This window comes from Pseudochaenichthys georgianus, chromosome 3 (genome assembly GCF_902827115.2).
Source record: "Pseudochaenichthys georgianus chromosome 3, fPseGeo1.2, whole genome shotgun sequence".
Lineage (NCBI taxonomy): Eukaryota > Metazoa > Chordata > Actinopteri > Perciformes > Channichthyidae > Pseudochaenichthys > Pseudochaenichthys georgianus.
Window position 1 is genome coordinate 29,244,367 of NC_047505.1, and position 72,089 is coordinate 29,316,455.

Below are 72,089 nucleotides of genomic sequence, written 5' to 3' on the forward strand. Positions count from 1 at the left end.
TATAAAAGGGCACACAGTTTAATTCACTAATGAACGTCAAACACATGTTTGTTTCCACTGTTTTATTGTGTGCCTGTCACGATAAGCAATTAATTGACTTATCGGCTCCCGAGTATTTGTGTTGGGTAATCTATGGTAGGGCTAACCCATACAGTGGTGGGGCTCAAATCAGTATTTGAAATGTAATTACATACACGCTATATCGCCCCTTGACGGTGAAACGCCACGCGTGAGGTTTCGATTATTTCCCTGTCTCAATCCAAATTGAACTGTATGAAATAAAAAGGCACATTTGTGTTGTAGTAAACAAAAAAACGACCTGGAGCCAATCCTGCAATTTCCCCACAGGTAAAAAGTTGACATGCTGAAAACCCAACCCCCGCAGGGGGTCTGGGGGGATTTTTTTGAAATACTAACATAAAATACACATTCTCTCTTGAGATGAAAAATAAATCCATCTATTACTACACGACATATTTAAATGAAGCTGAACCTGCTGCTCCTCACAGAGGGAAGAGGCTGTGTGAATTAATTTACATTGTGGATAAGGGTGGATAGCCCCCATTGTTCTGTGTGTGAAAATGGAAGACAGCCCACACACCTATCAATCATCACACCGTGGGGTCTTATTTCATTATGTGATGATTTCTATCAACACGTAATGTTGTATCGATGTATATAGAGATGTCTTACCGCAAAATTATTCTCCGTCGGGATTTCCTGCAACAACACCACGCCGTTATCTTAATTCTGATAGGCCAGAATCCATTATCAAAGATGTTCTATTCAGAAGACGATCACTACGTGACAATCTGCAGCCGTGAGCTGTTATGTGCCAACATTTCCCGAATGGTGTTCTTCTTTTCTTTTTTTTTAATATTATAATGAATGCTCCCTTCAGGTATTCAGAGCAGAGCTCCCTTTCGGAGCGGCAGAGCGTGAAGTGAACTGAAAAATGTTCTGGCTGACGTTAGCTTTAGTACTCAGATCTTGTTCTTGAGTAAAAGTAGAAATACCAGAGTGTAGGAATACTATGTTACAATAAAAGTACTGCATTCAAAATGTTACTCAAGTAAAAGTATAAAATTATTCTCATCAAAATATAGTGGAAATAGCGACAGTAAAGGTAGTCGTTGTGCGGATTGGTCCATTTCAGAATAATATATATGATGTGTTTTATAATGATTGATCATGAGAGTGTTCTCAAAGCTGGTAAAGGTGCAGCTAGTTCGAATGACTTTGTATACTGCAGGGTAGCTTGTGGATTTACTCCAGGTGGAACTAAAGTCTGATTTAACACTTGATTATATTTCACATAATTCATCCAGATCCCTAAAGTAACTAAAAGGTATGAAATACATGTAGCGGAGTAGAAATACACAATGTACCTCTGAACTGTATAAGTAGAAGTAGAAGAATAAAGTAGCAACACATTTAAATACTCAAATAAGGTACAAGTATCTCAAAACAGTGACCAAGTATAGTACTTGTTGAGTTTATGAACTTAGTTACACCAGTGGCTATACAGATAGAAAGACTAAGCCTTGCACAGAGGCATGACAATACATTTATGAAAATGCTCAACAGTGCTGGCAAAATTATAAACTGACTGCTACACAATTAAAATAAATGCTTTTATATATATTTCTATTAGCGTAACTCTGTAGCGTTTCTGTTATTACTATCACTGTTGCTTTAGTTGTTCTGCCTGCCAAAATCATCTGTTACTCCTCACACAAAGTGGAATAAGGCAAAATACACATCCAAAGTGTGCGTGTGTGTGTGTGGGTGTGTGTGTGCGTGTGTGTGTGTGTGTGTGTGTGTGTGTGTGTGTGTGTGGTTGGGGGTTGCCTGCCCCTGGGAGAGCTCCTTACAATCTCCAGATGTTCCTCTTTGTGCCTAGGCCATAAAACCCCCCAATGGTCGCTCCGTGGTCTGCTCAGAATCTCTTCCCCTCCAGAGGTCACACCTCTGACCCCGGGTGCTGCGGTTTTTATTTAATTTTTTTTTTGCAGCACCTTAGGAGCAGAGAAAGGGGGAGATTTTGTCCAAAAAATGTAAACTTATTCATGGGCAAAATAGCACCATATTTAACTGTCCCTGACTTGTCTTTAAAAGCATTCTTTAAGGCCTGAATTGAGTCTTCTGTTATGTAGCGGAAAATCCCATTTCCAAAAAAATCAAGAGCAAAATAGTTTATTTGAAAAAAAACGTCTCTGTCTGTTCGGATTTGGAAATCTCATGATTTATTGTGTGGGCTCGTGAAAGAGAGGAGGAGAAAACAACATCTATCTTTGAACTGCAATTACTTATCTTAAAAAGATTGCAACATTATACTCCTTTAAAAATTGCTCAATTCATTTAAACACATTTATTATGTACACAATAAAACCTCAACAAGTATATTGATCCTGGCTTAACCAGCGACCTTTACTCTATTTTTCATAAGCTCAGTATTTAACAACTATCAGACTTGTAGTAATGTCTGTAGACCAATTGTACTAGAAATAATTTGAAACAGTTTAATAAAGAATGTTAAACTATATTTAAACTGTAATTGAACTTCAACTTATATCAATTATCTGATTCCAGTGGCCAGTTGGAACAGACAATCAACAAAGTTTTCATTTTTCAGCAACAGCGCAAAAGGTTTCAATCACAATGAGTATCATGTCTGAGTCTGGTTCTGTCTTATCTGCCTTGTTTCAGAATGTGTTCAATACATTACGTTTTTTTATTCATTATTACCATACAATACATATATTTAAGAATAAATGAAACAAATAATACAACATTGACCAGTTTGAGCTTTACATCTTTACATTATTTATTTTTCTCAAGTCATTTACTTTTGGTGAGATAACTAAAGTTTAGTTCATTTTACCCTGGCTATGGACTGATTCATTATTGGTTGTTACAAAGCATACACAAGACGGCGGGTAGACAAACCAATATGGAAACAATTAGACAAACAAACATGAACTCGCAACAAATACCAGCGTGACAGAAAACTTCATTCAGCTCAATTTAGTCTGAATTAGGGAGAGTCTCAGAGGGGGTAGGGAAATATCTGTTTAATATGAGTGCCTTCTTACTCATATATACTTGTACAAGTGCTAAGAACGGAATATGTTGAAGAGCAATAACAAATGTATTCTCAAATCAACAACCACTATGCTAATTTAGTGGTGCTCTGCTCGTCCCGTCCAGAGAGCAGAGTCTTTTTATTTATCCAGTACCCTGTCTTCCAACAACAGCCAAATTCAACAACTAATCAGTTATGAAACACAGCGCTATGCCACATTCCCGCATACCACGCTTCCCATTTATAATCGTTCTGTTTAGTTCCAAATCGATAAATAGTGTGAGGAAAAGAATATGTAGCACTTTGTGCTCCTTCTTCTCTGCAGGGGGGGGGGGAGAATTCACACACTCCCTGCAGCAGCAGCAGGCAGATTTGAGCCGATGCCTGCTGTTAATTTAACCAGTTGACCACTGAGACCTCCAGAATTCGGCGATTTGTTTCAATACAAATCTATCACATTGCTCCTAATGCAGAAGCTTCACTTTACTGATGCTCTCTTTTAAGGTCTCTCCAAATATTTGCTGTGTGTAATTGTCTGGTAATTTAATTCCAGGAAACACGCACAGAGGAAAATCAGTCAAAATCGATATCCTAGGTTATTTATTAGCCCAAATATTCTCATTGTTTTTACATGAGCTGTGTTTGCTCTGTAGGCACGTGCCCAGTAGCAATCACAGGACAAATTGGCCAGGACAACGTCCCCTTTTGACACCAATTTCCAGGTTATGAATTAAACCCCCAAATGTAAACGAGTAGAGAAACCACAAACCACAAACCACAGCCGCTCGGTTTCACAGGTAATTTTATGATACCGTCAATCACAGATTCTGGTAAGGCAATGTCCAAATATAAATTTGAAATTACACTTACCAGTCTCTGAAGATCTTTTGGTATCCTGTCGTGATGCCAATTTGTAAGGGAAACTTCTGTTGCAATGGAAAGTCAGGACTCAGAGAGACACGGTATGAGCAGGAGTTCTGAATGTCAAACACTGGGATTTATTGAGAGACAAAACGGCCGGAGCGTTCACAAGGTATCCACATAACTTTCATCAACTCTGCCCAAGCAAGACAGGAACACATCTACATGTAAGAAAGGAGGGAGCTAAGAGCCCGCGCTTTCTCTAATTAGTACCAGATATTAGGAACAAAGACATTTCTGTTTTGCAACTCTTCATGTGCCTCAAAACCCCTCACCCACAGGAAAGCAGAAGACCTCTTGACCTTTGTCCTCCTTAAGTTACAGACAGGGCACATGCAAGAAAGACTGAGAATCTTAAAACACAAAGAGATATCCTTAAAATATTCTCTGACACCCAGAAGCCTCCGGTAGTGAGACCCCTCTCAAGACCCCAGTCAAGACTGTCATGCAGTCCCCAGAAGCCTCCGGTAGTGAGACCCCTCTCAAGACCCCAGTCAAGACTGTCATGCAGTCCCCAGAAGCCTCCGGTAGTGAGACCCCTGTATGCCAGAAGACCTGTGCGTCTGTCTACAATAAGCTGAAAGCTAATCTGGCTAAGGACTGGCCCTCTCCCCCAAATCACTGGTCCACTGGGAAGGGACGGGGGAATACCATGCGTGAAATCGCGTTGCCTAAAAGTATGGAGACGTACATTCAGACATACAGGGATCATTGTGAGGGTGTCGCACCGACAGTAAAACGGAAAGAAAATTGTCTGTCCAAGGTCAGCCGGATAAAGAACTTCCTCGTATTCATAGCCCATGGTGTTAACCGGCTGTCAGACTGGCTGTTCCTAAAAGACACGAAGAGGGTCCGTGGCTGGAGCGAGTATATTTCAAAGTCGGGCCGGGCAGTCACAACATCGCTGTTGTTCCTGAAGAATGTGAACCATTTCCTGAGGTACTTGTCCGAGTCAAAGCTCCGGGGGTGCAGGCTCACCCAGTCTGATATGACCCACATCATCAGAGAGGTGACAGCCAACATGAACGACTTGAAAAAGTCTGTCACTGTCCACCAGTTTAAGGTGAAGAGGAACAAGCTGGGTCGTCTGGCGAGCCAGGCGGAGCTTCTCGCCGCCATGGCGACCGCTGAGAAGCGTATCCCTGATCTCCTTGACCTGATGGCTAGCAATCCGACCTCAATCACCCAGTACATGCTATATGGCTATCTAACCCTCCATTGGAGCCTCCTGTATGGCCACCATCCGGGTGTGTACGCAAATATGACCAACACTGAGGTCTTTGAGGCGGACAGAAGGGGCACTGCTTAGGGCTACATCATCCACGTGCAGGATCACAAGACTGCCAAGACATTTGGCGAAGCACAGCTGGTGCTTACAGTAAAGGAGTTTAGCTGGGTCATGCGGTGGATGGGGATACAAGAGGGCTTGTTGGGTCTTCAGAATGAATTCTTCGTTTTCACAACGGGGTCGTACGCCTCCAAGAACCTGAACACTCACTTGAAGAGGGCTTGGGCTGATGCTGGGCTAGAAACAGCCGTCACCTTCACAATCCTGCACACTGCCCTGGCTGACGAAATCAAGCATCACCAAGATCCAGAAAGCAGGTCGATTCTCGCCAGGTTTATGTGTCACGATGTAAGCACTGCAGACCGGTTCTACGCGAATACGCCTGGAATAAAGGAGGGATTGAAAATCCGCTCCATGTTCAGGGCGGCAGCAGCTGCAGCAGCATCATCATCAGAAGGAGGTCTACCGCCGTCAGATACCGCCGAAGAGGGCTCAGGGGCTGAGAGTAGCGATACCTCTTCTTCAGGGCCGGTTGATACTCCTAAGGAGGGGGCAGGGGTCGTGGACTCAACCTGTTTCCCCCGGTGCACCGTACAAGTGCACCCGCTAATCATGTTTTTATGATGTATATTATGTAAACTGTGTATTCTGTTTTTGTAAAAATCATGTGATAATTAAATAAATAATAAAACATGAATATAACCTTGAAGGTTCCCAGGGGCAGATACAGTGCCAAGTATCAGACTATTTAAACAATGTTTACCCAGGATTCAGACACCTTCCCTGGCTTGTAAAATGCGGTGATCCGCCCTGGAGGTATCAGACTATTTTAAACAACTTTTCACCGCCTTTCAAACACTTATTCCTGGGTTTTAGCCTGTCATTTTTCACAATATCATTTAATATTGACGCTCTCCTGAAAATGCACATATTCTGTGAATTTCCAGGAGAGGTTCAATGTTAAATGATATCGTGCAAAATGACAGGCTAAAACTCTCTTCCAGACGTTTAAAAACACTTTTCCCGACCATTTAAACATTATTTATGGTTTGTAAAGTGCAGTGATGAGCCCTGGTAGTATCAGACTATTTAAAGGGTTACCAGGAGCATGAGAATATCCTCCACAGAAGGGTGGTGGTACCGTGAATAAGGCTGAATATGGATGCTGATGGGCGGACGGTAAAGCACCGCAAAATCCACCCCCCTTTTAGGGTTACCAGGGGTATGAGGTTCTGTAGGGTGTGATCATCTGGGTTTAGTCCGTGGGGGAGTGCTTAAGTCTGGGGGCCCGGGGACTCACGGTGTGCAAGGTTATGGAGGTGCCCATGTCAGGGACACATGCTGGAGGTCATTAGTCCTTTGGGGGTCTTGGAGGGGCCACAGAGAGGGGATTTACCCGTCGTCTCTCCTGGAAGTGTGAAATAAACAAAGTCCCCATTTCAGGGACACATGCTGGAGGTCTCTAGTCCGTCCTTCGGGGCTCTGTGAGCCGGCAAAGAGAGGGGATTTACCAGTCGTCTCTCCTGGAAGTGTGAAATAAACAACGTCCCCATTTCAGGGACACATGCTGGAGGTCTGTAGTCCTTCCTTTGGGGGTCTTGGAGGAGCCACAGAGAGGTGATTTCCCCGGTCTCTGTCCTGGATGTGTGAAATAACCTGAGTCCCCATTTCAGGGACACATGCTGGAGGTCTCTCTCCCGAGAGTGGACGTCCATTGCCTCTAAATAGGGGTAAAATTAGGTCTGTCACTTTGGCTAACCGCACCACTGTCGGACGTCTCCCGAGAGTGGACGTCCATTGTCTCTAAATAGGGAGAGGGTTTACTCTTGCCTCCTTGAGACTGTTTGGAGAGTGACCAGAAGTTAGAGAAGTGTTGATGAAATGTGATAAACGGTAGAATATTAGCAGTGATAGTCTGAAGGAGGTTTGAGGGGATAGGGTCCAGAGGACAAGTGGTAGGACGGGCACAGGTAATGAGGGTAAGAACCTCACTTGGAGTGAGAGGGGAAAAAGAGGTTAGTGTGTGGGTGAAAGGTGGGTCTGGTGAGAATTATTTTGACTTCTCTAGATCAAGTGAAGCGACAGGGATGCAGCAGACCCTTCTATGGCATTCAGGTTAGTGCATAACATGGGTGCCGTGCCACATGAGTTTAGTTGTACCTCCTGTGTACCAAATCATCATATAGTATAAAAAACATTGGGAAGATTGCTTCCCCATGAGATCCAATTTTAAAGGTTTTGGATCAATAAGATTATCCATTTACCTTGAAAAATAAATACTAGGGAATCCTTGCAAAATATATATGGATACATGTTGTAGTATTAACACCAGGTTTAATAACTTAAATATTGTATTTGAGCAAAAAGGTTTTGTTGGATTTAATTTGGTTTGGAAGTTAGCAATAAATACTACAATACACATAGACTTTGGCCAATGTTGCTATACAAAGGGAGTATAGTCAGTGGTAGGAATCAGAGCAGTTACAACATATAAACATTTTGTTGTTGTTGCGATTAACAAAACCCCACAACATAGTTTAGGTATTTATTCAGATTGACCAAAAGTGAAATTGTTTAATAAAACGATAAAAACGCTGCTGAAGGTTAATCCATAGGTTAATCCAATGTGTCTGTGTCACTTTGAAATGATTACTGATTGTTCTGCCCTCGTAATGTGCGGCTATGCAAAGCTAGACAGGTAGCTAACAACTTGAATCCTCCAATAATCACAAGGCTTTGGCTTTTCTTGATGTTTACTGTACGAGTCTCATTGTGAAACTAGAAATACAATACAGAAATAAAACATACACCACATACAACTGATACATTAATCAAATTAGTCTGCGTCTCATACATACACTCATACATGTACACAGCATCTGTATGTAATGCTACTAATTAAACCCATTTAACCAAACAAATACAATTCACCATTTTACCATCAAAGGCATATGAAAACAACAGCTTACTGTAAATGTAAGTGCAATAAACACGCCAACATTAATAATGCAATACGCCTAAACATAGTGCACTGACAATAATGCTACGACTAGCAAGCTAAATGTAAAGCTAGCTGCTAACTGCTTGCTAAATTAAGCATGTTCTTCATACAGGGAAAATGTTACAGACTCACATTTTCTATAACATAATAATGTTACACAGGTTATACATTATGATCTGGTACTTACAGATCAATAGTACCAAAGCAAAAGCGTAATAAGAAAGGAACTCTGCAGCAACGGGAGTCGGCCGCATGTCGTGACGTCAACTGAAGAAATTCCCTATTACATGCACACATCCTAGGTACCACAAAAAAACACAGGGGGGCAGTATAAACAATGCATATCAACCTTAATGATTTATATTGAACATTTTTACTTTGAAACTAATATTAATCTTCAAAGAAAGGCAACACACTGATAATTAGAGATGTCCCGATCCGATCACGTGATCGGGGATCGGAGCCGATCACATGCTTTTTAAAAGATCGGAATCGGGAGAAGGGGATCGGGAATCCTTAAAAAAATTATTTTATTTAATGTTACAAAACAAAAATGACCGTGTTCACGTCTTAAAGTCATCCTGAGGCCTTAGTTTTTAGTTTAAAATTACACAACATCATGTATGTGTTGCTTCTTTTGGGCTTGTTTTCAGACCTGGTTGCTTATTTCTCTCAAATCTGGCAACAGATGCAGGGCGCAGTGTCTACTAGTAGCAGTAAGCTAACGAGAGGCTACGTTCAGCTGGTGACTCGGGAGTCGAGACAGAGAAAATCTCAGGAGTTTGGAAGTATTATAAAATTGAAAGCGAAGGCAGTGTAACAGCCAGATGCAATGTTTGCAAGAAGGAGGTTCCGCGTGGTGGAAAGAACAGAGCTACGTTCAACACGACCAATCTGATACGATTGTTTGTTTTTCCCCCCGTTTTTTTTCAAATTGAATTTATTGAAATCTCCAATATCAACGTAAGAGCTTGTGCCTCTTCGGGGGGTGCTAACACTTAACCATAAACGTTATTGTTTACTTTCTCCGTCTTTATATGTAGATATTACTTTTCTCCGTTAATCTCTGTCACGTTGTTTCCAAAGCAACAACAACTTCCTGTCAACAGCGCTACCTCTCCTTCAAAATAAAAGCATGTCCACAAATAGGAAGCCAAGACAAATTACACTTAAGACACATACAACTGCAACGAAAGTAACAAACACAATGCGATATCCTTTTCAATTTCAACACAAATTGGGTTACATTAACAAATAAGTTAATAACTATAAAACAACAATACTGTAGAATAATAAAAATAAGTGGTTTGCTGCTGATTACTATTGAATTGTGTTACTCCAGTAAGATGGAAATATAATACTTTGTTTATTCATGTTATGTTAATAAGCTGCTGTTGTTCATTGCATTATTACTAGACTAGTTAGTCTTAAGGATAGAATTCTGCAATAAGCCACATTTTTATTTTATTTTATTATTTGTGACTGAATGTGAACTTGTGAAGCTAGTCAAGCTACCTCTTTCCAGTAGAGTTATTTTTGTTTTGTTACTGCACTATCTGCACTCAATTTGTTTACATGGTTATTTTGTGGTGGACCACTGATAAGCTTTATTTTGTTTTGATCCAATGCTGCACACCTGAACTGATCCAATGCTGCTGTGAAAAAAAGAAGCTATATCCCTGTTAGATAGAATGGATAGTTGGGTACTGTAATTTAAATAAAAAAAATAACCTTAAGGGACAACTTGAATGCTTTTTTCCTTTTTTTTTTTTCTTAATGCATTGCATACAGATCGGATCGGGAAAAATCGGTATCGGCAGATTGTCAAAATCAAATGATCGGAATCGGATCGGGAGCAAAAAAGGTGATCGGGACATCCCTACTGATAATCCATCATTCCATTTTGATGTCAAAAACAGAGATTTAATATTAGCTGCTAATGATAGCCACCAGAGTGTATCGCAGCTTCCGGTTCCGGGGCATTCTGGTTGCGCATCACTCATTCACCAATGGGTAATGTTTAGATGGATTTTTAGGAACTTCCCCTCGATTCTATTGGCTCTAACGGTTAAGAATATATGTCAATCATCAAAATTGACCGAGTGAGGCCAGAGATATGGAAAATGCACCCAAATGTCCCCAGAAGTGGCTTTCTTTTTTCTAAATCTCTCATAAAGATCAAATATCCCTTGTTTTGCATCAATCTTGATACAGGGTTATATGTTATAGTTTGGATTCCTAATGCTTTTAGTCTATTCTCCCATCATTCAAGGGTGGTTTTCACTATAAGTACTTTTTTTTTTTTGGACGGACACCATAATTGAAATTGTTTTACTATGTTCAATCTGAATTTACTTTAAAATAAAAAAAATATCCATATTGATTGTGACTTTTCTTCATCCAACTCACAGGTTTATCATTGCTTTGAGAAAAAATATTATTAATTGACCCCTTTTAGAAGTGAAGTTATGGTCATTTGTTCTGGGAATGTCACTTGAAAAAACAGGCTCAGGGCTTAACAGGTTGCACATTTTATCATTACCTTTTTCAACTGGTAAATCTGGAGCATTTGTCCAAAAATAGCTTGTAACCTTGTAAGCTTGGTAATTTGATCATTCCTGGTAGGCTTGTTGTTTTACATTTTTAGGTGGATACCTCAATGACTTTTTATTAGGGTCAAATATTTAATGCAATTGTTCAGCTTTTGTGCTGATGTATCAACCATGTTATGGAGAGAATTAATGACTATTTTACTTAAAAAAACAGCTAAAATGTACCCTCTTTGCTTTTTATTTGATGAAATGATATTATCCCACAGGTGTATGTGCTATCAATTGTGTGGTTGTTCTTGTGGTGCCTAGCTAAGAAGGTTATACACCATCAACAATTTAGAAGAAAACATTATGGGAAACACCTTTTTTAAGAACTAGGGGACATCTTAGAAAACTCTTTTGTTTTATTTGTGTCTCTAATGTTACTGACTCCTTCCACATTCAAAAAGTTGCATGTGTTTGTCAAAGTGTCCCTCACTAGCAAGGAAAAACTAAGGACAAGGGCCACACTCTCCTGCACAAAGATTGTTGTTATAGGTTGCAAACATTATTATTTTTTTGTATTTGGTAGTTTCAAAACACCGTTAGATAAACACATATTTTGCATGTTTTATTTCCGAATTAATATCACATATACACGCAAGTATTCAAAGGTTTTGCATTTGCTATTCTAAAACTTCACAGCAGGTAGCTGTTAGTGATGCTTTAACATTAGCATATACCCTAGCAGTGGCTTGTCTAGAACAGTGGTTCTCAACTGGTCAGGCCTCGGGACCCACTTGTTACTTGGTCAATACATCGCGACCCAACATTTTGAAGCACTCAAATCTATTCAACAAAAAATCGTACTGTAATATATACGCTTTTCAGCATACAATATTAATACATGTGAAGTACAGTGCATATATCCCTTATATCCCTTCACAGAACTAAAGTATGCTTTTAAAAAAGGTTTAATCAAAGCTGAACTGTATAAAAAGGCATGCATGCTGAAAACCCAACCCCAGCAGGGGGATCTGCATGCACAACGTTAGAAAATCGGGCCTTCAAAATAAAAGTTTGACTTTTTCCCCAAACATTTTTTTTTTTCTTCACTCACACATCCACTCGAAACGGGTCCGCGACCCAGTTGAGAACCACTGGTCTAGAATAAATAAAATAGCTGGATTCAAAGTTTGAAAATTGCCACCACTAACACCAATCACCCAAATAAACGTTAGTGTGCTGAAATGGAAAGTGACTGGTAAGAAAATACATGAAAAAATGTAAGTTTACACTTACACTTTTTCATCAATTTATGCTATTTCCCATGGCCAGAGGACTGTGCAGGGTATGATTATTTTACAGAAATAAACTACAAATGTTTACCCATGGGCTTCCTCAGAGATGTTAGGGGCAGCATCTGGTTAGCTTATCTTAGCACAAAGACTGAAAACAGGGAGACACAGCTACGATTGCTCTGTCTGAAGCAACAACAAATGAAAACTAGCACTTCTAAATTCAATTGTGTGTTTTTGTCGTTCTTTAATTAAAGAAAAACATGTAATAACGGCAATTAACTCTTAGATGAAGGGAATTATGTGCCAGACATTTTTTGTCTGGGAACAGCAGTAGCTTCTCATTTGATTCTACTAGAAAGTATAACAGTATAACTCCCAAAATGCTAAACCATTGCTTTGAGAGAGTAGTTAAACATGTAGGGTAAGACATGAAATTCAAGAGTAAATAGTTCAGAGTTCTGGGGACTACAATAATGCTGGATTATTATTGGATTTTAATTAGGACCCAAGCAATGGAGAAGAGGTATGGTTCGACGTATATGAGGAACCATAAATAAATGCTGTGGAGTCCGAAGATATAAACCAGGGACAAAATACAATAAGCTGTAAAATGAATGTTGTATTTGCTAACAAGTAAAAGAAGGACAGAAAAACCGAAGAGTATTTACTCTGAAGGAGCCTTGCTGCTGCATTTTGGACATGCTGCAGGCGAGGCAAGGCTGTCTGGCTTACTTCCACATAAACAGAATTACCGTACAATAATTAATACAAGTATAATTAAAGCATGTACTATAATCTCCACTTTTCTAAACATCAAAAATGTATGTAATATAGTAAAAATATAAAATCAGAAAACCAAAACTACATTGTTTGCATGAGCATTTCCATTTGAGTACAGGGATCTTTGAACATTGGTTAGAGTATGACAGAGTCAAAGATGAGGACAATTTATGCTTGTTTGGTTTCAGAAAGCTTTTAGCCAACAGGATTTAACATCCTCAAGAGAACAGACATAAGGGAACATAGATCATCCAGTTTCAGTGAAGAGTACAGCGTGTGTGGTCAGAGGGAGATGGATATATGGATTTTCTTTTTTGTTGTTGTTTTAATAGTGCCCACTGGGAGCTTATATAAACAGGATAAACTTGGTTCTAAAATATCAAAAAGCAGCCTAAATATAGGTCAGAAGAAGCAATACAGATGTGTGCCTAATAGTGCTGCACGATTAATCGAAAAAAGATCGTGAACTCGATTCAGACACCTATGCGATCTCATTTCTAAATTACGGCGATCCTATGACGTCATGTTGATTATTTTATTTTTTTTAAACATTTTTATTATTTTGCTTCTGAATAATACCAACTTGCAATGTCAATCATACTTAAACGATGTAAAGCAAATATACTCTATACATTTAACATTAAAGTACCATGATCGCATGCAAATGGTAGTGTTCTGTCTGTCTCTCCTCCTCTCATGCAGTGTTAACGCTGCAGCCACTAGTGTTGCCAGTTTTTGCGGAAGGAATAAGCAACCAGGTCTATGAAAACAAGCGCAAAAGAACATGAGCACTTTAAACCTATATATGTCGGGTCGGCTATTTTAAAATAACCTATCTACAAGCTCACAACCGCAACAACCATTATTACTTACTACCAAGCAACTTTACAGAAAGATAAGCCCAATGTGGCTTATAATAAGTATACCTGGCAACACTCACTGACTGCAGCACGTGAGGGCAGGAGCCGGCAGTATGTTTACAGAAGCATTAGCATTAGCACTGATTAGCAAAGAGTGACGAGAGCGACTAGTAGTACAAGAAAAACAGAAATGAGTGACACAGAAATGAGTGACGAGGAGGTCGAGGACAATGACAACAACACCGATGAAAATCCCGGTGGCGACTCTGGCGAGAGTGAGAGGGAAGTTGTGCTTGTGCCGAAAAAAGTAGATGGACTGTGCTAGTAGCTAGGCAGCTAGGCTTTATTTACATTTATTCTGAAGCTGTAACTTTATGTTCTGTTCCGTTTTTATATTCAGTACTGACTGCAGTATTTAAGTTAATCCTTTTGATTCAGTGACATTACTGCTCAGTGGAGTCTAGCAATTTGTTTAAGTTTATGTTTTTTTCAGTACAAGAACCTGCTAGCCGGCTAGGCTTTTTTTTATATTATTATTCTAAAGCTGTGACTGTTTTGTTTTTATATTCAGCACTGTGGTGAGGTATTTTGAGTAACTTAAGTGCATTCCTCCCTGTAACAAACAGGTTGGTGTTGTTGTACAGTAGTTGGGTGTCCTGTCACTGTGGACAGGTGCTACTGCAAAGTTTACATGTTGTTATTATAAAGCTGCACACATTATATTTGTTATGTTCAGCACTCAGGCAGCAGCAATATCTTTATTTTAGTTACTGTATGTTTTGTTACCAGAGAGACTTGAGTTTAAGTCAAGCACTTTGTTTAAAGCCACAGTAGTTAGCTGTCAAATTAATTTTAGTTACTCTATGTTTTTGCTACAAGAAACTGAGACTTGGATTTAAGTCCAGCACTTTGATGTTGATGGTGTCTGTTTTAAAGCCACAATAGTTGGCTCCAGGTGCCACATTTTGTAATGTTTGTTCAGTATTCAGCAACTACAGACTAAAGACAAAGTTATGTTTTTGTTACAAGAGAGACAAATGTTGTCTGTTTAAATTCATTGTACTCACGTGACGTCTAAGAGTAAGAGTGCAATAAATATTTTCATTGAAACGATGAGAATCGTGTGAGAATCGTGATCTCAATTCTTATGGAGGACAATCGTGATTCACATTTGAGCAAGAATCGTGCAGCACTAGTGCCTACTGTGGCAAGAGCTACTGCATTTACTACTGTGTTTGAACAAATATTAAAATACTATTTGACCTGCAAGAATGACATATTTGATAAACTTTGTGAAAGAAACCAAAGTGAAATTGCCTTTCATTTATTACACAATGGTTCAGTTTGTTACAGATGCACAGAATCCCTTTCAAAGTGACACTCAGTCTGGAGCACCATGGCCCAACATGGGATGAATCACTCAAAGCATCTAGAGGGGATAAGGAACAAAACAAGTCTTTCTCGTTTGAAACCTTGACAGTCCAACATGTTTTTTCATGTAAACACCAAATAATTGGTTTCATTTATCTAATTTCCATTTCCTGTGAAATATTCACAGTATGTGCTGTGGAAGGGTTTGAAAGCGTTGTTCCCTATTGGGAGCTAATATCCGAGTCAGTAGTTCCAAAAATGTAATCCCTCCTTGACTGTCTCCCATGGTGAGTCAATGACATAAGTGACAAAGCTATTACTTCAGACAAATGTCTCTGGCAAATTCACACCATGAGATCCAAGTAGAAATAATAATAATAATACAATCTGACTTTGAACTTTCTAGACTTCCTTTTACGTTCTTCCCCCATCTTTTTCTTAATATATTTATTATATTTGATTGTTTTGGTGCCTACTGAGTGAAAGATATGTTGTATATCAGAGCATGCTTGGTTATCTATGAAAGACATAGAAATGGTACCCTTCACACAAAATACTACTACTACTAATACTACTACTACTATTTTCTAATCACAAACAGAGAGACTGGTCAAATTCACATTTATTATGGATCTCATTTGATTGTTATATTGGATTCAATTTCAAACCAGCTGAATGCTAAGATGTGTTGGCTTCGTGACAATCTAGCAAACAACTGCAACTACTCCTTATTATATGATTTTATTTTTTAAAGTATGACTGAGGAATTCATGGAAATCAGTATGTCTTACTTAAACAGGCAATGTGGCGAGGCATTAGGGCTACTAACTCAAGCTCTGGCCTGGTTTGTTTATGTGTGTAGACCAGCTTAATATTTGAGGGTGTGACCAATTCTGCACTCCTGAGACATGCCAGAAGTAACTGACTGTGTGTTGGCAGCCTTGCTCTCTATGTAGCATTAGTCTACTACGCGGTGGAGGCCATGGACACCTCTCCCCTCTCCACAAAAAATGATTGATTCTCTATTCCTGCCCACTGCAGATGGCCTTGGTCCACATTTGGACACTGGCCTTGTCATTTGAAAAGCATCACTCCGGGCTTGCAATGTGAAAAGAGTAAAGGACCATTGAAGCCACAAAGGATCTGTGCATTCAATAAAATATATGGATAGTATTACCTTGAGACAGCTCGGTAACAAGTAAAGCCCTTAGTTATCTTCTTATTATCACCAACAAAAACAACATGCATACACACACACACACACACACACACACACACACACACACACACACACACACACACACACACACACACACACACACACACACCACACACACACACACACACACACACACACACACACACACACACACACACACACACACACACAAGGTTACTTAGTACCGAGCTGTCTATCTGGTGTGATATATAATACAGTAGAAGGCCTGCAGAAGCACTGGACCCTGCACTCTGAGGAGGAGCAATGCAAAAACAGAATTTTCATCAAGGGTTTAATTTCTTATGAGTTTTCTTGTATCTAGTGAGAATTGGTTGGCATCTGAAATTCCTGTATATAATTCATGTATCTGATTATATGTTCATCACCAGAGGTAAGTGGCAGCATTTCATGATTGTTCTTCATTATTTAGCTTTAATCTTTGACCAATTACTTTTGTATAGAGACAATAAAGTGGTAGCCCTCCTCTTCCTTTAAAAGTTACAAAGAACATTTATTTCACACAGGTGACAACATCTGTTCAAACCTGGCAAGAGTGATTATAATAAATGATTTCCTTGCATCAAGTTTGGCTGCACATTGTTTTTTAAGTAGCTGGCCAAAATAACCTTCCTTCTTTTCCTGACTGAATGATTTCCCATGGTGTAAATGTATATGTGATGTGAGCCACAAAGTGAGCTGAGAGCTGAGTTCGGACGTAGTCCATTAATGTCATGTTGTTTTTTCTCAGGAAATAAGTAGGCTTACTCTAAAATTATAAAAATGAAATGTTGAAAATAGCAACAACAGCAATGAAAGGTTTTCAGTAGACTGTGTCAGTGGACAACCCTGTCTCCTAAAAATTACGTTCCCACAGAACTAAACTGCATTCTCAATTACGTTTAGCAAGAAACGTATTTTCTCCTACGTTACGTTCGTTATGAACGTATCTCAAATACGTTTATTTTCTACATATCTTCTCGAAGCATATTTTCTCCCACGTTACGTTTCTTATGAACGTATCTTAAATACATTTATTTTCTACATATCTTTGCCATTTATTGTCTTGCTTATAATAATGATAATAGTCATTTATAAATATCATTTTAGAGCACACATTTGAAATCAGTAGGCGAGGCTGTAATTTCGCCAGCTGTTACTCTCATGAGTGAGGCAGAAAATAATAGTTTTTAACATGCCAAAAAGCTGCTGTGTTGTTTATTGCACCTCAAACATTAAAACAAATCCAGAGTTACGTGTTTCTGTACTTCCTCTAAGAAGAAAGGACAGTAACAGAAGATCTCTGTCGCTTCAGGCTTGATCGCCGTTCAAATGACAGCGTTGATTTCCCCAAAAGTGGGCGGGGCTGTAAAGTGACGATTTTACTCTCATCTATTATTCAAAACCATTCTTTTTATTCTAACATAAATTACATGCCAGTGTTTTTATTTTAAATCGTATAATGTCGGACTTTTTTTCCCGTCTGTGAGGAAAATAAATGGGGCTTAGAGCCTCAACAAATACTGACATCTGTATTTTTGAAAATCTTTTTTTCCTTATTTACTCAACAATAACACACAATTATCCTTGTTTTTATTTATTCGTTTAATTCTATAATCTTGGGCTTTTTAGCCGTAAATAAAGTCACCGGAAACAGACGTAGGCCTATAAGGGACATTTTGAGGATACACACAAACCCACTGAACAGATTACCCAAGATCGTCAGCTTGAAGCTCGTTGATTGGATGTTTAGCCGCAATGCATGTTGGGATATGATGTTAATGCGATATGATATCCAAAAAAAATAAAAAAATAATAATAATAATAATACTTTATTCCGAGTGTTCTTGCTTTTCTCTTTGGAAGTCATCACATAACGGCATTGTAATACACAGTTCGGCTGCATTAAATATTACACATCTGCTGTAGTTCTTTATTTATAGAGCCCTGATGAGAAGACTTCTGGAAAAACAGGAGAACTGCCGCCAAAACTGAATATGTGACGTGGATCATAAATATATCAACAATTAAACAACACCTTGCATTTCTTTTCACAAAATACGTCTCCTTGCAGTATCAATACTAATTCGGCTGACTTTTATATTTGATCCAATTGGTAGATAGGTTACATTTACACCATAACGGTGCACAACTGATAGAAAAGGACTGATTTTCTTTGAATATAAGAATGTAAATACTGAGTTGAGAGAATAGTCAGGGAATTTGGGTGATGGGAGACACTTCTATGGAATCACAATTTCAATAGATTACCATTAAATGGCGGATATGCCTTTCTGTCTGTGATGTTTTACAAATCAGATATTAATGTGTAGAAGTAAAGCATGAGAAATAGTATAGCAATATCCTGTAAAATTATGTAAAAACATGAATAAAACTACACATCTTCAGATGTTATACATACATAAGTGTCCTAATACAAAGTTATTATTAGTATGCTGTGTGTACCTTGTGTGCACCGCCTAGTGGTTAAACCACGTTATTGAATTATTTTTGTTGAATAATGTTATTTGATGAAAACAATATTAAGAGTACATACTTTCATAGGGGGAAAGTAGAAGGTCTGTGATAGAAATATAGAATATAAAAAATCAAGAAGATACTGTAAGTGATCTCTACAATAAAACAGTTTAGTGCACGATGTACAAAGATATTAATAGGAGGATGTGCAAACATACAAACTAATTAACCTCTATTTAAACATTACATTATACTTTAGGTTAAGGTCTTCTTTCAAATAAGAAAAACACTTTGGGGGTATCGATCTACAGATAAATATTAAGCCTGACAAAGTACTTAACGTCTAATGTATTGCTTTCCTGCAATGTTAACTATGTTGAAGCACTTATTTTAACTGATATTATACACATTAATTATACTCTTATGTATGTAGATAGTATAAGAAATGTGCAGAATTTGACAGTTTAATGGTGGAGGTACACACATATTGATAGATGTCTTGTAATTAACTATTAGTAGAGAATAACGAGTAATTAATATACTTTATAGAGATCTGCAGATAAATGTTTAGTCTTCTCAAGCACCAACTATCAAATATCTCTGCTGATTGTTGGCACTTGACACCTTTCCCTGAATTGTACTCAGGTGTAACTAAAGTCTGGTTTAAAGGTTGTTTATATTTCACATCATTAATCAGAATCTGCAGAGTTCCTAAAGTAAATGTAGTGGAGTAAAAATACCAGGTTAACCTCTGAATTGTAGTGGAGTAGAATTAATGCTGCCCATTATGGATACAAGCGATTTTCACCCATGTACTAATTACATGTTTTAAATGTGTACACACCAATGTGTTTCCTATCGCCTAAACCTCCAGGGCTGTACACAGTTTAATACTGTCAACTTCTAATTTTTGGAAAAACGAAAACGTCTTTTAAAACTACAATTCCCAGTAGAGACGTGCCATAGAGAACATTTTGCGAAACACAATAGCCAGCATGTGTAGTTCTGGGGAGGCGTTCGAGTCCAGTTTTGAATAGTCTGCCGTGGTTTCGTTCTATTTCAAAGAGCTTGACGCTCGGCGTAACCTTGGCGCACTGCCACTCCAACATCCAATCACAAAGCTTGGGTTTGTCACGGGGTTTGTCAACGGGACTGTAGTCCCAAACGATAGCTGGGGATTATGAGTAGTGGAGTGTCTTCGGCCATCCTAAACTGAAATGTTTTTCGGATATCATATCGCATTAACAACACCACATCTGGCGTCACAGAGATCTTCTGTTACTGTCCTTTCTTCTTAGAGGAAGTACTGAAACACGTAACTGGATTTGTTTTAACGTTTGAGGTGCAATAAACGACACAGCAGCTTTGTGGCATGTTAAAAACTATTATTTTCTGCCTCGCTCATGAGAGTAACAGCTGGCAAAATTACAGCCTCGTCTACTGATTTCAAATGTGTGCTCTAAAATGATATTTATAAATGACTATTATCATTATTATAAGCAAGACAATAAATAGCAAAGATATGTAGAAAATAAACGTATTTAAGATACGTTCATAACAAACGTAACGTGGGAGAAAATATGTTTCTAGAAGATATGTAGAAAATAAACGTATTTGAGATACGTTCATAACGAACGTAACGTGGGAGAAAATACGTTTATTGCTTAACGTAATTGAAAATGCAGTTTAGTTCTGTGGGAACGTAATATTTAGGAGACAGGGTTGCAGTGGACTGTGTAGAATGCAGTGGCGGGCCGTGCATTTCACACCTAGGCCTTCAGTGATGTCCGACACAGTCCTACCTGAATTATTAATACCATCATTATGACGCCATGGCTCTAGAAACTATACATTTAGACAGAAACGCAGTATAACCGGGCGTTGCATCACCTTAACATAGTCAAGTACAACAGTTATATTCCGAAGCATTTATAATCAATATATCCGCATTCACAATTAAGAGTGTTAAACTACCAGCTTTAATATCGCTTGGATACTGTCAAAACTTAAAAATAAAAGGGGCTTTTAAGGCATTAGTCTACAAAGTTTTATTAAGTCCACCAAAAGTATGTGAGCTTTAACAAGTTTGTTCACTAAACAGCGCATTGTCGCACCCAAAGCACTTTCATTTAAGAAACGTGACGATAAAGACACAAACTATTCACTGAAAATAAAAGAAAACAAACAATTAATTTGCATTTGTTCATGAGGATATATTTGCGACAGTGGTGAAAGTGTATTCCTAGCCCTGAATGTCCACTTTGATAAAGGTTAAACCAAAACAATTCAACAAGTCTCCTTGAGTACTTTTACTGCACAGCTGAGCCCGTGCGCCACACACATCTCTATATCTCTTGCAGAAGCATCAAACATTTATTTTTTATATATTTGTCATTTTAATTTCATATATATATTAATTCGTTAATATTGATTTAATATTAACGACATAAAATGACAAAAATATATTAAAATAAAAAAATAAATAAAATGCTTTGTACTCACCAAAACAACTGATTATTTGATCACAAAATCCATCCTCCTTTCTTTCCTCAAGAAGACTTCAATGACTGTTGTACAGTTTATCTGTGCGTTTCAGTTCCACCAATAAGTCATTTTCTATAGACATGAAGGCTAATGATGAAAGCCGAGTCTGTCCAGTAGAATTTCTGGCATAAGTTTTAATTCGCTTTAAGGCCGAGAATGACCGCTCGACAGAAGCAGTGGACACAGGGATAGTCACTGCCACACATGCCAATGTGTAAAGCTGCCCCATGCTCTCACTCAGATTTTTCTGCTTAAGGAAATCAAGGAGATCAGTGGGACTTTTCCCTTCAAAATCAGTCATGGCATACATTACAGTCAGTTCTGTTTTTAGCCGGGACAGATCGAACAGTGTTCCGTGACTCTGTGTTAATTTGGCTAAGGCTGTTTGCGGGAATCTTTTCCGGTAGGTCTGAAAGTGCTGGGGGTCCAGGAGGGAGAGAAACATTAATTGTTCGTGGTCTTGAAACCTACTCCGTATCTGGCAAAGAATGTTGTCCAGAATATTGCTGTGGAGTTGTTGGTAGTATGCGCGAAGGTCTCCTTGTGCTGTACGTGGGCCTCTGCGTGCGCTCGGACCATTTGAGATGCGCGCTGTGTCCTCGTAGATCTGACGAAACTGGCACCTCTCTCGCTCAATTGTGTCACAAAACTCGTTCACCCTTGTCAGACAGAATTGTACATCCAATGTTTGTTTCTGTAGTATTCCAAAGAGCACATCTGAATGCTTAAAAATCCCATTGAATGTTTCAAGCAAATAACAAAACTCAAAATCATCCAGACGTGCATTAAATCCATCAGCGCTAAGCATAGTATCCCCATCATCAGGGGCGGCGCCAGGGGGTATCTAGGAGTTGCTATGGCAACTCCAACAATTGGCCTAGAAACGGCTTAGCAACCCCATTGTTTTGATATGAAAATGTATCATATTTATACAAAATTCTCGCAGCCCGCGAGAATGTGTATAAATATGATACATTTTCGCGGGATCTATCAGGGGCGGGTCGTTGTAATTTACTGCGTGAACTGTTACTTGGCTAATTGTTATGTTTTGCATGGGGCTTTTGTTGTTTTTGTGCCCTCATTTCCTCCACCCTGCTCTCTGCAGAGCTCCACTCCAGAATATACAACTTCTGCTAGTCAGTGATTCTCAGACACAGTGTCTCACCCTTTGAGCATCTCGGCAGAAATGAGCAGTCACTCCTCTCAGTTACAAATGGTCATTTTAAATGAATCAAGAATGTGTTGTATTTTCCGACATGGCACATTGTTCGAGGCGTGCTGACAGTGAGATCTAACACGGGGAATTGTGAATGAGGAGAAGAGAACTGAGAATGAGGAGGAGGAGGAGGAGGAGGAGGAGGAGGAGGAGGAGGAGGAGGAGGAGGAGGAGGAGCAGGAGGAGAGTCACAGAATGAGGCCAGAGAGGAGGAAAAGTGTGTTATTTAGGCAATGTTGTTGGTGGGAGTTAGGGAGAGCCTGGCCCTCACCTCACTTCTCTGCCAGAGTATTTTTAATGCTGTCCCGCGATCCGGAGTGCCTTTCTGCAGCCTGGAGTCTGTTGTAGTTGGTTAAGGAGTTCTTTTTGAGTTTTGGTCGGAAACGTTTTCCCGCAGCTTTGTTTTTGGTTTACTACGGCCAGCCAAGCTCCCTGTCGTCAGTACCTGCCTTGGATTACCTTGTTTATTAAACTTTTTTGAAACTTTATTTTTTGTCAGTCTCTGCTTTGGGGTCCCAGTAGTATCTAAACGTCACAGAATACTCTGGCCAATATGGACCCCGCAGGGAATGAGAGACTCAGGGAAGCGCTTGCTGCTCAAGGGGTAATGATAGGGCAACATGACAGAGCTCTGCAGAGAGTTATGGAAGCGATTTGGGATTTAACCGCCGGTGTGACCAACATCGGAGGCCGTATGGCACACTCCCGCCGACTGCCGATGCTCAAGATACAGACCCTGCTCCTCCACCTCAAGCTGATCCAGAACGACAGCCCTGCAATCCTCGTGAGCCCTTTATCCCCACACCCGTCAGGTATCCAGGAGATTTAGGGTCTTGTAGTCAGTTCTTACACCAGTGTAGTCTTGTGTTTGAGCAACAGCCTTTCACTTATTCCACTGATAGAACTAGGGTTGCTTTCATCATGAGCCTACTGAGTGATAAAGCAGCAGCATGGGCCCTTGCCATATCTAACAGCAACTCGCCTATTAGTCAGTCTCTGTCGTCTTTTACTGCAGAGATACGTAGAGTGTTTGATCATCCAGTGAGGGGGAAGGAGGCTGGTAAAAGACTCCTTTCACTCCACCAGGGTTCAGGCTCTGTTGCTGATTTTGCTATTGATTTCCCGCATTCTTGCAGCTGAGAGCGGTTGGGGAGACATGGCTTTGCTGGGAATTTTTTATAAGGGGCTTAATGATGAGTTAAAGGATGAACTAGCTGTTAGGGATGAAACCTCCTCCTTAGAGGAGTTGATTTCTCTAGCGATACGACTAGATAACCGCCTCTGCGAGAGGCGTAGGGAGAGATCAGGAAAACATAGCTCCACCTCCTTTCCCCCTCCGTCCAAGTTTCCTAGTCGGCCGGCATTCTCTGGACCTTCTCGCCATCCTCCTGACTCCGGGCCTCCCAGACCTTCTCCAGATACCCAGGTCTCTCCCTTCTTTATGGAGGAGCCCATGCAGCTGGGAAGGATGACGCTTACTCCATCAGAACGTCAACGCCGTCTTCGTCAGAGACTCTGCTTCTACTGTGGCCAGGCTGGTCACGTCAGCGCCGGTTGTCCCTCTCTGCCAAAAGACATGGCTCATCAGCGACAGGGGGAGCACTGATGAGCCACACTTCTATCAACTCAGCCTCCTCCAACCGCATCCCAGTCAAAGGTACTATTTCCTGGTCTCAGAACTCTGTTCCGCTGCAGGTCTTGATTGATTCTGGTGCGGATGACAATTTCATTGACTCTGACTTTGTGATGCAGTCTAAACTTCCTTTTGAGCCTCTTCCAGAACCTAAGGATGTGTTTGCCTTAGATGGGAGACTCCTAGCCCAAGTTACTCACCGTACTGCTCCAGTTTCCCTCAAGATCTCTGGCAACCATCACGAGATAATCTCCCTGTACCTTATCCCCTCACCCATGTCGCCACTCGTTTTAGGTTTTCCGTGGTTGAAGCTCCATAACCCCCACATAGATTGGGCCAACTCGTCTATCATTAACTGGAGTTTATTCTGTCACTCTCATTGCTTACACTCTGCTGTACCCCCCACAGTTACTAGAGCACCAGACCCCCTCAAACCCATTGATCTCACCTCTGTACCCCCTGAATATCACAGTGTCAAGGAGGTTTTCAGCAAGGACCACGCCCTATCCTTGCCGCCTCACCGGCCCTACGATTGTGCCATAGATTTGCTCCCTGGCACCCCCTTTCCGTCTAGTAAACTGTACAATATCTCTAGGCCAGAGAAGGAGGCCATGGAGAGTTACATCTCTGACTCACTCGCTGCTGGGCTTATTCGCCCCTCTTCATCGCCTATGGGCGCAGGTTTCTTTTTTGTGGACAAGAAGGATAAGACCCTACGCCCTTGCATAGGCTACAGAGGGCTTAATGAGATCACAGTCAAGAACAAGTACCCCCTTCCACTCATAGACTCAGCCTTTGTTCCCCTTCATGAAGCCACCATCTTCACTAAGTTGGATCTTCGCAATGCGTACCACTTGGTGAGAATAAGGGAGGGGGATGAGTGGAAGACTGCATTCAATAATCCCAGGGGACATTTTGAGTATTTAGTAATGCCTTTTGGGTTAACGAACGCACCTGGGGTTTTTCAAGCTATGATTAATGATGTATTGCGTGACATGTTAAACAGGTTTGTTTTTGTGTACCTTGATGACATCCTTATCTTCTCTCGCACTCTTCAGGAGCATGTCCAGCATGTTAGGCTGGTACTGCAGAGACTTCTTGAGAACAGACTGTACGTTAAGGCTGAGAAGTGCGAGTTTCATGCCTCTTCTGTGAGTTTCCTGGGTTTTATCGTCGACAAGGGACAATTAAGGACTGACCCCGCCAAGGTCCAAGCAGTGACCGAGTGGCCCACTCCCTCTAACAGGAAGCAGTTGCAAAGGTTTCCGGGCTTTGCCAACTTTTATAGAAGGTTTATTTGGGACTATAGTAGGGTAGCAGTGCCTCTGACTAAACTCACCTCTGTCAAGTTGCCTTTTGAGTGGTCTCCTGCAGCTGAGGCAGCTTTTGTAAAACTGAAATGTCTGTTTGCCACTGCTCCTGTGCTCTCTCATTCTGATCCAGGGGTCTAGTTTGTGGTGGAGGTGGATGCCTCTGATTCTGGAGTGGGGGCAGTTTTATCCCAGCGTTCCCCCGCAGACCAGAAGCTCCACCCTTGTGCGTTCTTCTCTCGTCGGCTGACCCCTGCTGAGAGGAATTACGACGTTGGTAATCGGGAGTTGCTGTCAGTGGTTCTGGCCCTTCAAGAATGGAGGCACTGGCTGGAGGGAGTCAACCATCCTTTTATAGTATGGACCGACCATAAGAATTTGTCTTACCTTCGCTCTGCACGCAGGCACAACTCACGCCAGGCTCGGTGGGCTCTCTTCCTGGGACGGTTCAACTTCACCTTGACCTACCGGCCTGGCTCCAGGAATGTGAAGGCCGATGCCTTGTCCCGGCAGTTCGCTTCCCCAGTGGAGGACTCAAGGGATGCAACCATTCTGCCATCTTCCTGTGTCGTGGGAGCAGCTAGATGGGACATTGAAAGGGTGGTCCAGGAGGCCCAGGAGGACCATCCAGCGGCTCAGGATTGTCCACCAGACCGGCTGTTCGTTTCCCCCGATGTTAGATCTCCAGTGCTCCAGTGGGGACACACGTCCAAAGTTGCCTGCCATGCAGGTTTTCATCGGACCCTGGCTCTAATTCGACAATGTTTCTGGTGGCCCACTATGTCCGCAGACACGAAGGAGTATGTCTCAGCTTGTTCCGTCTGTGCCCGCAGCAAGGCCTCACATCAGGCCCCCGCTGGCCTTCTTCGCCCACTTCCCATTCCCCACCGGCCCTGGTCCCACATTGCGGTGGATTTTGTGACTGGTCTCCCACCATCAGACGGGAACGACACTATTCTGACCATCGTTGACCGTTTCTCTAAGGCTGTGCACTTTGTCCCCCTGCCTAAACTACCTTCTGCCCTCGAGACTGCCACTCTTCTCACCCAGCATGTTTTTAGGCTGCATGGTATCCCTCAGGATATTGTTTCAGACAGGGGTCCGCAGTTTTCCTCCCAAGTTTGGAAGGCCTTTTGTCGGGCATTGGGGGCGTCGGCCAGTTTGTCCTCTGGGTACCATCCCCAAACCAATGGCCAGACGGAGCGGGCAAATCAGGACCTGGGAACGGCTCTTCGTTGTGTTGCCTCTCGAAACCCAGCCTCATGGTCTCTTCATCTGCCATGGGTTGAGTACGCCCACAACTCCCTGGTGTGCTCTGCCACAGGTATGTCACCCTTTATGGCTTCCAACCTCCCCTTTTCCCGGTTCAAGAGAGAGAGGTGGCAGTTCCCTCAGTACAGGGGCATCTTCGGCGAGCCCGCAGAGTCTGGCGTGAAGCCCGGGCAGCTCTTACCCGCACCTCCGCCCGGAACCAGAGGATGGCGGATCGTCATCGACGACCAGCTCCGGATTACCAACCGGGCCAGAAGGTTTGGCTTTCCTCCCGTGACATCCCTCTTCAAACGGATTCTCGGAAACTCACTCCCAGGTACATTGGACCTTATGAGATAGAACGGGTCATCAATCCTAGTGTGGTTAGGCTTAAGTTGCCTCTTGCCTTGAAGGTGCACCCCACTTTTCATGTGTCACTCCTTAAGAGAGTTTCCTGCAGCCCTCTTTGCCCTCCAACCAAACCCCCTCCACCCCCCCGGCTCATCGACAACCACCCGGCCTTCACTGTACGGAGGTTGCTGAAGGTTCGAAGGTGGGGCCGTGGATACCAGTATTTAGTGGATTGGGTGGGGTATGGGCCAGAGGAGCGACAATGGGTTTCTCGCTCGCTGATTTTGGACCCAAAACTCTTGAGAGACTTTTATGTCCGTTTCCCGGATAGTCCTGGTAGGCCAAAGGAGGCGTCCTTTGAGGGGGGGGGGGGGGTACTGTTATGCTTTGCATGGGGCTTTTTTGGTTTTTGTGTTTAACTTGTTGTGTGCTCCTTTTACCCCTCACTACTCTGTCTTTCTGTCTCTGCAGGGCTGGTGTGTGACAGGGGGGCGTGGCTGGTTACTCCTGGCTGCAGATGAGGCACACCTGTCCCCACTCACTTGATTACCTGCTCTTTAAGAGCCTGGCCCTCACCTCACTTCTCTGCCAGAGTATTTTGCATGCTGTCCCGCGATCCGGAGTGCCTTTCTGCAGCCTGGAGTCTGTTGTAGTTGGTTAAGGAGTTCTTTTTGAGTTTTGGTCGGAAACGTTTTCCCGCAGCTTTGTTTTTGGTTTACTACGGCCAGCCAAGCTCCCTGTCGTCAGTACCTGCCTTGGATTACCTTGTTTATTAAACTTTTTTGAAACTTTATTTTTTGTCAGTCTCTGCTTTGGGGTCCCAGTAGTATCTAAACGTCACACTAATTCTCAGTAGATCGAAAATGGAAACATTTCTCACAGTCACAAGTCAGCGTAGACGACCGCGATCTCCAACAGAGCCGGTCCAGCCGGACAACCCTGCTATCCACATGGATCCCGATGTTCTCTATGAAAACCGGGAGGATTGGGACCACGAAGAACAGGTGCCCCTGCCAACTGACCCGCTGCACCCGCAGCAGCAGGACCAGCTAGCTGCTACCACGAGCTGCAGTGGAACTAGCGCTGCTCCTCTCTGCACCGTGATGATCCACTGCCCTCATTTCCTCCACCCTGCTCTCTGCAGAGCTCCACTCCAGAATATACAACTTCTGCTAGTCAGTGATTCTCAGACACAGTGTCTCACCCTTTGAGCATCTCGGCAGAAATGAGCAGTCACTCCTCTCAGTTACAAATGGTCATTTTAAATGAATCAAGAATGTGTTGTATTTTCCGACATGGCACATTGTTCGAGGCGTGCTGACAGTGAGATCTAACACGGGGAATTGTGAATGAGGAGAAGAGAACTGAGAATGAGGAGGAGGAGGAGGAGGAGGAGGAGGAGGAGGAGAGTCACAGAATGAGGCCAGAGAGGAGGAAAAGTGTGTTATTTAGGCAATGTTGTTGGTGGGAGTTAGGGAGAGACCGCCCCTTCCAGGTGTGTGTATCAGGGTTTCCGCTAGGATTTTTTCTCGACGGTCAAATGTCCGGGCAGATTTTATTTTACCGGACAAATTTGAAACTTACCGGTCACATTTCAATAATAATAATAATAGTTGTGTAGCAGAGTTTCCGTTAGCAGGTAATTACCGGACTATGAGCAGATATGCTGATGTTTAAAACTCAGTTCACGGGCTCATTTTGATATTGCTTCAGTTTATAATCGTAACAGATCGAAAAAAATTCAGATTATTTTTTCAATAAATGATTCCACAAACAACAAACAACATAATTATGACATTCAAACAAACTACTTGTAGTAGATAACGTACATTATTCAGAAGTTTACATCAACTTTGAATAATAACACGGGAGAAACGGAGCCTCTCTTTTCCCCTCTCCCTCCCTCTCTCTCCTGACAGCAGTCAGCTCCTGACAGCAGTCAGCTCCTGCAGCGCGCTAAACAGAGGGCGGGGCTTCAGGTGATTCTGCAGAGCTGCGTGTCTCGGTCAGACTCAGCAGCTGATCTGATCTCTCTCTCGCGTCCGGTTACACTTCACTCGCGTTTATGTCCATATCGATCAGATCCAGCTCTCCTGATCGGCCTTTATAGAGAGCACCGATCAAACTATTAAGAGTGAATATCGGCCGATAATGACCGGCGGCCGATCGATCGGAGCCTCCCTAATTATTACCAGACATTTTGACCGTCAGGTTTTGAATTTACCGGTTTTTTATAAATGTTACCAGCTGAAAACCGGTAATTACCGGCTAACGGAAACCCTGGTGTGTATGTGTGTGCGTTTTCCGGTGTGTGTTACATGAAAGTCATGAGTGTTACACTATTGATTGGTTCTGTAAATAAAGAGAACGTTTTCGACATTGAAGGCTTGAGTGATCTTGAATAGGGGTGAACGCTACAATATGAACAGGCTCGTGCTTGGCCCACTGGTATTGTTTGTTTATTTTGAAAATTAACTAGCAACGCCGTGCTGTCATATAGCAACTGCTAAGCTACTGCAGCAAAACAATCCTGGCGCCGCCCATGCCCATCATACTTCTCATTATGTTCCAGTATGTGGTCAAACACCTCCTTTAGGGAAACTCTCTTCTCAAAGACTGCATTGACCAATCTCGATGTATATTGCCACCGCGTTGGTGCAACATTAGGAAGACTACGCTTGCAAATGTCATCCAGCAGTTGCGTGCGCTTAGGGGATCTGGAGAAAAATGCTGCAAGGCCATTGAGGCTGGCAAAAAAGACCTTGCATTCTTTAAGCTTTGAGGCCCCTTGAGTCAGTACTAAATGTAGTCGATGTGCATAGCAGTGAATGAATAAGGCCATAGGTGCCCTCTCCTTAACTTTAGCCTGCACCCCATTTAGTCCAGATGCCATGACCGCTGCGCCATCATAACACTGTGCCACAACTTTATCCAGACTACATTAATATTCCTCCATGAAACGGAAAATAAGAGCGGCAATGTCATCAGCTCGCTTGCCGCTTGTAACATCTTCAAATCTAACAAACCGTTCCTTGACACCTGTGTCCGTCACATAACGCAGGACAAGTGCCAGCTGTGCTACATTACCCACGTCTGTCGTCTCGTCCACCATAACAGCGACAAAGGGTGCTTTTTTAATCTCCATTTTGATCTCTTCTCCCATTACTTCAGCAATAGCATAAATCAGGTCGTTTTGTATTTTGCCTGACGTCCCAGTAAACACTTTGTTTGTGGACAGGTGGTAATGCAAATCTGTGTTGTTCTCAGCAAGCAAAGAAAGAAGCTCCACGTAGTTTCCTCTGTTTCTGGACTGGGCGCTTTCATCATGTCCCCTAAATGAAAGTTCCTGTTTACCCAAAAACAGGACACAATCAATCAGTCTTTTCAATATTTCCCTATTTTTGTTCACCCTTTCGTTGTGGAGCTCCGTTTCCCAGCGCACTTGTTCGTTGAGGTGTAGATCCACTCGGGTTTCCCCAAAGGTTTTCAAAAGCACCATTGCGTGTAAGTGCCCAGCCGTGCTTTGGTGTCTCGTTGCTGCCTTGGTTAGACAACTCAAGTTTGCAAATCCAGTGTGGCTCCAAACACCAAATCGATCATTTGCAAATAGCAGGCATTCCCAGCAGTACAATTTGCAGTGCCTCTCGGAGGCTGTGAGCCAGGGGTACCGCTCGTAGTTAGTGATTTGAAAGTGGCGGACAAACCCTTTTCCCCGCTGTGATAGGCTCGCTAGCGTCGGGGTTGGCCGTTCTCTTCTCACAATGTCTAGCTTTTCTTGAAAAGTTCGTCTTGAAAATGGCGTTGTAATTATATCTGCGACCAAATCGATCTCTTCTCCTCCTTCAGCCATTGTGGGTTGAAAAAAAACAGCTTGTAGAAATCTACACAAATTAGCTCGTTCAAATTCAAGTTCAGTTTGCTAGCTCTACATAGCTCTGCCTCTCAATAGTGCGTATCCAATCAAAAGACGTGCACGTGCTGACGTCATCGTACGCCTGCTAGCTAGCCCGTTGTCGCCAACTCAAAATATGATTGGTTAACGCCACAGTTTTGTTTCCGTTCACTTTAAGCTACAGGCGCCCGCACTGTTGATTCTGAAGGCCTAAGGGCAGATTTCTTGGAACCTGGCAACACATTATGGCTGAAATATGATTGGATAAAAGCTCTAACATAAAGGCCAGCCCTCCAAATCTTGTTCTGAGGCTGGAAGCAGCGCAACCAAGAGGAAAGCTATGAAATGAAATGGGGACTATGGGGAATAATTTAATACATATTTGTGGAAAAAATATATCAAAATTAAATTTATATTCTGATGATGTTTAGGCCAGCATAGAAGGCCTTGCTGTCCCTGACGGCCCACCACTGGTAGAATGTATTCCCCATGGTGAAATTATTTCTCTATAGAGTTTTTTTATAATGGTGCTTGGAGTCATGGAGAGAAAAGTAAGGCACTTCAAACACTCAAGCTTCACATAGATAATGCATTTATTGCATTATAGAAGTCAACGGTATTAGATACTGGTTTGCTTTTTTTTTGGTCTGTTTAAATTGTGTATATTGTTGTCATTTCCTATTGGAGTTAATTCCGTTGAAAGTCCAGTTTGAAAAAATAGATCAAATATTTGTTGACGTGTTTTAGTTGTTAAAAATGCATTAAACCTTTTTTTTAATCTATATTTGACATGGAGTGACTGATGGTAGAAGGTGAACACTCACATTATTTTCCTACTTGAAAAATACGAGGGGGGGAAGTTTTGGCACCTCTACTCAAATAGCGAAGTAGATGCAATGCAACGCACCAGGCTTTTAGTTTTAATTCGTAGTCAAAAGTTGTTTAAATCTTCTGAAGGATAAGGCTATAAATAAAAAAAAAAAATGTAGTTGAAGTAGCATGTTTTTCACATCACATCCAAATGTGATTTTAAACATAATTGAGTTGAACGGTGCAATGGATGCAATCACATCTGTATTTAGAGCTGTGAGAAACCAAGGATTAATTTAGCATTTTTAGAAAGAAAGTTGAAACCCACAGGAATATCTCATTGGCATTTGACCCACTGCTGTGATATTGGGATGTTTGGTTACTCTGATCTTTGGTGCTGTTAAGTTGATATAATGGGAGACGATATTGGTTCATGCAGTTCAAGGCTTAGTTTAATGCAGCACTACGTTTAGTAGCCTTGATCGAAATGTAGAATATAAAGAATTTTGAAGAGACACATATAGCACTGGGGCTCAAGTGGTTGAATAGCAAACCAACATGAACCAGGTCTGTCTGTCCTACATGTTAACATTTAAAATCTTAAGTATAGAAGAATACTATGCTTATATATATATATATATATATATAAGTATGAGTTTCCAAAAAAAGTCAAATAAAAACGGGAAGTAATACTGTTTCTCCTTCTTTGGGAATTTCCTGATCTGGCCTCCCCTCGCCCTGACCACCGCTGCACGTGGTAGGTTGGCCAGTGCACATCATGGTGTGCGGGGCTCAACGCAAATGTCTGATTTCACCTACCTGGTGAACAGTTTTGCACAGATAAAAGTCAGTATATTCAAGGTCAGACATTTTATAGGACATTAACTAAATAAAAACATATTTTCTTAATGGAAGGTATCATTTACAACTTGCCTTCTGCATATTACAGTCATCTGACGTTAATTAAACCACCACAGGCAGCTAAAGATGAGAGATGCACTCAGTATTGACTCATGAACACAATAATGAAAGCAATTCATAAGCAGTATAAGTGCTACTTGGCACATGTCCAGGTTAAATAGCATTAAGAGAACCACATAATCATACCAAATCAGGCCAAATCAGATGCAGATGGACAAATCCGTCATAACGGTGTCTTAGCTCGCTTACAATTCTTCTTCCCCCCTCTTGTCATTATGAGCTCATGCCAAACAACTGCAAGGACATATGCAAATGACTGTCGCTAACCGGAGATAAGTCTTTGGCACCACCACTGGCTCTGACAGATGCTACAGACAGAGACACCATAGAACATTTTGTCTTGTAGAGGCAGAGCTGTAGGCATCCCAGGCTAAGATTTGGTGGCTTTTAACTGGCTAACGAGATTCTGACATTTTGGCAGCACACTGAAAAGGGTGAAATAGAGCAGTATGAACTGTCACAGTTCAAATTGTGCCATGCTAAAATGGAAGGCAGACAGGCTGGTTGGCAGACTTTTCCAAAAAACCCAGACCTGGTGTTAATGGTACATTTAAGCCCATTATTGGGCTGTCATGTTATCCACAGGAAGATTATTTATTCTGAATAGACGTCTGGATCAAAGCGTAATAACCTAATGCAGGGGTGAAAAATAATAAATGGTTCAGTATGTTTAAATTAAACAGCCATAATGAACACAAATCAACACATAACAATAAAATGAAATGCAAATTTATTTTTGGGGGAAAATGCGTTTTTTGTCAACTTCCACAATCCAAGCATATTCTCCTATAGTATGTACATTTGCTTCCCCATATTACACTGGAGCCTTTTCATATTTCTCGGTCTCTCTTTTTCTGTTACTCGCAATGAATTTATGTTAGCCTCACTTCCCTTATCAACATTATACCATTATGGTGTGACAAAATGCCTCAAATGCATAGTACCACACTTATTTGCATCTCATTTAATTTATATTCAGTAAATTGTGATGATTCAACAATTCCTTTTCATAATTGAATTTCATTGAGCGAAAAAAGTGCACTGACACAGTGTGACTAGCCTTTGTGTTTGTGTGTGTGCTAGTGTGCATGTGTGTATGATAATGTGAGTGTGCTAGTATGCATGTGTGTATGTGTGTTACATGATAAGGGGGGTGGGTCCAACAATTCAAAAACGTGTGCTTTTCTTGCTTGGTCTCTTTTTTATTACCGAGAATGTTCAGTAAAAAAAAAGGATTCTAAAAGATGATGGAAAATCTGATGACAAAGAAAATCTTTAATTTCACAAAAACAAGTAAAGCATGTTTGCTACGGTTATACTTGATCTACTCTATTGGGATAGTAATTCACACAAAAGGCCACGTATAATAATTACCACATATGATTTAAGGATATCATCTTGAATTTGTAATAGAAAATGTAACGGTTATCTTTTTTGTTTTCTCTAGCTGCAGTCATAGCCTTTGGATATAAGCACCTTAAACACTTTTTAATTATGTGATTCAAATAGTATTTAGATAAGTCTAAGGCTTATTTTATGATGTCAAACTGGCAAATGACAATCCCTACCATTAGTTAATATTAGAGTTGGAGGCAAGTTTTATGATTTGCAGTTGTTTGGATTTGTGTCAAAATATAACTCCAAGTTTATAGAAACAGTAAATGCAAAGAGTGCCAATTAGTTGTTTAGTTTCCAATGAAGCATACAGTCTTAGAAGTAATTTCACCCTCAACCTTTAAGAAAAAATCTGAGGAATATGTTCACCTGGAGCAGATAGATGTCATATATCAATCAGTCAACTTTAGCAGTGACCTGTCAAACACAACCCAGCCAAGTTGTCTTTATTTACTAGCAGCAACCTTATCAGAGTTGTTTCCTTAACAATAATGATTTGCTTTAATGTGAATTAATTTCAAATAAATAAAGACAAGGAATTTAGTTTAGCTGTTACTCAATTACAAGTTCAATATTTTGGTTTCTCATCTATGAGGTTGTTTTCTGTTAAAATGTTGTTTCTTGTGTATGTTCATGTGCATAATAGTATATACCTACATACATACATACATACATATGCATATTTAGAAGCAAAGTTTTTTGCATCCTCCCTGATGATACACATTTTTTTCCACATTTTTTTCAGACGGGGGATTTATTTTTTCATGTAACAAACTTCAGTAGACAGCTCGCTTGTTTGAGATCTGGGCTGTACTTTAGGTTATAGGGTGAAACCATGGATCACTGTCAGATTGTATCAGCCAGTCCTGTATGAAGCTCAGTGTGAACAGCACATATCCAAAAGTCATTTCCTTGACAATGTAACACCATGCTGCTTAAGTGACAGACAGACAGACCACTCTCTCTAAGAATCTCCAGCTTGTGCCGGGGGAATGAAAATGTGCTAAACACAGTGAAAACCAATCTCGTTTCTCATAATCATCCCTGGGATTTTCGTCGGTCTCCAAATGCAGGAGTGACATTAAGCCCAATAGCAGCAGGAAAGGCCCATAGTTAGATTTGCACCGTATCAGACCATAGCCAATCCGGGAGTCAACTCAGCCTTTGCTATCAACTACAACCCTCACACTCACACACACACACACACACACACACACACACACACACACACACACACACACACACACACACACACACACACACACACACACACACACACACACACACACACACACACACACACACACACACACACACACACACACACACACACACATACGGGTTTTTGTGAACTAAAAGGACACTTTGACCCAAACACGTTTTTTCCATCATTAGAAGGACACCCCTTTCCACTAGCTTTACAAAGATGTTTTGAATATCAACAAATCTATTTTGAGCCATAGAACACAAATCCCACTTCAAATGTCCAATACACATATCACAACTCAAAATACAACAACCTGACACCATGCTTAATTATGAGGACAGCAGAAAATGAGCTGCATAAGCCCCGCCCATGACACAATGGTTATTTGTGAGGACAGTAGCTATACAACACACAAACATGTCACTGAAGTGTATTAAAGGGGAAAACATGATTAAATGGAACATAACTTTACACAGACAAGTGTTGGATTGTACATTCCAAGAACAAACCTTTTATAAACGGACACAATGTATACAGCATAGGAATACCTGATTTGTGATGTAATATTTTAATAGACAATATAGTGCACCATAGATATATAGCTTAAAAGTATGTTAATGTGTTTTAGTTATTGCTTGCCTCCTGTTTGCAATCTGTTGTTTTCATGCAAATGTCGAACCACATTCTAATACTCTCCAGAGGGGTACACTACAAGCAGGTCTTCCGAGATTAATTAAATCCATTTGCAAGTAAATACTTATATTTGCAGCACTGCTAATTGCAATTACATCATCGATATGAAAAGAACCGATAACCATTTTATAGCAAAGTGACCGAACTGGTTTATCACTAATACAAAATGCTATTTGCCCTACAAGACTGCTCATCTACCTGGAGCATTACCTTTTAAAAGCTGATACAAAAGGACATATGGCACCTTGCACAGTGAACAATGAGTCAAGTTTAATGGTTATTTTCACATAACATTTTCTCACATGAAAATTGAGCTAAGACTAAATCTTTAGTATTTGAAACATATAACTCTCCTTCCAGCATTACCTTGGTACGACAGAGGATTAGGGCCACACACAAAAGAAAAGATAGGAGAATAAATTCATAATTACGAGATTAAAGTAGCTATGTTAGGAGAATAAAGATGAAGGGGTTGAGGGGTCGTTGCAGCAGATCTTCAAAAAAGTTATATTGACAGATTGGAATTGAAACGGATCAATAACTCATAAACAAACGTTGCTAAAACACAAACTAACTACCGTAATAAGGTAAACAACTATCCACAATCCAATTTCATCAAAACAACCTCACACCCGCCGCCCTCCAAGCTGGACACATCACACAGGTGTCCTCTGTCTGCAGCTGGAGGAGAGAGGAGGGGTCAGGGACCGTCTACAAAGTGCAACACTGAAAAAAAGACTGCAAATAAACTACTAAAACCACCTATTTTCGCAAAGTTGCATGTGTAGTTTAAGCAACAGTATATTATTGTGTGATTTAAAATGTGATGTTTGTAGCTTTATAACAGAGGAGTTATTGAGTATAGTATCTTTATTCAGCGTTGCACTTCGTAGACGGTCCCTGACCCCTCCTCTCTCCTCCGGCTGCAGACAGAGGACACCTGTGTGATGTGTCCAGCTCAGAGGGCGGCGGGTGTGAAGTTGTTTTGATGAAATTGGATTGTGGATAGTTGTTTACCTTATTACGGTAGTTAGTTTCTGTTTTAGCAACGTTTTGTTTATGAGTGTTTGATCCGTAAAGTTCCAATCCTTCAATATAACTATCTGCTGCAACGACCCCTCAGCCCCCGGAATGATTTCATCTTTATTCTCCTAACATAACAGCTTTAATCTCGTAATTATCCTTATAATAAAACATTGCTCCTACATGTAACATAATTATGAAAAGTTGAACTGTCCTCACTGCATGTTCGATTAAATGTCATCATCTTTTTTGTAGCAGTGCTTTTTTCTTCTGAGTCGTGCCTCCTGACGAAGTCTCTAATATTTTGCAAAGAGCGACCAGCCAGAATAGGATGCTCTGCAGCTTGGCACTGTCTGCATTCTATCATCGTGGCCAATTTCCCCTTGGCAATGTGTGCATTAATGTGTCTCAAAACTGCTGCCACCTCTTTTGGAGACCACTTCTGTTTTTGCATCCTCCTGGGATTCCTCTCCACAGCACTTTTCAAGAGACCCTACAAACAGAAAAAGAGATCAGTCAATGGAAAATGTTATTTAAGATGTATTATGTTACTTACTAAAACTATAACTACAAATGGGTTTGGGATGAAGCCATCGAACTGTCTTTCCGGCTTTCCTTCTTCCAATTTATGATATTGTGCTGGTTCAAATGCTATTGCTTGCTCTTTGCCATATTTAAACATCTGTAAGTACGTTTTTTTTTGTTGAAGCACACAGTCCTCATGAAGAAGATGACATTACATTTTGTGTCAAGCTATTTATAAAACAAGTCTTAATGTAGTGAAATGAACAACATATAAAAGTCTTAATAACTCACCTGTGTGATGTCATCATAGTGGGACTCTGATGTCATGGCAGCATCTTCATGCAGAGTCTCTGCCTCAGTGGAAATCTTTGGATGAAGAAGGACCAAGTTTAATCACTAGACATCCAGAGTAGTACACAAATGCTTTACTGGCTCTTGTTGTGAGTTAACAACGCAATCAGGTAGAAAGACACTGATTATAGTGTTTAATATCTAAAGAGTATGATCATTCAGTTTAACATTAAGAAGAAAAACAGCATTGACACACAGTACTCTTAGTGTCTAAAGCGGTCCAGTAGAGTGATACACAGGACCTGTGTATCTAACCTCACAATTCAAATCCAGTCTTCATGGTTTATAACTGGAAAGAAACATGTAACTAATACCAACATTAGCCGCGTTCCCACCAAGTACTTTGCCGTACTTAGTGCCGGCACTTAGTACCCCAAGGCACTTAGTACCCCAGGGCACTTAGTGCCCCGGCACTTAGTACAGATCGCGTTCACACCGGAATAAGTTCCCTGAAGGAAGATTACGCAAATGAGCCGCTGACGTCACTTCGTCTTCTTCTGCTTTGGGTTTACTGGCAGGCCGCAAACCACTTCACGGCATATACTGCCACCCGAAGTCCCCGTCCGGAAGTCCCCGTCCGGAAGTCCCCGGAGTTAGGGACTGGCTTCAGTAGAAGCTGCTGGGACTCCCAGCAGCTTCTACTGAAGCCTTCCGAGTAAATCGCCAGAACGCCGACACCTCCTCATCTCCACCGCTCCCATGTTTTCTTTTGTGTTGCCATAAATTAATTTCTGCATTTGTGCGCTGGGCGAATGCTAATGCTAATAATGCTAATGCGAGGATAATAAAATGGCAGCTCTACAAAACATTTCAGAGTTTTACGGGGCGTGGTTTGCAATTCGCCCAGCCAATAAGAACTGGGGCACTCTTTCCCCCAGGAAAGTACCATCTCTCAGCAGGCACTAAAAATGGGGGTAAAAGTTCCCGGCTTGAAGTACTCTTTTTGGTGTGAACACGACATAAGGGGTACTAACGGAACTAAACGTGAAAAGTACGGGGAAAAGTAGTCCGGTGTGAACGCGGCTATTGAGTTGTGGTTAACTCACCTGTTGAATGTCATCATAGTGGGACTCAGATGTCATGGCAGCATCTTCATGCAGAGTCTCTGCCTCAGTGGAAATCTTTGGATGAAGAAGGTTGTGGTTAACTCACCTGTGTGATGTCATCATAGTGGGACTCTGATGTCATGGCAGCATATTCATGCAGAGTCTCTGCCTCAGTGGAAATCGTGTGGATGAAGAAGGATCAAGTTTAATCACTAGACATCCAGAGTAGTACACAAATGCTTGACTGGCTCTTGTTGTGAGTAGTGCTGCGTACCGGTACGCCGAACCGGTACTGGACTTGTAAAAAGTTTCGGTTCAAGTCCGGTTAAAACCGGAACGTCGGGAACCGGTACTTGGACTCGCAAAAAAACTAGAACTTACGTATATTCTGGTGTCTGTGGTTATTTAAACATTCCCTGATGAACGTTATTCAGCGTCAATAAATGAGTGCTAACCCCAGTGTGCTCAGTGTACAACATCACATGTCATTTCACCTTCGATTCACGGTTTGAAAACGTAGCATTTCGCCACATGCTAATGCTAACCGGAACGGAAGAATTTTCAGAATAAAAGCATTAAGTTAATATTGTGAACTTCCGTTTTTTTCAGAATAAAACTGATTTAAATTAAATAGTGTATTTAACTCAAAATTACGCCATATCAACATTGATTTTAATTTCTAACAGTATGTATGTACATCACTATGTATGTAGTATGTACTCCTGTATAATGTACACAAGCAGAGTTGTAGAAAAGTGGCAAAAAGTGTTTTTTTTACATTTGTACTTTGTAGAGAAATGTAGACACAAGTTGGAAGGGAGCAAAATAAACCTGACGAGTTTGAATTTGAGTTGATTATGAGTTAATTTTCAATTGATAATTAGCTCACAATAAGTTCACTTTAGTTACTCACACAACTTGACACAAGCCATGGGTTCAGGTCCGGACTTATAAGTCCGGACCTGAACCTGAACCTCTGGACTTGAGTCCGGACCTGAACCTGAATGTGAGTCCAGGTACGCAGCACTAGTTGTGAGTTAACAACCCAATCAGGTAGAAAGACACTGATTATAGTGTTTAATATCTAAAGAGTATGATCATTCAGTTTAACATTAAGAAGAAAAACAGCATTGACACACAGTCCTCTTAGTGTCTAAAGCTGTCCAGTAGAGTGATACACAGGACCTGTGTATCGAACCTCACAATTCAAATCCAGTCTTCATAGTTTATAACTGGAAAGAAACATGTAACTAATACCAACATTAGCCGCGTTCACACCAAGTACTTTGCCGTACTTAGTGCCCCGGCACTTAGTACCCCAGGGCACTTAGTACCCCAGGGCACTTAGTACAGATCGCGTTCACACCTGAATAAGTTCGCTGAAGGAAGATTACGCAAATGAGCCGCTGACGTCACTTCGTCTTCTTCTGCTTTGGGTTTACTGGCAGGCCGCAAACCACTTCACGGCGTATACTGCCACCTGAAGTCCCCGGCCGGAAGTCCCCGGAGTTGGGGAAGGCTTCAGTAGAAGCTGCTGGGACTCCCAGCAGCTTCTACTGAAGCCTTCTGAGTAAATCGCCAGAACGCCGACACTTCCTCATCTCCACCACTCCTATGTTTTATTTTGGGTTGCCATAAGTGAATCTCTCTGCATTTGTGCGCTGGGCGAATGCTAATGCTAATAATGCTAATGCGAGGATAATAAAATGGCGGCTCTAGAAAACATTTCAGAGTTTTACGGGTCGTGGTTTGCAATTCGCCCAGCCAATCAGAACTGGGGCACTCTTTCCCCCAGGAAAGTACCATCTCTCAGCAGGCACTAAAAATGGGGGTAAAAGTTCCCGGCTTGAAGTACTCTTTTTGGTGTGAACACGACATAAGGGGTACTAACGGAACTAAACGTGAAAAGTACGGGGAAAAGTAGTCCGGTGTGAACGCGGCTATTGAGTTGTGGTTAACTCACCTGTTGAATGTCATCATAGTGGGACTCAGATGTCATGGCAGCATCTTCATGCAGAGTCTCTGCCTCAGTGGAAATCTTTGGATGAAGAAGGACCAAGTTTAATCAATAGACATCCAGAGTAGTACACAAATGCTTGACTGGCTCTTGTTGTGAGTTAACAACCCAATCAGGTAGAAAGACACTGATTATAGTGTTTAATATCTAAAGAGTATGATCATTCAGTTTAACATTAAGAAGAAAAACAGCATTGACACACAGTCCTCTTAGTGTCTAAAGCTGTCCAGTAGAGTGATACACAGGACCTGTGTATCGAACCTCACAATTCAAATCTAGTCTTCATGGTTTATAATTGGAAATAAACATGTAACTAATACCAACATTAGCCGCGTTCCCACCAAGTACTTTGCCGTACTTATAGCCCCAGGGCACTTAGTGCCCCGGGGCACTTAGTACCCCAGGGCACTTAGTACCCCAGGGCACTAAGTACAGATCGCGTTGACACCGGAATAAGTTCCCTGAAGGAAGATTACGCAAATGAGCCGATGACGTCACTTCGTCTTCTTCTGCTTTGGGTTTACTGGCAGGCCGCAAACCACTTCACGGCGTATACTGCCGCCTGAAGTCCCCGGCCGGAAGTCCCCGGAGTTGGGGAAGGCTTCAGTAGAAGCTGCTGGGACTCCCAGCAGCTTCTACTGAAGCCTTCCGAGTAAATCGCCAGAACGCCGACACCTCCTCATCTCCACCGCTCCCATGTTTTCTTTTGTGTTTCCATAAATTAATCTCTCTGCATTTGTGCGCTGGGCGAATGCTAATGCTAAAAATGCTAATGCGAGGATAATAAAATGGCGGCTCTAGAAAACATTTCAGAGTTTTACGGGTCGTGGTTTTCAATTCGCCCAGCCAATCAGAACTGGGGCACTTTTTCCCCCAGGAAAATACCATCTCTCAGCAGGCACTAAAAATGGGGGTAAAAGTTGTAAGATGTAACTAATACCAACATTAGCCACGTTCCCACCAAGTACTTTGCCGTACTTAGTGCCGGCACTTAAATTAACTAAATAACTGACGGGAGTAACATTTAAATGCACACTCAAACTCACATTTACACATACACCCGCACACCAGGGTTTCCGTTAGCCGGTAATTACCGGTTTTTAGCTGGTAACATTTATTAAAAACCGGTAAATTCAAAACCTGCCGGTCAAAATGTCTGGTAATAATTAGGGAGGCTCCGATCGATCGGCCGCCGGTCATTATCGGCCGATATTCACTCTTAATAGTTTGATCGGTGCTCTCTATAAAGGCCGATCAGGAGAGCTGGATCTGATCGATATGGACATAAACGCGAGTGAAGTGTAACCGGACACGAGAGAGAGATCAGATCAGCTGCTGAGTCTGACCGAGACACGCAGCTCTGCAAAATCACCTGAAGCCCCGCCCTCTGTTTAGCGGGCTGCAGGAGCTGCTTGAGAAACTGACGGGCTGTCAGGAGAGAGAGGGAGGGAGAGGGGAAAAGAGAGGCTCCGTTTCTCCCGTGTTATTATTCAAATGTAATGTCAACTTTTGAATAATGTACGTTATCTACTACAAGTAGTTTGTTTGAATGTGGTAATTATGTTGTTTGTTGTTTGTGGAATAATTTATTGAAAAATGAATCAGAATTTTTCGATCTGTTACGATTATAAACTGAAGCAATATAAAAATGAGCCCTGTGAACTGAGTTTTAAACTGAAGCATATCTGCTCATAGTCCGGTAATTACCTGCTAACGGAAACTGTGCTACACAACTCTTATTATTATTATTGAAATATGACCGGTAAGTTTCACATTTGTCCGGTAAAATTAATTCTGCCCGGACATTTGACCGGCGAGAAAAAATCCTAGCGGAAACCCTGCCGCACACAACCTGGAAGTTAAGTAATAATTTAAAGCTACACTTTATCATACGAGCAGTAAAAGACACATTTAAATAATACATCGCAATGCATTTACATAAATTCTACATAAACATTGTAGAAATATTACAGGTAATGCTAACTCTAGAGAAGAACGCTAACTGCATTTAGCTTTCTCATGTTACAAAGTCCTTTCTGTCATTTATAGAGCTTCTTAATTCAGAGCCACTGCCAGATCTTCATCAACAAAACTGCAATAAAATGCATTTAGCTGGTTGTTGGTGTCAGTTTCAGATGGCCAACTATTGTTAACTTATCATTAACTACGTACTGACCACACTAGGCAGGGGTGCTGTGGTTTAAGTGCCTATCAAGACGTCCAGCTACACCATGCAACAATTATAACCAATGCACAAACATGTTAATCCATAATTCATGCTCAAGAGTACGCAAGTAACGGGCCAAGACACTTTTCCAGTAACATTAGTCTCCTCTGTATACCTAAATTACGCCTTGTATTGCTAGCTGGGCAGCCTCTTGCCCAGTGACACTAAAGGCGGTTTAAGAAATAATAAACTTTAATGAGTCTGATGGATCAGATGGGAAAGATTGGTGATAGCGCGTGAAACAGCTAAGAATCTTCATGGTATTTAATGCTGAAACTCAGCCTAAATGTGTTGTTGATAAGATTATTGATGAAGAGGTATGGATAATGTGTTATGTGAGTTGTAGATGCTCAGCTTTGAATGGCAGTTAGAGTTGAAATCTAATGACAGACAATTTTATAAACTGACGTGACTTTGCTGAGTGCTTAGAATTTTTGAGTTTGATTTGTAATATAAAAAAAAACTTGCTGTGCATTCAGTTAAAATAGTAATCTAAATTGGAGAGGTCCAAATCCAATAAATATGTAAGTAATTTATAATATTTGGTTGTACAGCCACCTACTTAGATTTGTAACAATGTTTTTGTTTGTTGTTCATTTTCCTTATTGTGGACAGAGGGGATCATAGTTTGTACAGATTGTAAAGCCCCTGAAGGCACATTTTTAATAAGTTGATTATAAAAATACATTTAACCAGACTGCGTTGTGTTGAAAACGATTTCATTTATTCGTAAAGGCCTTAGCACCTTTTTTTATTATCTTTTTTTATTCCTTCATTTGTATAGCTTAAGTCAATTGTTTTGTTTTGATGCACCTCTTCGCCTTTGTTTATGGTCTGTGCGAAATCAAGAGCTTATTATACTGTATATGACGTGTGGCTTGGGAAGACTTGAAAGGAGCAACATGCAGCTTCCCTTATGTTTAGTTGTTTTTCTGGTAAGTAACTGGCAACAATGTTATCTGGGCTGGAAAGGACAATCCCTGCTGCCTGCTACCAAAGTGAGTGTGATGTGTTGCATGTTGGATGCAGCAATAAGGAAGTGTGGGTGTAAACATTTTTACATTTACTGGAGAATTGATGATCCATGTCAAAGACTTGTTGCGAAGGTGTGGCACAAGAACAAGACACACATGGTTTTATGTTTAATCCCATGTTGTAACGTGCTATGGTTGCCAGGGAGTTGTTTTCCCTGTCCTCTGGGTTTGGACTTCTATTGATGATCAGGGCTTCTGGCATTACTGCCCTCTAACTATGTTTTGCTTTGCCTCCAACAGACTCTTTCCCACTTTAATTGATTGTGCTCTGTATACCATTGCAGAACCTTTGAAGAGGAGGATTTTGTATTTTTCAAAAACTGCTATATTGTTTTGCAGGGCTCTGATGAACTACCACCCACAGATGTATGACATACTGTAAATAACTATACCAGTTAAAGAGGTTTAGATAAAAAGTATTTAAAAATATATTACAGAGTATTATTTTCAACTTTCTTTTTTAAATAATGACTTCCATTTATCTCAGTATTTTGATACTACTTGTTATGTGCCTGTTCTATACAACTTTGTTTAAATATTGATATTATAAACTTAAATTATGAGCTGAATTACCAGTTGTAATAACAGAGGAGAATGACAAAGAATTTGAACTTTTTTCTATCTGCCTTTCTATTAAATGATTATGATTTTGTAATTAACATACAAACAAAACAAATGTTATCTGATCAAAGAGAACAGTCTTATTGATACAATATTTTAAGCACATTTTACATTCTACCTGGGTTGCAGGAGCTGTAATAAATGAGGCCATTAATTGCAAATATGATGAATGCTGCTTCTTGAATGGTTGACTCCTAGAAAATAGCTTTCTCTGATATAACTACTAAATAACACAGCCGTGTCTCATCGACATTAAAAAGGACAGATTCTAGTCTGTAACTGGTACTATCACCCCATTGCCTGTGGCATCCTGATACAAATCACTTAAGTCATTGATTAAAATGTAAGCAGGTTAATGCTAGAGGTGACTTCTCCCGCTTAGCATAATTTGCTTATTACAGAGGCAAATAAACAAACCATTGATCACAGTGGTCCCTGACAGAAAGTAGATTAGATGGAAGGAACCTGGATCAGGTACATGTGTATAACACCAGTGTGCTGCAAATGCTCACAGTCTAATGTGACCAATCAATGTTGACCCACCTAGTATGCCATCTAGCCCTTTCAAAAAGGCATGATTTTCAGAGTCTGCAACAAACCTTACCGAACACATTGTAGAATAAATCTACCGCAACTCACTTGAGAATGTTTCCTTTTATATTCTCTCTATATTGATACTTATCTTTTGTTTTTATCAAGGTTGCACTGGGATTACCACAACCACTTGCTTTACTTGCACACAGTGGTGGACAATACAAGTCATTATGCTGAAGTATTTTATTTAAGTACCACACATATATAACTTGGTTGTTTCCATGTCATGCTACTGTATGCGTTCACTCCACTACAATTCAGATACTTATATTGATAATTGTATTCTCAAATACATTTATTTGATGGCTTAAATTACATTGATGGTTCAGATTAATAGTAAAAGATGTGATCAAATAATAAGACATCTTCTATTATAAGAAGTTAAGATAAACGTGATCACATCTGATACGTTTTCTTGTATACGAAAAATAACAAAATCCAGCTATCCAGCTGCAACATTAGTGTTATGAACAAATTAATGATTAAGTAATCATAATTCAACAATATACCATATTTTATTTTGAAATGGGCCCATTGCATAATGCACTTACTTTATAAGTGTAATTAAATCCTAATGTTCATACTTTTGAATTGACACATTTAACTTGTAATGGAGTAATTATACACTGTAGTATCATATTTGTTACGTTTCTGACTACCTTGTCCACCTCTGCTTGGACAGTCACTCCAGCAAGTAATGACTGCAGCAGAAAGACTGCCTCACAGACACTGCAAAGCATTTAATTTGGACAGGTGTCGAGTAGGCGTGGGTCAGAGCATGTCAGACTCATCTTTGTAGGTTGAGGAAGGCTTTCAATTTTACTCGTCAGACTGTATCCATAGCAGGACATGACTGTAGCTTGGATTTTCATCACTGAACTTGTACCTTAATTATATAACTGGAAAAGGTAAAACTTTATATTAAGGTACACAAATTAACCATCAACTAGTTGTTAATTAACATGCATATTAGCAGTATATTGGCTCTTTATTAGTCATTATAAAACACTTATTAATGCCTTATTCTACATGACCATATTCTACAAGTAATATGCCATTAGTTGAGAGTTTTTCCTCAATAACCCTCTAATTAGTGCTTATTTATTGCAAGTAAGGACATTGTTGTACATGAGTTTTGGTCTTAATATGCACTGCTCAATATGCGCCTAATAAGGCAGTAGTACCACAAGAATAGTAATTCTCCCATAATAACACTTAACAAATATGATCTATTCTTATGTAACAAGACAGGAAACCAGGGTTGCCAACTTTGGGTACCTGGCTGGAGTGAGATTTTGATATCATGGGTTTAATTACACATATGTGCACTAAATGACTGCTAGCGTGTCAGTAGCGGGACCTTAGCATAGGATGTACAATATATACTAATACACAATATTGGACACTATAAAAGGCACAAATGTCATTCACTAATGAAAGTCAAACACATGTTTCCACTGTTTTATTGGGTGCATAGGCCTGTCGCGATAAACAATTAAATGACTTATCGTACGATAAATAAAAATGAACTCGATACATTTCCATTTACATGAGGATAGAATAGAATTGGGAGGGATGAAACCCTCTTTAATGGTCACACATCCAGAGCACACAGCACACACAGTGAAATGTGTCCTCTGCATTTAACCCATACCAGGAGTCTAGTACTAGGAGCAGTGGGCAGCTATTGTACAGCGCCCGGGGATGTGACTAGCAGTTTGAAAGGATGTACTTGAATTATTATTTTATATTATCATTATGTCAGTGGTCTAAAATGCTCATACAACGGTGCCGACAATATTATCGTTTATCGCAATCATTTCCGGGAAAATGTATCCAATACAATTAATTATCGTGAGAGGCCTACATGAAACACACACACACAAATGATTCTATAGACTTACTCCAAAATGCCAAATATATTAATTAACACACTCTCACTCTCATATACTCTTTGACTCTATTTTGGCCTAATAATCAGCAGACTTTTACTTTTTTATCATTTATACTGGACCTTAGATCTGCGCATGAGCAATACGGGTTGGGGATTGACCAACCATCTCCCACTGCTCTGCTGTCTGTTAACGTTGTTAAGAGTGGTGGGGGCGGGTAGGGAGCAGATCGACAGCTTCAGCAGCTGTCAACTCAACATTGTAAATAACCAACCAAAAACGATCGCCGGTTCATCTTGTTTTTGGCGTGAGAATAGTTTGGGCAGCGTGAGAGCGTGAGATTGAGAGTGAAAGCGTGTGTCACACACCAGATGCGTGAGAGTTGGCAACCCTGATGAAACTATAAGTGTTAATTGTGTCTAAATAACCAACCCAGTCTCACAGGATTTCGTGTTATAGTCACAACATGTATTTAATCTATTGATTCGTGTTCACCAACACGATTTTCACATTTTTTTCGTGTCACACAGAACGATTTTAAAAGCAATGTATTTCCATTGGTAGTGTGTTTCGTGCCTGCACCACGTCTTTTTGTCCGGTCGTGTCTTGGACGACCGGAAGCTGTGTGGTTCATAAAAACACGTTCTTACTCAATATCAAGCCACGATTATTGTTTTTATTTTTAAATCGTATAATGTCTGACTTTTTTTTGCCGTCAATGAGGAAAATAAATGGGGCTCAAAGCCTCAGAATACGGAAATCTTTATTTTTTAAATCTTTTTTTCCTTCTAATTTGTTATTCTTTTCTAAATAACACACTATTATTTACTCAACAATAACACACAATTATCCTTGTTTTTATTTATTTGTTTAATTATTTACAGGAAACCGGGTAGTCTACAGGAAGTAGGAGAAAGTGAACTGAATAGCATGGCAGTAAACTCATGGATGTATAATGAGTAGACTGCTACTCATTTTCCCTATGCAACCTGAAGAGTAAAAGGGTCAAGTCCGTCAGAAAGCAATGACTGTAAGTGTAAGCCTTTACACTAGGGTGACTGTTAGGGAAATAATTATCTCAGACTCCTAGATGTGACATACAGGACCAACCTTGATGTCTATTTATGTCCTTTAAGGACACAGGCTGCTTCAGCCAATAATGTTATTGTTCCTGTCCTTTAAGGACACAGGCTGCTTCAGCCAATAATGTTATTGTTCCTGTCCTTTAAGGACACAGGCTGCTTCAGCCAATAATGTTATTGTTCCCATTCTGTGACCGGTCAATACTAGGTCACAGATGGTCTTTGTTGTGGGTGCACTGGGACACTTCCTTCTTTGTTGTTTGTGGACTCCAGGGTATGACATATTCGAGGCCATAAGTGGCGGACGCAGGTAACTCAGTGTGCCCAAACTGTCTAAAGCTATCTTATCAAAACATGTTGATTACTCTCTTTTGAAACCAGTTAAATGGGCTAGCAAGAGAGAGGCGCGCCAGAATTGACGTGGCAACCACCCGTGCAGTCAGACCGTGACTGCTGTGATTTTGATGTGAATCCTCCGGCCGTAACTCCAAATAAACCTCCAGTGTTTGACATTGAAGCTCCTGCTCTACCGTGTCTCCTTCCTGAGTCGGTGACTCCCACTGCATTGCTACACAGAAGTTTCCATAACAGTGACCAGACGTCCCCGTTTTCCGGGGACAGTCCCCGTTTGTATTGGCCTGTCCCCAGTTGAAACTGTCCCCGGAAATGTCCCCGTTTTTTAATATACGTTAAAAACACATAGCAAGGTGAAATAAAACGTTTCATGTCAGGAAACACTGGGTAAACAGACTGTGGTCAAGCCAGCCCCCACTTCGGAAAAAACAGTCAAGCCAGCCCGCACGTTGTATTGCGGTGCGCGAATATCCTATGATTACGGTAGAGGCCTGTAAAAACTGCCTTCAAAATAAATGCGTTTACTCGGTCAATAACAAATATACCTAAAAAACACACCACACATATTCATATATACTGGAGCTTAAATTAAGAAATATGTACTATATAATGTGATCAATAATCATTTAAAACAAGTTACGTATAACTACCACATTATAACTGAGTGAATGTAAAATGTAAGTAGGCCTATACAGTTATGAAGACTGTAGTGGACATTTCTTATCTTACCTTATATGCTAAAACCAAATGATTCTCCTAGCATTGTCTAACACAACTATATATTTCCTGATATGTGCTGTTTTCTCTGCATACTCTAATGAGGGTTTTTATTCCCAAGAGCTTCAAGGCCACAGAGCTGATTTGGCAGACTATGTTGAGACTACTCCTCTTCACACAAAGTCACACAAGAACTTCCATATTCTGAGAACCGTTATACTATCTACAGCTCAAGGACAGACAATATGAGACCGTGTGAAAGCAGATTTCTGAGGAAACTCTGTCTGCCCGCCCTTTCTTGTATATAAGCTTTGCTATTTTGTTACTATTGTGCACACTCCTGCAGACTATCCTATACTCTGTGAGACCTATTTATTTGAATATATTCAAATAAATAACCAGAAAGACAACTCTGTTTGTTTCACCATGTATTGTTGATCATTCTGACCTGTGTATCTCCACAGTATTGACTGGGTCTAAGATTTCCATAACAAATTGGCGTTGTCGGCAGGATCTCTGCAAGTTCCATTGGGGACACCTACGGACGCTGGTGGTCGCTCTCCAGGCTCTTCGGATTATCCTCTACCTCGACAGAAACCGTACGGGACGAGAGGACCAGCGCCGGGGTGGAACCGATTGACTTCACAAGATCCAACAAACTCAAAAGGCTTTCAATACTCGGTGAGATTTACAGTGTCTAAATTGTTTAAAGTTAAACGTAATTAAACTCCATGACATTTATGAGAGGGACCGCTCGAAAGTAGGATATTTGTTAAATATCCGTCGTAGCCTGGGTTTACGATCAGTCTTTGTGTGATTTGTACTGAGGAACAAATATCACATCACCGACGGGTGAAAAATAGTGTTTGATAACACGGGGTGTTTAGAGTAAACACTTAAAGACTTGGTTATGGAATGCAAAGCAGAGTAGGGGGGCTAGTACACCCTCCTGAGGATCCGATTGTGGATGTCATGCGAGGAAAACATGGTGAAAACAATCTGTCTAAATTAAACATCTGGACGGAAATGTTCGGATTTCCAAAGGGAGGTTCTTTGACTAAATTAAAAATACAATTAAAGTAAAAGACTTAGAAAAGCTGGAAACTCACAGAAAGTGTTTAAAATACTGGGAGGATGAAGCAGAATGCCGTGAAAGGAGGCAGTTTGCCTCGGCAATAAAGAAAATATTAAGGTTGAAGATGAATGTGAAGAAAAGAAGGAAAATAAATGATTTCCAAAACCATGTAAACCCCAGACATCTCTGTATCCTTCCATTGCAGGCCTGAATGACCCTCTCCTCGACTCTGGGTATCCTTTGCCCTCCCCCGGTATACAACCCTGACAATCCGGCTGGCCCACCTCAACCACCTCCCCCGCCACTACAAGCCCCAGGCATGCAGTCAGCAGACTCCCCGTCAACTCCAAGCTCGTCCACCCCCATCAGGCCCAAGTAGATGGGGACAACAGCGGGATAAACAAACCCGATGCCCTAGGAGACCAAGCAGGCGTTTGGGAGACACACCTCAATAATGCCTTCCTCAACGGACTCACAGCCACAGCGCAAGCTGCGCAGAATGCTGGCCGCTCACAATACCGAGGGAGAGGCAGAGGAGGTTTTACGAGGCAGAGGACGAGAAGCAAGACCTTCATTTGATGAAAGATGTTTCAAGTGTGGCAGTGTTGAACATTGGATTCGGGACTAGCCACAGAACACTGGCAGTGGAGGTAGAGGGGGACAGCAAGGACGGGACCATTCACAATCAGACTGACCTACACCAGATAGGGAGGAAGGGGCCCAATCGAGCGAGACGGAAATTCAGCCAGCAGCATCTAAACAGGGAAGTGACACACACACACATCATGCTATTGAGTAATTGGAAAATGTAGAAGACATGTCTGTGGTTAAAGAGGGTACATATTTGAAATATGACAGTGAAACAGCATTTAAGAAATGTCCCACACTAACTTTAGCTATCATGGGTGTTGATGTTACATTTTTGGTTGATTCTGGGGTTACACATTCTGTGGTAAAAATGGCAGATTTGCCTGATTGCAAATGTAGTGGTAGATTTATTCACTCAATAGGAGCGGCTAGGGTAAATGTGAAGGAGAAGTTTGCTGTACCACTTCAGTGTAAATATAACGGTGATGACAGTCATCCATTTCCCACATCAGTCAAAAACAGTTTTCTTCTCTCATCTGTCTGCCCAATACATTTACTGGGCAGAGATCTGATTATCCGGTTCGGCTTGGAACTCATTTTTCCACAAATGAGTCTTAAAGTCCGACAGCCATCTCCTATGATGGTTCAAAACTCACATTTGATGATAAAGAACTGTTGGATGTGTACCAATGGCTGCTGACATATCCTGATTATCAGGCGTTGTTGCGTTTGACTGATCAACGTGTTTTTCCACCTGCTGTGTGCAGCGTTGGTCAGAGGAACGTCTTTTAAGTCCGGTCTAGGTGTGCACACAATGAGAAGTTCGGCTGTGGTCCTGGATCATCGGTCCTGGATGGATATCCTCGTGGATTCATCTTCCTATTATACACACATGCATTTCCAAACATCTGGACTACCTATGTTGCAAATGTATTATCTTTTCAATGTACACACGGCATCTATTGCACGTCTGTCCATCCTGGGAGAGGGATCCCTCCTCTGTTGCTCTCCCTGAGGTTTCTCCCATTTTTCCCTTTAAACTGGGTTTTCTTCGGAAGTTTTTCCTTGTACGATGTGAGGGTCTAAGGACAGAGGGTGTCGTATTGTCATACTGATATTCTGTACACACTGTGAAGACCACTGAGACAAATGTAACATTTGTGATATTGGGCTATATAAATAAACATTGATTGATTGATTGAACACAGTCGTGTTCGTCGCCGTCTTCAGGCCAAGGCCTTGACACAAACGTGTGAATGTGTAAGGTTTACCATCATATTCAAATGCAAACCAGAATTGGCTGTCTTTGTGTACAGGGACACTGAAAAATGCATTTGAGAGATCTATGACAGTAAAAAATGCGGCAGAGGCTGGAACTTGGGAAAGAATCAGATAAGGATTTTGGGGCTGTTTTTGACCCAACCTCCAGCATCTGGGTTGGTCCAAATTCCAATCCATGTCTCCCAAGACATTTCTTCCCTCATTTTGCTAAGTTGACACATGGGTTGGATCATGTGTCAAAAGGAGGGATGTTAGAGGCTATCAATCAGGAGTGGTTCACAAGGGGGTTCACAGTAACAGCTCAAAAACACTGTGAAGCATGCCTAATTTGCATTACACACAATTCTGGTAGACCAGTAAAGGTTACAGGACCTGGAGCACATCCACCTCCCACCAGGCCATTTGAGGACCTATTGCTGGATTTCATTGAGTTTAGCCCATTAGAGGGTAAGAAGCACTGTCTGGTGGTGGTTGACATGTGGTCCAAATGGGTTGAAGCTGCTTTCCCAGTAAAAGCACAGACAGCAAATGCTGTGGCAAAGGCACTACTGAGGGAAATCATTCCTAGATGGGGACTACCAGAGACATTTTTTTCTAGCGACAACGGTTCACATTTAGCTAATGAGGCCATTACCCAGATAGGAGAATACCTGACATCAGAAAGCATTGTGCGTATCATCCACAGAGTGGGGGTGGGGTGGAAAGAGAGAACGGCACAATACAAACAAGCTAGCAAAATGCTGTGCAGACACAGGTCTGTCATAGACACAAGCTCTACCCATTGTGCTGATGTACATGCGGATGCTGAAACGAACACAGAGCCAACTCAGCCCATTTGAAATCATTTTTGGGGCTCCTCCACAGATTGGACTCAAGGCTCCAGGATGTCCTCTTCCCTCCACAACTTTGTGTGAGGATGCTATGTTGTCATATTGTGTTAACCTGTCATCCACTTTAGCAGACATCCAACGTCAGGTAGCCGCAGCCTTACCTACCCCTGCCACTGGTCCACTTCACCATCTCCAACCCGGTGACTTCGTGCTGGTCAAGGATTTCCGGAGAAAGAGCTGGAAATCCAATCGTTGGCAAGGTCCCTACCAGGTGCTTCTCGTCACCCAGACAGTGGTCAAGGTCGCAGAGAGAGCCACGTGGGTCCACACCAGCCACTGCAAGGTCGTAGTCACAGGAAAGGAGAAACGGTAGAAGCAGACGACAACAAGTGACGTGTCAAGTCACCAACGGGAGAAGCAGACGACAACAAGTGATGTGCCAAGTCACCAACGGGAGAAGCAGACGACAACAAGTGACGTGCCAAGTCACCACCAGCACCACACTTGCACTACATACACTAAAACACACACTACACACAAGGTGTCATGAGCGAGTGCCAGCTGAGCGGTTTCATATGCCTCTGGTTCCTCATTTGTGTTATCGGTGTGCAGGGTCACAAAATCAACCGAGGGAACACACACACACCCCATGGAGCATCCCCGCCTCGTGATGAGGGCTCGTCTGGAAGGACGACAACGCAACCGTGAGCAATGTGGAAAGTGCGGATACTACTGGAGAGCCTGGACAATCATAGAATGGTTCCTCTGCATATTTGCCATGGCGATCATTTTCGGCCTATTAATCAATTGTACCCGGTTCATTATCCCCATACTGAATAAGTACTTTTCCAGCATGGTATCCTCAGCTTTCGTTCAGTATGCTGCTATTCCACTACAGGACAATCCTACTTTGCGCCACAGCTACGAGAATCGTATACCTTGTACATTCCACCCTACCCCTGTTCGTGAGCCAGAATCAGAAGAGTCTGATTTCGACACTACAATATAATCCATGTGAATCGAGTGTACCCTCCTCTTATGCTTACCTTATATTGGAGTCTGTCCTCCACAAAAGACAGCCAGTTTTCTATGATATATTTGTGATGTGTTTACTTAAACCAGCGATGGAGTGTATTCATTGATGTGTTATATCAGTCTATCCTGTCATTTGTTTTATTTTTTTGATTGATCAAGTATGATCAAAAGGGGAGAATGTAGTGGAAATGTCTTATCTTACCTTATATGCTAAAACCAAATGCTTCTTCTAGCATTGTCTAACACAACTATATATTTCCTGATATGTGCTGTTTTCTCTGCATACTCTAATGAGGGTTTTTATTCCCAAGCACTTCAAGGCCACAGAGCTGATTTGGCAGACTATGTTGAGACTACTCCTCTTCACACAAAGTCACACAAGAACTTCCATATTCTGAGAACTGTTATACTATCTACAGCTCAAGGACAGGTGTCTAATAACAATATGAGACCGTGTGAAAGCAGATGTCTGAGGAAACTCTGTCTGCCCGCCCTTTCTTGTATATAAGCTTTGCTATTGTGTTACTATTGCGCACACTCCTGCAGACTATCCTATACTCTGTGAGACCTGTGTCTTTGAATATATTCAAATAAATAACCAGAAAGACAACTCTGTTTGTTTCACCATTTATTGTTGATCATTCTGACCTGTGTATCTCCACAGTATTGACTGGGTCTAAGATGTCCATAACAAGACATATCTGACATTTCCACTGGGTGACTAATTCCAATTGATGTTGACACCATCTCACAACACTCCTAAAATAACATTATTTTCTGAAACACAATTTAAAATGTATGCTGTTTAAAATCTCAAATTAGATCTATTGTCCATCTATATTTTGATTATTATTTAATGGAAACAGTCCATGATCAAAGAGTCATTCGAAGTCAATCAGATACTTATTTCACTTCAGGGTGATAGTAGGAGACCCCATCTAGTCACTCAGAGAGAATCTGGACAATCTGATGTACAGTTTTAAAATAAAAGACCTATGAAGTCTCATATATGAGCTATCTTCCTTCTGTATCCAACAGTTCAAATGTTCGAATTACATTAAACCAGAATTGTCCCCCTTTTTTCTTTAACAGTGAAGAAAATTGGATATGTTAATGGTATATATTGACCGCAAAACTCAAAATGTCCCCGGTTTTTAAAAATCTGGTCACCTTACTTTACACTGTAAGGATTAGTAACATGTATTGTGTTTATGTGATGACATTTGGAGATGTTTAAACAAAATGAGAAAATGTGTTAGCATTTGCGTTAGCATTCACGCTAGCATTAGCATACACGGTAGCGTTAGCCATACTAGCCTGTATACATGCTTATTGCACATCTAGCATTAGCGATATTTACCTTGTTTACACTTACTGTAACGGTCCTATGTGTTAATCTGTGTATGTTACAATTGCATGTATGAGATCATTAAGTGCCTTGTAACTTCTCTTTGTATAGTTTCACTCCGTTTGAATGTCAGTGGACTGCAAATAAGTCAATAAAGGAGCATGGCTGCTCATTCCCTGGCTCTCAAAAGAGTTTGACTGGCTGTTTAATCTGTGTTCACACTGAGACAGTACAACACATAGAGAGAACAGTACACCTAGTGTGTAAGTATACAAGCAGGTCACACAGTATGATCACAAATACATAAAATCGGTTAAAAATCTGTTTTTATTAAAAAGTACAGGCTGCTATGTGTTCTCAGCATTGGTGAAAATTGACATGTTTTGGGATGTGTCTGAACCTCTCTTTAGTGGTTTAATAAAACAGATATTTCACCTATTTCTTCATGTACTGTTGAGGTTAATTTCAGTAGTTGTGTGCTATAATGTATTTACAAAGTGTGAAGAGGAGGCAACTTTAGAATAGGGAACCTGTTCAGGTCAATTAGAGTCAAACTACTAGCTTATTGGTTATGAACAAGACTTCACTTTAAAATAGGGAACATGTTCTTAGATATAAATACCTAATTAGAGTCAAACTACTAGCTTATTTGTTATGAACAAGACTTAACTTTAAAATAGGGAACATGCTCTTAGATATAAATACCTAATTTTGAGTTATTTAGACTTAATTAACACTTATAGTTTCATGTCTTGTTACCTAAGAAACAATCGTGTTGGTGAACACAAATCAATAGATTCAATTAATTTTGTGACTATAACACGAAATGCCGTGAGACTGGGTTGGTTATTTTGACACAATTAACACTTATAGTTTCATGTTACATTACATTACATTGCATTTAGTTGACGCTTTTATCCAAAGCGACTTACAATAAGTACATTCGACCAGGAAGACACAACCTTGAAGAAAACAGAATCATATACAGTAAGTACATCAGGTTTCATAGAGCCAAACATTTCAAGTGCTACTCAACTGGCTATAGATAAGCCAGTCCTTTATTAGTATATAAGTGCTCTGTTAGCAGTTCTTTGTTAGTAATTCTATCGCTCGAGGTGGAGTCGAAAGAGATGAGTTTTCAGTCTGCACCGGAAGATGTGCAGGCTCATGTCTTGTTACATAGGAATCGATCATATTTGTTAAGTGTTATTATGGGAGAATTACTATTCTTGTGGCCTTATTAGGCCCATATTGAGCAGAGCATATTAAAACCAAAACTCATGTACAACAACTTCCTTACTTGCAATAAATAAGCACTAATTAGAGGGTTATTGAGGAAAAACTCTCAACTAATGGCTTATTACTTGTAGAATATGGTCATGTAGAATAAGGCATTAATAAGTGTTTTATAATGACTAATAAAGAGCCAATATACTGCTTATATGCATGTTAATTAACAACTAGTTGATGGTTAATTTGTGTACCTTAATATAAAGTGTTACCCTGGAAAATAACTAAGAATTAGTGCGAATGCTTTTATCTACCAACATTTCTTAGGCAATGCCTATATGTGTGGTGAATAACCTGTATTTGTAGTATTTGAGAAGTAATAGAGAAAACTGTATGTGTCCATAAAAACAATGTATTAGACAGCAGCACCATACATCAGTCATTTCAATCATAGTAATAATCATTCAAATGGTATACACATTTTATATATACCAATATATATATACACTGTATATATATATATATATATATATATATATATATATATCTTTAAAATAGGCTTATTTATTTCAAATATCTGAGGGACTGGATATCTGACATAGCGCAGATAATGCAATGTTTTGAAGCGCAGTCCGGTGCATTCTGGACAAAACAGCTCTTAAACTAATCTGGTCATTAACCATAATCTCTGCCAAATGTTGGGTAACACCTGGTGGCCAGAGGTGTCACATCCAGACATCTGTTCATACTTGATTAATCCTCCAGGTAATTTATCACATAATTAACCACCAACAACATAAACACTATCGCTAAATAGAACTGTGATGATGAACCTTAAAAACATGCACTAATAGCCTCAGTAGAAAGAAAGAAAATGCTTTTGACGTTTACTTAAAGAGTTTTTTTCTTGATATTATAAGATACATGTCATAAAAGGCAAAGCTTGGTGATAGCATAAAGTAAAAGCTTGGCCAGTTTTGTTTTTCAGACACTAACACACATCTGCCACATTATTTTCACCTGTTATGAAGCATTTTGCTTCACACATAACACTGTGTGATGATGCTGGGTCACAGAGATTGCCTGAGGCTTCCTCGCATCTGATGGTTTGAAGCTAGAGCATTTCTCTTTCAAGATCTGTCTTGGGATTTGGAAGTGTGAACACCTGAGATCTTTTTTTCCTTATGTTGAAGGTGTGTACTAGGACAAAATACCTTTAAGGCATCAAGCTTATCTTGTCAATAGTATGAAAACATGCTTCATTGGGCTGCACAATGCATCAACATTGTATTCAAATCACAATATGTACTAGTGTAATATTAAAATATCATTCTGAATAAAGTATTGTCAACCTACAGTGATGTCCCTACAAATGGCATTTACATACTTTTTCGGATGTTGTTTTATACTGTAAAACATTGACAGCAAATGATTTATCTCTCTAAAATTATTATATCATATCGCAGTATCAGTCCAAAAAAAATGTGTTTATTCCAAATTGTGCAGTCGTAATCTCTCACATTAATTTTGTTTATATACTGTTATTCTGAACAACCAATATGTTAGCTAAATTGAATGCTAATAGAGAGATCTGTAAAATATACTGAATTCAGAGATTGAATGTGTTTGAAGAGTTTGCTTTCGATCCAGCCGATTCATGACCATGATATTTTTCTAACCTTATCTAAGTTTTCTTACTGCTTTGAGTTTCTGAGATTCTTTTTTTGATGATATAGATTCTCACCCTAAACTTAAGGGCAAGGCCTAAGGTGTCTTACACTTTGATGTGATTCTGTTTCTGTGCAGCAACTCTTGTGTCATGCGGAGATTATTTTCTTTTTTTAAAAGGCCTCAACAATGAACAATGTATATCTAATTTAAATCACAAGAAAACATGAATAGGGTCAGCATGTGTAACCATTGTTCTTAAATTACCAAACATCCACTGAGTAAATTGGACTAGGGCTGAATCGTACTGATGTATTGATCAAAAGTAAAAAATGAAGACAAAATCAACAAAAGATTCTGGTATCCAGTTATGTCTTCAAGCTGCATTTACAAGCAACAGTCCAGAACCCATAAATAATACATTTTACAGTGACTTGTATGTCACAGATAATATCATCAATTCTACACACTTCTGAGACTGAAAGTTTCTGTAACAGGACATTATAATGTTCATGACAAAGCAAATGTGTGGACTGAATAATTGTTGAATTAATGTACCTAAAAAAATGGCAATTGAGTGTAGAACTGCCATAGCATGCACAAATAATTACAGTCAGTGTTTTGCTGCTGAGGCAAGTCTTCTATTAGATCACCAACAAATAAAATGTGCATTGGTCCAGCTGGCCACCAAAACTAGAATTTAGAATTGTAAGTTAACATGTTTATATATAACTGTTCTGATGTTCTGAAATCATAGCAGGCTTTTTTATAGTCTTATTCATGCATTACTCGAACACTATGATGAACAAATCATTAACTTGTGATCCGTTGTCTTTTAAGAATCAGGAGAAAAAACAAATCTAGTTATGTGCTGTTTTATCTCTGTAACAAGTGAATGATTACATGTTCTGAGTAAAGTCTGTGGATATTCTTACACCTTTTCAAAATGGAAAAAGATAAATGTTCAGACATCCAATTTTAACTTTCATTTGGAGATTGGAGTAAATGTGCCTCTCTGTATTGAAATTAGATGCTTAACCCTTAGCCTTTATTAATGTCCTCTCAATATTTTACTGAGGTGCCTTTATGCACAGTGCTTTCCTTTGCTACCTTCCAGAGAAGTAAACTGAACTAGGCTTTACAAACAAGCGTGCAACCAGTAATTGCCTTTTTACACATGCAACTGCTGTAGCTTGTTTCACTGAACAAACAAGCAATATGTGCTATGCATGTTTATATACTTCAACGATTGTATTGTGTGCGCACTGAACTTGAATCTCTGCTACAGCTGGAGCACATACCGGATATAATAATACCTTCAGATGGACAAAAAATCCTTTGGATGAAGATATGCTTAAATAAGAGTATGTTTATATATATTTCTCCTTTTCCATCATCAAATATTTATGTTGCACTATTAAATTCTGCAGACGTTTAATTTGGGTTTTGAAAATATGTTTATTTTGCTATAGACCCTGATGCATTGACTTCCTATAACTTATAACTTTGACCATAAATCAATGGAAGATGTCTCTAGAATTGAAAAGCAGTGTGTCAAATCAAAGCATTATCTGCCAACTCCATATTAGTCTTATCCACGCTGCAGATGCTGCCTCATCTCAGACTGTGCAATCGGGAAACAAATGGAGTACTGATGAATACAAAACCTTTGGAGTCCTCCAAAGGGGACTTTTATATTTTTCCTCTCTGCAATTGCAGAGAATAATTCTAAATTAAGTGCGTGACTATAAACCCTGCTAGCTGTCTATCTGAAAACACACACATGTCAAGTGAAATTGATTAGCATTATTATACTGCAAACAGGAATCAAGAATTACTGTATAATCACTAATATAATTTTCATAGGATGAATATGTGACCATGATCTAAATGTTTAGTGAAGTTGCAAGCTTAACCTTATGTTTTGTACTGTTCACTTATGTGCAGATATTGCAATAACAACCACAACTGTGGTGACACATAAAGATATATTTAAAAAAATTATTTCCCCAAAATTAATTCCACATTACTTAAACAACAGCACTTGCAGTTTAATGCAACCAGTTCTAAAATGATGGCTCCAGCAAACACTTATGAAGCTACTGCTGTTCATTTTGATATCACATATCAAACATTCACTTGTTCTAAGAAGTTGAAGCTCACTTGTTTCATAACAATGTGTATAACTGATCTGCAATATCTTTAAACGATGTAGAGTGGAAAAATGAAAGGAAAACATTTAACAAACCCCCGGTCAATTACTAACATTGAAAATGCCTATTGATAACAGAATAAGAATACAGGCAATACTGTACAAATGTTTATTAAAAGATGTTTGATTGAAAAAACGAAATGTTGAATATACAGCATTTTCCTAAAAAGGCAATGTGGAGACTTATACAGAAATGATACGTCCAAATAAAAACAGGTATGGTGCCTGTATTGATAGAAACTCAGCCCTCTGCCTGTATTTTCTCTTTTCTTTATATCTCGTCAACAAAGACCCAATTGGACCCCACAGGGTGCAGCCTGTTCTCATTCCCTGGTCATCAAATACTGCCACTTTCTCACGCCTTTCGCTGCCTGATACCAAGGAACAGACACCCTTTAGTCTCTGTCTGATACTAAGCTTCAGGGAATGGGTAGTTACTCCTCTGCAGAGTGGCTGCTGTGCACTGCTCTTGGTGCGTCTTTGTGACCCAGCACGTGAGCAAGCAATTTCCCGAGGTATACTAGAGGTGTGGTTATTGTTGCTTCATAATCTGCGTGGAAAAATGAGGAAAAATACCATTTACTCCTTTGATTCACTGTTGTTCTCACTAACGCAACTTCCTGTCTTCACTGTTCAATCACTGCTTTTTCGGCTTTGTATCGCTTGCTCATTAAGCCAGGAAGGAGGAGCAAATGTTGAATTCTGTGTTTGAAAACAACAAATGACAAAACAACCTCCTATACCTAGAAAATATTTGAACGATAACAGCTTTATCGTAAGACTTTTGTGACAAGACATACCAAAAGGTTTATTGAGAAAGTGCATTGACATGGATTAAGAGGATACAAGAATGTCAGGAATAGGACAGTCACTGACCCACTGCAGTTGTGGGCCACACTCCAGCATCTTACATGGAGGACGTGTGCCTGCAGATGTTGTTCTTCACCTTTGTTTGCTCAGGGCAAGGGCATAGTTAAGGCAATGGAGCTACATCATCATTTGTGGCTGATCCAAGCACAGAAACTAGAAGGGCAGCGGTCATATTTCCCCCCAGGCGAGGCCCAAGTAGGATGGTGTGCCAAGGCTTTACGTTTTTTCAGGTCTGGTTTATTTCAGCTTTAAAAAAAGAATCTTCTCAGGCACTTATCTCAGCACACAGTATATATGTACTTCATACTTATTTATTATGCAGATCTTTACAACTTGCCAAGGTGATAAGCATTGTACCAAGATATCCTAAAAGGCTGCATTTTAGGTAGAAGAGTTTACATTTCTTAATAATAACATATTATTATCTATTATATGTATTTATCTTGGGTTTAAAAACGTGGTACCAGTATGAAGGTAATGTCACAGGAATTATTGTTATGCATGACTTTTTTCCAACATAAGGTAATCACTGTATGGTTTTGTACTGTAGATTGTGTACTTTTCAGCTACTGTACAATGATGCAGTTCAGTACTTATTCAGACACTTATCGGACAACCTCACGTGTCATATCACTTTCTCTGCTTCGATCTCTCAGGCAAAAAGCACTTTCTTTCAAGATAATATCCAATCTTCCTATTTCAATCCCAAAAAACTATTTTCCATCTTCTCCACCCTCTTGGACCCCCCCCAAAGCCCCTTCCCCCTTCTGTCAAGCGACTTTGTTAACTACTTTGAAAAAAAGGTTGATGATATTCGCTCTTCTTTTTCTGACTCACCTTTACTCACCACTGGGTCACCAGACCCTCCTTTCACCCACACACTAACCTCCTTTTCCCCTCTCTCTCCAAGTGAGGTTCTTACCCTCATTACCTCTGCCCGCCCTACGGTGTCCTCTGGACCCTATCCCCTCACACCTCCTTCAGACTATCGCTCCTGATATTCTACCGTTTCTCACCCATTTCATCTAACACTTCTCAAACAGTCTCAAGGAGGCAAGAGTAAACCCTCTCCTAAAGAAACCCACTCTCAACCCGTCTGATGTTATAAACTACAGGCCTGTCTCTCTCCTCCCGTTCCTGTCTAAAACACTTGAACGCGCTGTCTTTAAACAACTCTCCTGTTATCTCCATCAGAACAACCTTCTGGATCCGCACCAGTCTGGTTTCAAGGCAGGTCACTCAACAGAAACTGCCATCCTTGCTGTCTCTGAGGAACTGCACACTGCTAAAGCAGCCTCCCTGTCATCATCCTTTTGGACCTGTCTGCTGCATTCGACACGGTGAATCATCAGATCCTCCTTCGCACTCTCCAAGAACTTGGAGTTTCAGGCTCTGCACTTTCCCTCCTCATCTCATACCTCAAAGACCATACCTACAGGGTAACTTGGAGAGGGTCCGAGTCCGACCCTTGTCAATTAACTACAGGGGTCCCTCAGGGCTCTGTTCTTGGTCCCCTCCTCTTCTCCCTGTACACAAACTCGCTCGGATCTGTCATTAGCCCGCATGGTTTTTCATACCATTGCTACGCTGACGACACCCAATTCATTCTGTCCTTTCTCCGCTCAGAGACCCAGGTCGTCGCATGCATCTTTGCTTGTCTAGCGAACATCTCTCAGTGGATGTCTGCTCACCACCTCAAGCGCAACCTTGACAAGACTGAACTGATTTTCCATCCTTCTTTTAAATATCTTTTAATGTTTTCAACTTTTCTTACCTGTTCTTTCTTTTATATGTAATTATTTGTCGATTGATATCATCCACAATAGCAAGTGAGGTTTTCAGCAGGCAAAACAGAAGTGTTACAGCTCTGATTTATACATCTTCCCTCACATATACACACAACCTCCACACAAACCCTCCATCAATCTCTCTAGATGTTTATATGCAAGTACCTTGACATTTTGCAACAGCTAGTTAGCATAAACAGATGTTTCTCTGATAGTTTGTCATTTCCAATGGCAACAGTTAAAAACTGGGTGTTGACTAGGATTAGGACATTTAGAAATTCTGAATCATTTTCCCAGAACTGTAAAACAATCTGTCCAAACTGCAAGCCGTCTGATGTCCATGTGTATGTGATCTTTCATTGTGGCCGCCTGTCAATGTATTGATATTCCTGTTTATATCCCACCTATTCCATCACTCCAGTGCAAAGCAGATGTTGTAATCAAGCCACTTAAATGGTTTTCAAAAAGTCAACAAAAGAGTTCCACATGAGTTGGATATTTCAGGGTTTCCCACATAGACTTTACTTGGGCGGGCTGCCCAGGTATGTTAACAGCCACCAAAGTATATTTCTCGACTCATTTAGGTTTTGTTTTTTTATCCGAGGACGACGCCATCTGCGATCAATTAACTAGTGGACAATGATCCCTCGCAGAACAGTGTGTAGTAGTAGTAGTTATAATAAATCGGTGTCACTGTCTAAACACATGTATTCTCTGATTATATTGCCCTGACAACTGACTGGTTTAGAGGTTGTCTGCTTCACTGCTTTTACTTAATAACAACCCTCAAACTCAATTGTACCTCCTCACCTATTGGAAAAACTGTATTGATCCTGGAAGAGAACTACTGCCACGAAATGGCATTCTATCAGTGTAACTAATAGTGTGCAGGCATGAGAAGATATCATTGACCCTGAGCCATCCGACAGCGGTTCACATGGACTTTTTATGCTGTTGTTGACATTTTCTTGAAACAGTGGTAATATTTTTTTGCTAAATTAATCTATCTGTTTCAAAAGCAACAGCCACATGTGCTTCTGTGTGCATCATTGACCCTGAGCCATCCGACAGCGGTTCACATGGACTTTTTATGCTGTTGTTGACATTTTCTTGAAACAGTGGTAATATTTGTTTGCTAAATTAATCTATCTGTTTCAAAAGCAACAGCCACATGTGCTTCTGTGTTTATCCCTCAGCATTTGGAAAAATATATTTTAGAACTTAAAGTTAGATGTTCCTACCAGATATAAAGTACATGCTATTAAATAATAACACCCATGTCACAGAAGTTAACATGTGTAAATCCAACATTTGGTTAACTTATTATAAATATAACTAGTATGTTAGTGTAAGAACAGAGCCTCATTTTGTAGCAAACTGAGGTGGCCTTTATCATTTAATGAATACCTAATCAAGAAGATTAAGTAAAAACGCACAATGCTAATACTAATACTGGAAGTCAAGCAAAACTCTGTAATGCTCTTAAATGACTATGCATGCTCACATGAATGGAAGTCGTATATTAGGATTTGAGTTGTCATGGGGATTTAAATTCTCATGTCACTGTGAAAGCACTGACAAGAAATATTTTGAATTAGTCTGCTAATGGCATTTTTTGCTTAAATAATGTGACATAGTTTTTCTCTCTTTTAAACCAGAAATAAGACAGCATATATATTAAATTAACATGTGAGCATTCTGTGAAAGAAAACTCTTGAGACATTATGAATGAATACAAGAAGGAATAAAATATGCAACAGAAAGGAACAGAAATCTGCTCAACGTCATATGTGTTTGATTTGTGTGGGAATTAGAAGAAAATGAATTAGTGACATTGAGATTACTCTTGCGTCCTGCACCATTGTTTTGGTTTGATGCAAGCTAAGAGAAAACCATATTTTCACCATCGCTTAATTAACCCTTTCATGCATAGAGGTCACTACAGTGGACAGCTCTTCAAAAGGTGTTTTCTATATGCATTGTTTTTTTTGCATAGTTGCACCATCAGCCACTACATAGGACCCTATTGCATCATCCCATACACTGCTACGCAGTGCCAAGTCAGTGTAAGTGCATGATACATGTCTCTAAACCTAGATGGTCGACAGAAAGCCACATGGACCAAGTCACCCATCTATATCTTGCCAATCCTTTTATGGAAAACGTCCCCTGCAGGTATAACAAATGTGGTGACATCAAGTAACAACTAAGGAATTGTTAGGATTTGTCTGTGTTGGTATTTTTCTTGTCCTTTTCTATCTTTGGGTTTCCTGTTTTATTTTGTAAAGTGTTCACCCCCGTTTCCTGCCTGTTTGCTTTCTGTCGGTTTCCTTCTCTGATTACCCAATTGTGTTCACCTGGTACCTATGTGTTTTCTCCTCCCTCCTCACCTGTCTCTTGTTTATGTGATTAGTCCTGGGTGTATTTAAGTTCTGGGTTTTCTGTCTCTCTTTGTCGGGTTGTCTTGTGTGATAACTGAGTTCGTCGGTGAGTGTTCTGTTTGTCTTTGTCGATATAGGTATCATAGCCTTGAAATAAAGGAGTTTTCAGTTATATTTGCATTTGGGTCCTACTTTCAACACAAACTGTAACATTACAACCCGACATTAAATATGGGCCCAGCAGATCCTTTTGAGCAGGAGTTATTAGATGTTACTTTTTCTTTGGCTACCTGCTCTGATCAATGGATAGGAGCGGTCAGGGTTCAGCAGCGAGATGCTGCTCTGGCAGATGCAGTCCACCTTACACTGAGGAATCAAAGTTTGGTGAAATTCTTACCTGCCAGGCTTTTGGATTACCTCACAATTTGTGTTCCCGATCCTGACAGAGCCAGGTCTCCCAACTCCTGTTTTGACACCACACGCATTGGGGTGGTCCGTCTAGCGTCAGCCCCTGCTTCTCACCCAGTGTTTGCTACTGTCCAGGAGCCTTCGGCTCCTAAAGGAAAGGGTCGCAAGGCCAGGTTGGCAGCACGAGCCCAAAGGGCCAGGGTTCCAGAACCAGTTCAGCTCCCAGCAGCCATGGTTACGGACCCAGTTCTGGCCCCAGCAGCCATGGTTCTGTTCCCCAGTACCATCCCACATAGCCATGGTACCGTGCTCCAGTACCACCCCACACAGCCATGGATCCGTGTTCCAGTTCCCTGCCCAGCAGCCATGGTTCCGGCTCCAGTGCCGGTCCCAGCAGCCATGGTCCCTGCTCCGGAACCGGACACTACAGCCATGTTTCCAGCTCCAGAACCGGACTTTACAGCCATGTTTCCGGCTTCAGAACCGGACCTTTCAGCCAGGATTCTGGCTTCAATTCCGGCCCCAGTCCCGGTCCCAGCAGCCTTGGTTCCAGACCCAGATCTTGCCCCAGCTGCCATAGTCCCTTCTCTGGTTCCCTCTCTTGTCTCTTCTCGAGTTCCCCCTCTAGTCCCTTCCCAAGTCCCTTCTCTAGTCCCTTCTCTAGTTCCATCTCAAGTCCCTCCTCTAGTCAATTCCCTAGGCCCATCTCTAGTCCCTCCTCTAGTCACTTCTCAAGTCCCCTCTCCAGTCCCCTCTCGAGTCCCCTCTCCAGTTTCCTCTCGAGTTCCTTCTCAAATCAAATCAAATCAAGTTTATTTATAAAGCACATTTTAAAACAACTTTCGGTCGCGCCAAAGTGCTGTACATGAATAAAAAATATACGGAACATATTGCAATTTGTAGCATTTAAGTTAAAAACAACAAATATAAAGGCAGACACAGTTAAAATACAAAATGAGAAATGTCATGCTCTGCTCACTTTTAAAAGGCCAGAGAGAAGAAGTGTGTTTTTAGAGAGGATTTAAAAGCCCCTAGTGTCTGGGCCGACCTCACAGGTAAGGGCAGAGTGTTCCAGAGCCTGGGACCAGCTGCTGCGAAGGCTCGGTGCCCTCTAGTTTTTAGCCTGGTTTTCGGCACTACCAGCAGCATTTGGTCGGCAGACCTTAGAGCTCTGGCTGGGGTGTATCGCTGGATTAAGTCAGCTATATAAGCCGGAGCCAGCCCGTTTAGGGCCTTAAAAACAAATAAAAGGAGTTTAAAATCTATTCGGAACCGAACTGGAAGCCAGTGAAGTGAGGCCAGAATGGGGGTAATGTGGTCACGCCTTTTGTGGCCAGTCAGGAGACGTGCAGCTGCGTTCTGTACTAGCTGCAGGCGTTTTATGGATGCCTGATCCATGCCCACATACAAAGCGTTGCAGTAGTCCAGTCGTGATGTCACAAAAGCGTTAATTACCCTCTCTAAGTCTTTAAAAGATAAAAACGACTTGGTCTTAGCCAATAGTCGTAATTTAAAAAAGCAGGTTTTGACTACGCTGCTGACCTGTTTATCGAATTTAAAAGTGCTATTGAAGGTTACTCCAAGGTTCGTTACAGCGGGGAGGATGTTTTTACTCAGGGAGCCAAGAATGTCAACTTGGGAGGCCGGAGGTTGGGGTCCAAAAAAAATTACCTCGGTCTTGCTCTTGTTGAGGGTGAGGAAGTTTTGGCTCAGCCAGGATTTAATTTCAGCCAAGCAGTCCATCAATTGCTGTAAGGAGTTGGCATTAGCATTGAGAGGTAGATATATCTGAACGTCATCAGCGTAGCAGTGGAAGGGGATGTTGTGCTTGGAGAGAATTGCACCTAGGGGCAGTATATATAATAGAAAGAGGATGGGGCCCAGAATAGAACCTTGGGGAACCCCACAGGTAAGGGGGGCTTTTGCAGAGGAGAAGGCACCTAGCTGCACTGAAAGGCTACGGTCTGTTAGGTAGGACCTGAACCATGCCAGAGCAGAGCCTGTGATGCCTGCGGACTGTTCGAGCCGCGACAACCAGTGTTGGGCAAGTTACTTCCAAAATGTAATATATTACATATTACTTATTACTCTCTTTTGAAAGTAATAAATTACATTACAAAATTACTGTCTCTGAAATGTAATGAGTTACACTACTTTAGTTACTTTTCTAGTTACTTTCACCAAAATAACCGCAAAAGAATGGCTAGGTATTTTAAATGCTAAAATGTAGTTTAGTGCAGCTCATTATACATCCAATGAAGGGCAATGTGGTATAGCATAACAACTGTGTAGGCCCTTAAGGCTACTAACAACTTGTATTACACGGGTTAGTTGAATACTCGATTCTGATTGTAAATTCTTAACATGTGACACGTTGTTAATACAGTACAGCCCACTGTCAAGGACTATAATGAAGGTTGCTAAGGAGGATCAAGAAAGAGAAAGGAAAAGAGGTTAAAAGACGGAGCGCTGGACGTCAGATAAATCACCAGAAGAAGGCAGAGAGGAAGTGAATAATAACAGGACACGGAATGGGCTCTGTAGTTTGTTTAGTATATGGCCGTGTGCAGGCCCGGTTCCAGAACAAAATGACTCAGGGTGAATCTGAGATTACAGGGGGCGCAGCAGTAGTAGGTTTACATGAGCAATAGTGGCCGGCAACAGCAATGAAAAATAGCATTGATGGTCCCGAACAGATGATGGCATTTGTTATGTTTTGAAACCAAGCAAGTGAGAACATTTCAAGTGAGTTAAAAGTGCAATCCTGAAATATTTCATATAGTCCAAAGTGGACTATGGCAAAGAAAAGCACGAAAGCTTCAAAACTGTACTGATAAAACAAATGAGAACATATTGTAAATCAAGGCAAATATTATTTGAACCAGCTCATGGTTTGAAATGGCAAACATTGAAAAGCAAAAGTATTATTAAAACCATGTAGCCTACTAAATCATCACTTTGGTCCCATCATATACTCTGGGAAGAGAATGTTTACTGTCCTTGAAAACTGGTATCACATCATCATGTGAGGTTGACTTTGTGACCTGGAGATCATTTCAGCTGCAACATTAGCTTGTTGATAAGCTTGGGATATGAGATCTTTTTGTAGCCATTCGTGGTGAAGGCATTTGTGCTATTGTATGCATTATTTTTGACCCAACAAGTCTACAGGCATGGCAGAATATGGCACTATTTTCACATATTCTAGCCCTCTATTTGTATACCACGAGCTGCAAAATGACCACCTAACCCCACTGTACAGGCGGGTACTTGTTTAGATATACTCTGTTTTGCCGTGGTATCCTGGCTGGCACCTGCGGGCCGCAGAGGGGCGGCGTAGTTTCGGGCAACGAAGAGTGCTGCTCTGGGGTTGAGGGCGGCGAGTCAGGCGGGAGTAAGCTAGTGTCCACAACGGAGGGTAACGTGATGTCCCCATCTGACCTGTTGCTACTGTCTGCAGTAGACGCAGTGTTGCTGGCGTTTAGTGATGGTTGCTTTAACCATTTTCATATAAATGATTATCCACAGATGTGTGTCACTGCTGTGGAAGCACTTTGGAAATGATGCACGCGCAGCGGAGCAGGTCACGCGCACCTGACACAATTTGTTGTTAGTATTTTTCGCTCCGTTCTCTTTTTTGAATAGAGGGTGCACTGCATACCATTCAACTGCCCGAAGATCCCGGCGCGAAGCCTGAAGAGTAAACACCAGGTTTACTAATCTACCCGCACAATTTGTCTGGTGTCGGAATGTCTCGCTATGTTAGTACATTGATAAAAAACAAAACACCATTTAATTTCGGGTTAAAATGTGTTGTAACTGCGTTACTGAGCATTGTAACGGGTAATATATTACCCACATTTCATTAGTAATGCGTTACATTACTTCGTTACAGCAAAAAGTAATATATTACTGTAACTCCGTTACTTTTGTAACGCGTTACACCCAACACTGGCGACAACAGAATGCTGTGGTCCACGGTATCGAAGGCCGCTGTCAGGTCCAACAGCACCAGGACAGCTGGGCTACCTGAGTCGGCGGCTAGGAGGAGATCATTAAAAACTCTTAAAAGGGCTGTTTCAGTGCTGTGCATTGGTTTGAAACCAGACTGAAACTTTTCATGGATGCCATGCATGGTTAAAAAAGACTGCAGCTGGGCGTAGACTACTCGCTCCAGCGCTTTAGATAAAAACGGTAGCTGGGAGATGGGCCTAAAATTTGCAAGAATGGAGGGGTCGAGATTTTTCTTTTTTAGCAGTGGCTTGACCACAGCATGTTTGAAGGCAGCTGGGACACATCCTGAGCTGAGAGAGGTGTTTATAAGTAATAAAATACTTGCTCCAACTGAATCGAAAACGTCTCTGAGAAGGCGAGAGGGAATGCTGTCTGAGGTGCAGTTTGTCGGCCGCAGGTGCTTGACAACCCTTCCTGGTCCTCTGCCGTGCCCCTGGGCGGTCAGTTCAGTCCCGTCATCCTGACCCCCTCCTCCCACCCTGGTGGCTTAGTGGAGCTATGCGGAGCAGAAGCCACTTTTCATATTGTACACAATCCTTTTCCCATGCCATTGCTGTCAACACCTATCCATGCTGAACGTTGCTAAGATATTATTGATTGGGGTGTGGCCAAAAGTGCAATATGCTTCAAAATGTAACTGACAGAGAGCAGTGCTTTTGTCCTGTGTTTTTCCACTGTGCCTGTGGATTTTATTTGATTTCAAGAATTTTAATTACGTCGCTAAACTCCTTGAAAAGGTCCTCTTCCTTTTCTACAAGGAACATGACAAGGCAGCGGATGGCTATAGTTCTCTGCGTACTTCAATTGTATTGTGCTATTTTTGAAAAAGGAAAAAAAGAGAAATTACCTAAATGAATATATTCTGAATGGGTGACTGCCAACAACTTGCATTTCAATGACAACTCTGAATAACGATCCTACCTCAAGAAGCATGTCCTTGATCTGCTTCACGAGATTCATTTTGAATAAAAAGCGATATCACAATAGTAACCAAAGTATGTTTACTCTCACAGTAGCCTCTACTACTTTATATCCTCTCACAGAACTATTCACAGTTCAAAGGCTGCTAATTTTGGTGAAACAGCAATTTGCCTATACAGTGCAACTACAAGGCTATCTACTGTATTTGAATGACAAAAGATGACACTCACCTTAAAATGTCCTCTGTGTATTTCTATTTGTCTTAACTGTCGGAACTTGTCCAGGCATGTTAAGTGGGAGTGGACTTGAAATCCTTAACTCAAGGTGTAGAACAATTAAGTTATCAATCCAATTGCATTACTTACTACAACTTGAATTTTGTTTTAACCCTCTGGTATCACTGTGGACGTTTTTGTCCATATGGGTAATTTTTCACTTTTCATTTTGCAATAACTTTGGTTGTGTTGGTGCAAACGGCCTGCATTTTTGTAACAAGGCTATTTTCTCGATCTATTTTGGAATTCAATTTTCAATTTTTCAAATCGGTCTTTTATTCACTGTGTAACAAATCGACTACGCAAATTAGTCATTCGAGACAAAAATGTCCACTGCCAAATACTTTGATAAAAACATTATATTAAAAGGTTTTTTTCACAACTGTTTTGGGTTCAATCTTTAAAGCAACTTCCGCCCTAATAGAAAATACCGAATATGTAATCATTTTCAGGATTTTAACCCTTTCAATGCCATTTTGAAAACATGAAACCGCTGTTTTTTTTCATGATGAAAACAGAGAAAATTAGTTATTTTCCCAAAAATACATATCTGGAGACTGGCTCTTTT

General features: G+C 40.8%; 1 long non-coding RNA gene across 1 annotated transcript; it reads left to right on the forward strand.

Annotated features, from left to right (window-relative positions):
- Positions 1-16,600: 16,600 nt before the first annotated feature.
- On the forward strand, positions 16,601-55,011 carry LOC117461805 (uncharacterized). Its single transcript, XR_004553752.2, has 3 exons — positions 16,601-16,748; positions 50,110-50,279; positions 50,879-55,011. It is a non-coding gene; the product is annotated as an uncharacterized lncRNA (long non-coding RNA).
- The last annotated feature ends 17,078 nt before the right edge of the window (positions 55,012-72,089 follow it).